The sequence below is a fragment of the Amblyomma maculatum genome, chromosome 10, assembly GCF_055883805.1.
Source record: "Amblyomma maculatum isolate TAMU_Amacu chromosome 10, ASM5588380v1, whole genome shotgun sequence".
Lineage (NCBI taxonomy): Eukaryota > Metazoa > Arthropoda > Arachnida > Ixodida > Ixodidae > Amblyomma > Amblyomma maculatum.
In genome coordinates, this window is record NC_139353.1 from 75,332,148 (window position 1) to 75,404,236 (window position 72,089).

General features: G+C 45.5%; 1 protein-coding gene, 1 long non-coding RNA gene and 1 other non-coding gene across 7 annotated transcripts; 2 read left to right on the forward strand and 1 right to left on the reverse strand.

Annotated features, from left to right (window-relative positions):
• The first annotated feature begins 471 nt into the window (after positions 1-471).
• TRNAA-CGC (transfer RNA alanine (anticodon CGC)) lies at positions 472-544 on the forward strand. The gene has a single exon. It is a non-coding gene; the product is annotated as a tRNA-Ala (tRNA).
• A 9,709-nt stretch (positions 545-10,253) lies between these two features.
• Positions 10,254-33,090, reverse strand: LOC146176825 (uncharacterized). 5 transcript variants are annotated; one of them, XR_014701213.1, is made up of 4 exons: positions 32,930-33,090; positions 23,348-23,476; positions 18,656-18,710; positions 10,254-10,503 (listed from the first exon to the last, which is right to left on the reverse strand). It is a non-coding gene; the product is annotated as an uncharacterized LOC146176825 (long non-coding RNA). The 5 variants fall into 5 exon arrangements; XR_014701211.1 differs by having other exon boundaries at positions 23,421-23,476; positions 32,930-33,080; XR_014701214.1 differs by lacking the exon at positions 32,930-33,090 and adding an exon at positions 30,438-30,536.
• Positions 33,091-49,410: 16,320 nt separating this feature from the next.
• Positions 49,411-51,152, forward strand: glob2 (globin 2). Its single transcript, XM_084581402.1, has 2 exons — positions 49,411-49,869; positions 50,901-51,152. Exons 1-2 carry the CDS (start codon positions 49,411-49,413, stop codon positions 51,150-51,152), a joined length of 711 nt encoding a protein of 236 aa, XP_084437528.1.
• The last annotated feature ends 20,937 nt before the right edge of the window (positions 51,153-72,089 follow it).

The window sequence follows — 72,089 nt, forward strand, 5'->3', positions numbered from 1 at the left end:
TTGTACCCTGGTCAATTCCCTGCTGTGGGCACATGCCATTTCAACTGAGGACATGATGTCACCTTGAATTCTTTAATCAATATGTATTTTCGTGCGGGGTTTGGTTCTGACCGAAGTGACGCATATGCGTTTTACCTTGTGTAATTGTTCATGTTTGCATGTCCTACTCTCTCTGTCTATATATATATATATATATATATATATATATATATATATATATATATATATATATATATATATATATATATAGAGAGAGAGAGAGAGAGAGAGAGAGATGCTTCAAGATAAGGAAAAGCCATTGTATGTTTATCGACAGCTATATATATATATATATATATATATATATATATATATATATATATATATATATATATATATATATATATATAGCTGGTGAACACTCTGGTGAACACTCTCAAAGTTCTTATACAGACAACATTAATACCCAAGAAAGTAGCAGGGGGGATAGCGGCCGATGTAGCTCAGTTGGAAGAGCACCGGACGCGCTATTCGGAGGTCGTGGGTTCGGTCCCCGCCATCGGCACGTGGTTTTTTTCCTACTTTGTGTTTCATTATCTTTCCCCTAAGCAGATTACATTACCAATTTCTGCGACTATCCAAGTAAAAATAAAAAAAAAGACATAAAATACAATCCCCGATGCTTTCCTTGGCCTCGCCGACAGTTGGCTTCTTTCCTTCATGTATTATAACGAGCACCCTCATTTCCCCTTCATTTATCTGCTTATAGCTTACGGGGGTCTCGGTTCTGGCAGTCTTGAAGCCATAGGTAGCGTAAGAGAGTTCTAGCACAGCTTTCGCCCTCGCTCTTGATCACGTTCTACGTGACGCTGGCGGTAACACAGGACGTTCTACGTCCGCCGCTATGGTTGAGGGTGGCGCTGGTGAACACTTTCAAAGTTCTTATACAGACAACATTAATACCCATGAAAGTAGCAGGGGGGGGGGGGGGGGGACAGCGGCCGATGTAGCTCAGTTGAAAGAGCACCGGACGCGATATTCGGAGGTCGTGGGTTCGGTCCCCACCATCGGCACGTTGTTTTTCTTCTACTTTGTGTTTAATTATCTTTCCCCTAAGCAGATTACATTACCAATTTCTGCGATTATCCAAGTAAAAATTAAAGAAAAATACATAAAATACAATCCCCGATGCTTTCCTTGGCCTCGCCGACTGTTGGCTTCTTTCCTTCACATATATATATATATATATATATATATATATATATATATATATATATATATATATATATATATATATATATAAATGTATGTATACATATACCTTTGGGAATGGTACCGGTGCTTAGCGACTGCTAAGCGTATATAAGGTTAGCTGGTGTAATGAAGTCCAGGAGTGAACAATGATGTAGTCGCTGTGTTTTAGCGGCACTTGCAACTTATTTTAAGCGGGCGGTTCTGAAAGGAGGGTATTCCTCCCTCCAGACAAAATCCTGAGTAAGGAACGCTAGACAACCTGGAAGCAACTCCAGACGTGGTCCTTCATGCCTACTTACTTTTCAAAATTATAACCAGGTAAATACAAGTAATGTACACTATGTGCTGAAACAGCCACTTATGTTCACATATTGTGGAATTGTAAAGAGTTGTTGTTGTAGCTATAGGAAGAAGGAAAAGAAAATGCACGGGCCTGCTACTGGCTCTGTAGCTGATCCACCTCACTGTCTCGGGCAACAGAAGAAAAAAAAACTTGCACAAAACAATCTTAAGACTGTCTTAGCTAAGTCCAGACTTAACAGGAGTCTGAAGAATAGGCCACTAGCATGGCAGCTTAAGACTGGAGTCAAGACTGGGCTTCAGTCCTGACTTGAATAAGTCGCTTGTATGATTACGACTCTAGTGCTGTCTTGTTTAAGACACAAGGACGCCAGGTGTCTAAGTAGAGAAATTAGGGAAATACAGGGATGCGCTGGCACTGTTCCTGCTGTAAGATGTACACATTCCGTCAATTTTTCGTTGTGTAAAATCCGTGCCATTGCTTATTGCGGCTTAAGATTGTGTTACAAGGAAAAATGCCCCAAGTGATTGCTGAGGCCGTTCTGGGAAGCCGCTCTGGTGAACATGAACCCGAAGCGTTCGACGATCGGAACACGAGCCGTCTTAAATAAGCTTGGTCCTTCTAAAGACACCATTTAAGTCTGGACTTAGCTCGGACTTTATCCTGCATAGACTGTCTCACTTGTTTTCTGTGGTACTGCAACCGCGCCGTAAGGGAAGGGAGGAAGGTGGAGTGAAAGTGGAAAGAGAGAAAGAGGAGCCGTAGTGGAGGGCTGCGGAGTAATTTCGACCACCTGGGGATATTTAACGTGCGCTGACATCGCACAGCACACGGACGCCTCTTCGTTTCGCCTCCATCGAAACGCAGCCGCCGAGGTCGGGTTCGAACCTGTGTACTCCGGCACAGTAGTCGGGCGTCTTATCACTGCACCACCCGGGCGGGGCCAACAGAAGGGAAAATAGAGAAGAAAAAAAAAGAAGAGGGAGAGAAGGACGCGCGCCGCAACAACAGCCGTCGTCCACCACCGAAGAGGTGGCGGGTGCAATGACGGCCTACAACAGATAAAATTCAGTGGCTGGCTCCGCAAGCGGCGTTGACCTACCGTCCCAACCCCGTAGGGCCAGGAACAGCCACCCCGGCCCCCTTCCCGTTTTTGAGCCGTTCGTCTAGCCTTGCGCTTTTCATATCTTCCCAAGCTACCACTTTTGCATCGGTGTTTCTGGGCTGTTCGACAGTTGCTTCTTCTTCTGCTTCTATGGCGTGTGTCTGCGCCTGTTCTATGAGCAAGAGTGCGTTATCAAGGAGGAGAAGCGGCGGCTCACATGCTGTGTAGCACGCGACGGCGAAAGTTCAGGCGACGGCGGTCACCTGCGCCATGCTTGACGTCACTCGGTTTTGCGCATGCGCATAAGTGGCAAATCTGAGGCTCCGGCTAACGCGAAACGTCGTGTTGACGAGCCTAGTGAAGCTTTCGCTTCAAAAATTGACTGTGGTTTGATCGATGGCCATCCCTAGTAGAATTGCAGAAACGCATTTCTCATAGTTACGGTGTCTTCGCTGCACTCTAGGCTTTTCTCTTTTCAGTTTTCTCCGATCTACTGTCCTTTTCCAGGCTGCAACTTCTGGATCAGATGAATTACGAACATCTGCTTGCCTAAGGCGCTCAGTCTATGACCAGCTCAGCTTCTTCACGGCTTACTGCTACGATATATACATTTACTCGCTCCAGCGCATCGAAAGAGCAATGATGTCACAGCGCATATGCGGCGCGGCAATCGCAGCGGCGGAGGCTCCTCTGAGTCACCCGCGTAGCGGAGGAGTCGGTGGCGACTCCCATCGTTTGCCTCTTATCGACATTCGTTGCAGTACTACATGTAATTATAATTGGTTTAAAGTAAAAGAAAGTCACAGTATCTGTCACACCTATTCCGGCAAGTGTTAGGACGCTACACCCAGTTGAAAAAAACTACACAAACTTGTCAAAAATACGACAAAAATTCTGTAGTTCTGTCGTAAACGTCAGATTTTTCTGTAGTTCTGTAGTACTTTTCTGCAGTTCTGTAGTTTTTCTGTAGTATGTTTCAGTTGTCTGTAGTTTTGTAGTATTTTTCTGTTGTAACTACAGAAATTTCTGTTGTTACTACAGAACATTCTGCTGTCACAACAAGTTTGCCATCGAAAACCGCACAAAAATTTTGTCGTAACAACAGAACATTTTCTGTAGTTTTTCTGACGGCACCACCACTCTGTCGTGTGGCGTCCCTTGAACACGTTCAAGTCTCCTCTGGAATGCTGACGTTGTTGTTGTTGTGGCTGTAGGAAGAAGGAATGCACGGGCCTGCTACTGGCTCTATAACTGAGCCTCCTCCGCTGCCTGATTTATTTATAGAAAGGAAAATGCGCGGTAACTGTCTCACTTGTTTTCTGTGGACACAGCAACCGCGCGCCGTAAAGGAAGGGAGGAAGATGGGAGTGAAAGTGGAAAGATCGAGAGGGGAGCCGTAGTGGAGGGCTACGGAGTAATTTCGACGACCTGGGGATCTTTAACGTGCGCTGACATCGCACAGCACACGGACTCCGAGCGAGAGAAAGACGTGCGCCGCGACAACAGCCGTCGTCCACCACCGAAGCGGTGGCGGGTGCAATGACGGCCTACAACAGATCAAAATTCGGTGGCAGACTAGTCCTCGCCGCAAGCGGCGGTGACCTACCTGTCCCAGCCCCATCGGAGACTTAGGGCATTCCCAAAGCAAATGGTCGAGGGTCTTTATCGCTTCGCAGGCTTTACATTTATTATCTTTCCTCTCATCTATCTGGGTGTGAAACAACCAGACAGGGTTTGGGAAATTTCCGGCATGTAATAGCCGCCAGGCTATGGCCTCTTTAATATTTAAGCTAGGATCCAGTGGCGGCATCAGACGTCTTCCTAATCTACAATTTTCGATGATTTCTTTATAGGTTTGCAACGTTCGTCCATTTCCTGGCAGTCGGGCGGTTCCGCGTTTGCCCGGAAGTAGAGATCTCGGGCTAAATTATGGGCCGCCTCGTTGCCAGGGGCAGACATGCGCCATGTAACGTCACTCGCTCATCGCGCATGCGCAGTTGGAGCTCTCCGGTCCACCGCGAAATCGCTTACTTCGCGTAGTGTTGCTTCCGCAACAAATGTGCTCATACATACCTCGTGTGGCACGTGGCGAGCACCGAAAGTGCACCATCGGGCATGTAGCACGTGGGACACATTATCGATGCTGGGAACAAATCAGTGTGTTTGGCTGATCGTTCTTCTCAGCGCGAATATAATGCGCCAATTTGATTTCTTTTTTTTTCTGGAGAGGGAGGAGAAACGTTTCTGGCCGCTTCTGAAGGTGCCACTCTGCAACCTACTAAACACCCTGTTGGAGGTAGGAAAACGCAGCGCTAGCATGAACGAGGGCCTGCTGACACTCGTATATGAAGACCAAAACAGGGCCATGGATCTCAAGGCATGGAGACCCATAACCCTTTTAAATATTGACTACAAAATCGTGACGCCTTGTACAGCGCTTGACACCAGAGCTCTCTAATATCTTTAGACCACATCAGGCTTGCTGCGTGCCCGGCCGATCAGTCGAACTTCATGACCTCGCATTAAGCAACGCCATCACCTGGCTAAAGTCCCGCAGATTAGGAGGCATCGTGCTTTCCCTCGATCAAGAAAAAGCATTCGACAGGCTCCACCATGAATACCTGTTCAGCCAATCACAGCACGCAGGAATCGATAAGGGGTTTGTGCGCATGTTGCAAATATTGTATGCAGACCTGCGCTCTGCAGTGATAATCCAGGGGAGGATTTCCACTCTCTGCGTGGTCACGCGGGGCGTCAGACAAGGTTGCCCGCTCTCCTCACTGCTGTACGCAATAGCGATTGAGCCGTTGCGGCAGCGCTTTGCCGCCGACCCCTCCATTAGCCAAATTCATTTACCAGTTGGCTCACCGAGCACACCAATGTTTGGCTATGCCGACGACATTAATATCATAGTTCCGGATGCGCGCTCGGCTGAACGGATTCTGCAAATTACAGGCGATTACTGCAACGCAAGTGGGGCGCGCCTAAATAAATGGAAGAGCTTTGTTATGCACCTCGACAACAACACCCCCGTGGTGGCAGACATCCCAGCAGTCCATGAAACCAGGATGCTGGGCTTCTACTTTGAACCGAGTGGCGCCTCCATGCTCAACTGGGAAAAAACGGAAGAGAAGGTGATCAGGAGGATACAAGGTCTGAGAGTATTAAAATGCCCCCTCACAGCGCAAGCAACATCATTCGTACTCTCCTCACCACCTTGATAAGCTTCACGGCAAGCATCATGGGTACTAACACCAGGAATACTCTGGACAAGCACATATTCCGCTTCCTATGGCAGGGTGCTCCAGATAAAGTCCGAAGATGCGTCATAAAACAGCCAAGATACAGAGGGGGCCTCGGCATTCCTGACCTCTCTGCTCTGACTAGGGCACTGCATGTTAGGTGGACAGCGCGCGCAGTGGAATGTGATATGCCTTTAAGAATGCTCCCCAACTTCTTCCTTTCAACCAGGCTCACTGCCTTTACACAAAGGCCTCTATCACACAGCTGCCCTCGCGCAGGGACGCTGCTAGATTTCTATCGCATGGCGGCAGAAGACCTGATGCTCCTAAGGGAAAAGTCTGCCGAAGACCCTCTCAGTATTGAACTTAAAAGTGCACTTTACATACTGACACCGGCACTTCCAAAACACGTATCGAAAGAATGCCTGCCGAGCGCCCCATGTGGAGTTTCATCACTGCTCATTTCTTCGATGCGCGTCGCGCGTCGTTCATGTGGCGATTCGCGCGAGGCACACTTCTAATTCGCCGACAAGCATTGGTGTCAAGAGTATCGGGCCAAATCGACACCTGCCCATTCTGTGGAGTACGTGAGACTGCAGAGCACATATTTTATGATTGCATCCTGCCAACTGCGCTCCTCGATTGAGTGAGAGATTTGTTCAAGCTTCCAGGCATCCCGTACTGTATGGTGAGGTAATTCAATCCACTGCGCAGTAAAGCACGGAAACAATTCGTCTTGACACATGCCACGCTGCCTTTAGCCCTAAGACGCCACGTCTCCTCGAAGTGAAGAGTAGGATCAGAAAGGAGCTATTGTTCCACTTTCAGCGAGAAGTACGGCACCTTGGCTTAAAAAAATTGTATGAAGAACAGGGACACCCAATGATCATATTCAAGGAAGAAAATCGAAGAATAAAAGTCTGCTATTAGGAGTCTTGCTCGCGTCAGGCTTCGATCCGCCTAGGCGTTGCGTGGGCGGCGCATTGGCACTGCGAACCCGCCCCGGCGGAGCGAATCCAGATTGCATGAGCCCATTGGCTGGGATAACGCCCGCTCCCCCCAAAAAAACCTTCCGATCGCTGTGGTGGGGGGGGCCTTGCCCAGGGTTGCCGTAGGATGATGATGGTTGTTGGCTAAGGTCTGTACTTTCACAGGAGGGCTGCACCCAGTGCATCCTCCCCTCCATCTGACAAGGCAAGAAGACTACAAATAACGTCGCTCCATTGAAACGGAGGTTTTTCGCCTTTATATAACTGATAATTGGGTTAAAATAACAAACTACAAGATATTTTCATTTTAGCAATCTCCACAATTAGCTTGGACGAACTGCTGTCATGACACCGTTTTGATTATCACAGATAAGTAAGCTGGTCTTCTGATGGAAGGAAGGAGTTTCAGCAGCTCTATTTTTAGACAATAAGAATATGGTATGTGTTACATGCACTGCCGGAGAAGACGAAGAATAATGATAGTGGAAAAAGAAGAGACAAGATGCGCGTGCCGCGAGCGCTCGGGCTCCCGGTGGGAGGGGAATAAAAAAAAAAGACCGGTTCCGTCAACATTTGATGGGCTGGATGCGTCTCCCACCGGTGCTCTACGGTTGGAACGTTCGGTTGGGCCTTTACCTGTCGGCCCCTCTACCCAGGCTCTTGCGTCGGCTGCCCAAGGGATTCGCGTCGGACCCAGCACGCATCAACGAGACCGAGACGTAGAATTACTGCGAAGCCTGGGACTGCACATCAGACACTACAGCGACCACGGCTACCATTAGTTGGGAGGCTCCCCTGAGACGCACTCAGGTAGGCAAATGTCCATGCTTTGCCAATCAGATATTGAGACCTGGCTGTCCTGAGCATCCTTCCGGTGGCTTGAAGCCAGTATCATTGAAAATAACACACGCTCTTCGAGCAGGACCTGAATTTATTGCGGCTAACGACGCGCGAAAAAGGTCAAGCGAAGACCCGATGCGCAATCAGAGCTAAGCTGCAAGCGGCACCAGTGAGTCCAAGCGAAGACGAGACCGCAAAATGGCCAAGTGGGCTTCGGTCGATCTCGACTCAACGGCTTATGCAACAAGATCATCCTGCGGCAGACCTAAACTCCGTCAACCAATGAAAGCCGGGAAGGACGTCAAGGATGAGCCTAAACGCGAGACGCCATTCAAGAATGCATCTGCCGTTGCCAAGAGTCGCTTGGTAAAATTGGTTGCAGACTCTCCAGGCAGCAGCATCCAGGCAGAACCGTCGCCCACTGATGGGAAGACCAGCGTTGTAAGCCGGAAGGCGCGTTCTCCAATGCCATCTGCAGGTCCCTCTTCGGCTATTACCGTTGGGAGTGGACGGCGAATTGTGAGCAGCGATCGCGTTAGCATCGCTGATCGAGATCCAGCTCCTCTAGTTGAAGAGCTGCAGGAAAGCAGGAAGAGGAGTCCCAAGTTTCGCTCGGGATCCTCAAGGCGCACCTTGGGGCGCTAGCGCGGAGGAAGACGCCGTGCCCATTCCACCAGCGTGTCCTCGGAAAGCAACGCTCCTAAGAAGGGAAGTAAGAAGGTGCGACGTTCAAAGTCTTGCGCAAGCAACCGGGGAAAACGCAAGGCCGCCAAGAAATAACAAGTAGCGCAATAAATCACTCCGAGCGAAACAAGAACTACTATCGCCTTTATGGAGCCGCAACGTCATTTCAGACGTTACGAACCTTGACACCAATAAACATATTTAACGCGCGAGGCTGCTTGTGGTCATATGCTTTATCCGCCCTACCCAAAGGTAGATGGCTATAATGGGTGCTAGCGGCACGAGGAGAGAGAACCTCGCACAGCCCGTGTTGTACGTTTTGTCAAGGCGCCTGTGCTTTGTCGTGCCAGATCAGCGCCGCAAAATTTCACTGCTAGGGCAGGAGAATGCGCTGCCGTCACGTGGTGAAACTGATTCCCTAAACATTTGTTGGACGGGTTAACGAAATAGTTAAGAACTTTAGTAGTGGTGCGTAAGGCTGCGTTTTGATGGAGGTGAAACGAAGTGGCGTCCATGTGCTGTGCGATGTCAGCGCACATTAAAATCCTTAGGTGGTCGAAATTACTCCGTAGCCCTCCACTACGGTTCCTCTTTCTCTCTCTCACTTTCACTCCCACCTTCCTCCCTTCCCTTACGGCGCGGTTCGGGTGTCCACAGAGCAAGTGTGACAGATACTGCGCCTTTCTCTTCCTGTGAACCAATTATTTATTATTATGGCTGAGGTGGTGAAGGGTGGCTGTTCCTGGCCCTACGGGGCTGGGACTGGTAGGTCAACGCCGCTTGCGGCGGGGGCTAGCTTGCCACCGAATGTTTATCTTTTGTAGGCCGTCATTGCACCCTCCACCGCTCAGGGGGTGGACGACAGCTGTTGCGGCGAGCGTCTGTCTCTCCCTACTCTTTTACTTTCTTCTCTACTTACTCTCTCTTCTGTCCGCACGAGGCAGCGGAGGTGGCTCAGCTAGATAAATTAGTAGCAGGCCCGTGCTTTTTAGTTTCCTTCTTCCTACAGCCACAACTGCATGGGGCACCTGGCTCCTGAGCATGGTTTCTTAATTCATTACTGCACGCGGAGCTCGGCGGGGCAGGGCGAGGCTGAAGCCCGCACTGTTGGCGTGGCCTTAATAAGACAGATGGCACATAGCTGTTGCATTCCCAACAACACGGTGGAGGAGATAATTGAAGCCCAGCTCTCTATAATCAGAGATCTGGCTTAGTCACCCGGAACACGACGAGCCATCCTATGCAAGATAGAATGGCAGATTGAGCTAGTACCCATCAAGGAAGCGCTCGCGGAAGACTGGAAGACGACGATTCGGACCAAACTGATTTCCCCGAACATGATACCGGGCAAGGACGGGGAAAGGCGTACCGCGCGGGCCATAGCCGTAGCCCGGAAGCTGGAAGAGAATCCCAGGATCTCCTACGCGGACGTCTCGCTCCGAAAACACAATGACTGTGCAGCGGTGGTGGTTATGTCAAAAGACGCGCTGTCGTCAGCGCGTTCATAAAGAAGACCCCGTAGTTGCCGAAGAAGCAGCCGTTGCCCTCGCACTCACACAGCCAAGTGTGGACATCATGGCCACCGACTCAAAGACAGCCTACAGAAGCTTCCTCAGGGGGGGCAATCTCCTCCGCGGCCCGAGCTGTAGTTTTTAAACTTGCAAAACTACGACCGGTACTTGTAGTGAACAGAGTAGGAGTCGTGCACTATATGCCTTATTGCTTAATAGTGATCTCCTCTTTTCATATTTTCAGGTCACGCATGTATGCCTTGATGTTGATTTTTAAATAATATTCGAGTTGCATTTTAGTAGAGAAATTGCTGGCACATTTCGGAAGGCTTGCAACGAAAGCAAAGCTTGAAACGAAACTTAGAAAGTATTTATTTGGCAAAAATATTTTTTCAATCCACTGATTTCAAATATTTAATGTGAATCTTGCAAAACAGCTCTGAAAGGCTCTAAGCCCTCCAGCATAGTCACCATAAGCGTTTATTCATTGGATATTTATTCGACGGCGGCAGTCGCCTCCACCGATGCCAGAACCGCCAACGGCACGAGGGCGGCACTCACATTTTGGTCCGCAATTCGGCAATGGGCCAGGCGTGCACTAAATCAGTTCAAGGGAATAAAAGGGCAGAAAAAATAGTTGCGTAAAATAAATTTTGAAGTTAGAGTATTGATGAAAGAAAACGTGCAGAAGGAAGACCACCAAAATGGGAAAAAGTTTTCAGCTTGGCGTAAATGCTGCTGGTGGAAAGTTCAGAGAATAAAGTCTAACCTAACCAGAAAAAATTCCTTGTAGTACACACTAGCATGAGGCCTACCGCGATGGTTCTGTTGTTGCGCTCGTCTAATTAATCCAAAAAAAAAACGGGATCAGATCCTGGTGGTGGCGGCCGCTTTTTGATGGAGGCGAAAAGCAACGTGCCCATGTACTCTGCGACGGCAGTATACTTTAAAGGTGCCTAGTACTCGAGATTATTCGGCGTGCTCCATTACTGTGCCTCTTATAGCCTGAATGTCTTTGGAACGTTAAACTTGATAAGCCAAACCAAAACATCGCATAGCATGGGTGTAAGAAAATGTTATGCGCGCCTAGACTCACACATGCTGGATTGATAGTGTAGGATGTAAAACTAGGTGTGAAATATTTCCTTCGTATTTTCTTCCCTAAATATTGTAGCATGCGCGAACGACGAAGAAGCGCAGAGGTGTGAGAGAACGAAGAAGTGTGCTAGCTGCAAGACTGAGCTCTAACGCTGGTTCTGAACTCTGAGCCTGCCCAGGCTCAACTGTGAGGGGCCTCGTTTACGCGACATTTGGTGGAGGTGCTGGGTACAACGGAAGCGGGCACGCCCAGCGCTTGTTGTACTTCTTCCCGAATAATGTCAGAAACGGTTGCGACCTGTCGCTGTGGTGGAATCGGCAGGTATTTAGCCACCTCTTCCCGAACTATCGTCCGGATCGTATCACGCAACGATTCCGTCGAAAACTGCATGACTTCACTTGCATTGGGGTGATCATAGACACAGCAGTACGTTGATACTGGCGGGCATGCATGTAAAGTGCCTTTTCGATGGTGGTCGCTTCCCTGATGAATTCGTCTACTGTTGTTGGTGGACTTCGCACTAGGCCGGCAAATAACTGCTCTTTAACACCCTTCATCAAAAGGCGCCCTTTCTTATCTTCCGACATGGTCGGGTCTACACGTCAAAGAGTCGCTTCATCTCTCGGTGTATACGGTCACATTTTCATTTGGATGTTGTATTCGGCTAAATAAAAAGTTCCGCTTTTTCCTTGCGAAATGTGCTGGTGAACGCGCGCAAGAATTTCACCTTGAATATGTGCCATGTGCGGAGTCCGGGTTCGTAATTTCCAAATCATGTTCTCACAGAATCTTCCAGCGCGAAGTAGACATGGCGCAGCTTGGAGTTAGCGTTCCAAGCGTTGAAGACAGCCACTCGGTCAAAACGCTCCAGCAAGTCTTCAGCGTCCTCATGGGGCAGGCCGTGGAAACGTGGTGGATCTCGCTGCTGGTGGAGCAAGACCGGAGTTGTCGATACCGGCGGATTCATCGCGCTTACACCAATGTTCTTTGTTAGTCTGTGGTCAGAGAGAGGACCGCACTCGAGAAGAAGACCTTGCAGTCGGGGACTGCTCTGATGTACTGGGGTCTCTACCTGAGGCGTGCGTCCTGGGCTTGGGTCCCGGCTTGTAATATAAAATATAAATGTTTGACAGATTGACGATGTCTTTACACTAATGAAAATGTCGTACGGGGCAGTCAGGTCGCACTTGTTATTCATGCTGTTTCTTTCGCTCGTGGTGTTGCCACATCGTATAGCAGATTGTAGTTTGCATTATTTTTGAACACAGCTGTGACATCGCTGTTCTACGTAAAGTTTTCTTTTAGAATAACTTTTAGGATAGTTATGTATACCACGCTATATCAGGCAGAATGAAGAGACTCATTTGTGTAGAAGTTATGCTTAAAAACCTGGAGGATGGATAGTTTGGTCTAATGAATAGAATAAAGTTATGCCATCCGCAACCGTTCATGCTGTGTTCTATCTTCAAGATTAGACGGTGGCATGAAGCGCATTCAGGGAGGGCTCTCAGAGCTGATGCAAATATTTCGTTCAATGATCAACCTTATGTTCTGGGCGAGGGGACGGACCGCTAACGTCACCCTATTCTATTCTTGGAAGCTATGCATCATGTTAAATCTCTGTTGGAGCAATTTGTGATTAAAAAGCGCCGTCATCAGCTCCTTATTACAGTTAGATGTTATAAGGAGCGGCCGCATTTTTGCGGCTTCAAATGGTACTATGTCCTTCCTTTTATTCATGCTGGGTAGGTTACTCAGCATTTTGCAGGCCTGGTTTCATTATGCGCCGGCCGTAGCATTCGAACGCTCCTTTTTGATATTAGCACCCCATGTCACCTCTGTGCCCATTTCATAATGTTCACGTCTGAATGAAGCAGCCGCTGAAAATTTAGGCAAGGATTACAACTCATTCACACATATTTAACCAGTACCAGCCCTAGAGTGGTAGTACTACTGCCCCTTTGGCTGCGCAGACGATAATGGCAAAACGTGCTTGCAACTGGAAGTGTGACTTTCATGATTGACAATTCGATTTATGTGAATATAGTGAGATGAGCAACCGAGGCTTTCTCAAAGCGCCCAAACTTACGAATGCTGTGAAATGCCTACCCTTTGAGGGAGTGTTATGAGAAGAAAAAGGCGAGACCTTGTGGGATAGCCGAGTGGCCTGTGAGGCGTCAGATGTTACAATAATCCAGTTTGGTGAAATGCTTGTTCGAATTCTGTTCGAGGCTTCTAATGAGAGTTTGCTTCATGCACATGGCGACTCGGAATGTTACAGGAAGTAAGCGCTTCAGAATCAGCATTATACTCGCTAGTGTGTCAGGGGAACATTTTCTAGAGGTTGTCATAATTTAAGCAAACCGTTTTTCACGCTTAAAATGATCTTCGTACTTATATCCTGGTGGAAATGTTAACAGCGACGTGACAGAAGTGAAAACAAGGAGAATTAATGACGAAAGAAAAAATGAAAACCTCGATTTGCGCCAATGAGGCTAGCGGAAAAGGTCACACCGGCCTACCACCCAGAGTGGACCATGTAAGCGGCTTCGTCCGCTCTTTTACTTTCACTACAATCATTCAATCGCTAAAGCCCTGTCCAAGTGTCCTATTCTACATAACTGCTGAGTTTGCAATCATCTTAAGTCTTAATTATCTGTTATGGCCACCGCATTCGAAATAAAGTCGATTTATTCTGGAAAGGGACGCGACTGCAAACAGTCGGCGAGGCCAAGGAAAGCATTGGGGATGGTACTTTATGCCTTTTTTTATTGTTTACTTGGATAATCACAGAAATTAGTAATGTACTCTGTTCTAGCACAGCTTTCGCCCTCGCTCTTGATCACGTTCTACGTGACGCTGGCGGTAACAAAGGACGTTCCACGTCCGCCGCTATGGTTGAGGGTGGCGCTGGTGAACACTCTCAAGGTTCGTATACAGATAACTTAAATACCCAAGCAAGTAGCAGGGGGGCCAGCGGCCAATGCAGCTCAATTTTTACGCCCGGTGCAACAGTCATGTTTTTAACTCGTTTGAGCACACCTTTCCCTGGGCCTTCACAGTATAAACTTCTGTACAATGGAGCTGGGAACAATTGTGAAATAAGATCCTTGTACAGTCGCTTAGGTGGTACCGTCGCTAAATACTCTACAGAGTACCTCACGCGCAAAAACTTGAACGACCACACCACTTCTCGCAGGAAGCGTGACACAGTGTATCCCCGAGGAGAGCATGATGAGACTATAAACTCTGGAATTGCACTGGATAGCATGATTTGCATAAAGTTTCTCAGGAATGCATCTTTTTGGTCACGTAGGAAACAAAACCTTAAAGCCATCTGCCGCACATATAGATGCATTAGAGACAACCCTCCGTCTTTAACTCGCCGAAAGAGATTATCTCTGCTAATTCGTTCCCAGTTGGACGACCAAATGAAGACCGCAAATACACGATGGAACCGTTGTATATTGCTTCGAGCACAATACAATACTTGAAGTAAATACATTATTCTTGCCACCAAAAAGGTATTGCATACAGTCGCACGGGCGAAAATAGAGAGGTTACGTCGCATCCATCCTTTCGTCCTTTCCCGTATTTCTTCCGCTTGTTCATTCCAGTAATTCGTATTTTCCCCGTATTTGTCCAATGGGACTCCCAAATAAACTCCGGGCTTTGTAGCCCATCTTACTCCACAGAAAATTTCCGGTTCCTCTTCCCATTCCCCGTGCCAGACTCCGAGACTTTTCTTTAAATTAAAAGCACTACCAGTCTGCTTGCAATACCTTTGTGTTACTTTCAAAGCTTCCGAAACGCTTTCGCGATCTTCACAAAAACGCGCCACATCATCAGCGTATGCCAATATTTTCACTTCACATACTCCCAGCTTAAAACCATGGATGTATTCGTTAGCAATTACCATTCTACAGAATGGTTCCAAATATATAGCAAAGAGGAGAGGAGACAGCGGACATCCCTGCCGCACAGATGCTTTTACATCAATTCTTTCAGATAACACTTTGTTAATCATAAGGCGTGTAGAACAACATGCATAAGCCATTTTAACTTCTTTCAATACAACGGCACCAACACTAATATGTTCCAACAAACAGTACAATATTTCATGAGACACACGATCAAATGCTTTTTCGAAATCCACTTGAATCATGGCCACTATCCTGTTTAGAGCATCGCAGCACTCGAACACACTACGCGCTACATGAATATTATTAAATATGCTTCTGGTCTTTATTCCACATGTTTGATGAGGTCCAACAATATCTTTTATAATGTATTCCAGTCTCTTAGCTAACACCTTCATCAGAATTTTATAATCAATATTTGTTAACGCGATCGGTCTATAGCTTGTAACTTTTAAAAGCAAGGCTGGCTCATCAGTCTTGGGAACCAAGACCTTATGCGCGTTGCTAAACGATGGTGGCAGATAACCCACATCAAAGCACTCTTTGAAAAGCCTATAGAGCATGATAGATAACTCACTTTTAAGGCTCTTGTAAAAGGCCGCACTCAAACCATCTGGACCCGGAGACTTTCCGACATTCAATTCATCAATGGCCTTTTCTATTTCCTCCACACTTATTTCGTTCTCTAACTCTTCAGTAACTTCTTTGCCTAATATTGGCATCAGAGGCAAAAAGTTATCTCTAAACCCTTCTTCACTTGGTGCTTCGCTCGAAAACAGCTCACGGTAATGTTCCACAAAGGCGCTCGTAATTCCGTCTTGCTCATCATGCCTCTGCCCCTTGTATTCAATAACCGTTATCTCGTTCGCGCGCGCATATCGCTTTTCATCAGCGAGGGCGCGTTTTGTTGGCGTCTCGCCACCGAGCCATTTTTCCGTGCGCGCTCTTAACGCAGCGCCTCTGTACTACTGGGCATCCAAAGCTTCTAGCCTAACTTTGATGCCTTTTATATCATGCATGAACATACCCGGCGTTCGTTCTTCTTCACGCCCTAAATATTTTAAGAGCTCTTGCAATTGCTTTTCTTCTTTCTTTTCCTGATACTTAATAATGGAAGAGCGCTCAATTGCATTCATTTTAACCTGCTGTTTAAATCGTTCCCAGGATTCAATACAGCCTGTTTCGCTCTCATAAAAAATATCCATGCTTTCCTTAACTTTTCTTAAAAATAGTTCATCTTCTGTAAGCCTCGAGCTTATTTTCCATAAATCCCAGTTCATTTTTGATTTACACTGCTTCGTTCCGCCCAGCGTGACCGTAACTAAGCAATGGTCGCTAAATGACACTTGCTTCACTTCATACTGTTCACAGGTAGGCGAAAACTCTGGCGACACATATATTCTGCCAAGTCGCGCGTGACTACTACCTTGAAAATGTGTGAAATGCACACGTTTTTCACCATTCACCAGGACAGATACGTCCTCTAAGCTGCACTCATTGAGGACACACTTCAGGAATTCGGCACTTTGGTCTTTTCCAACATTTCTATTCGAACGATCCTTAGAGTCTACAACACAGTTGAAATCTCCTAAAAATATAAGCGCACGACTGCATTCAAGTAAAGGCACCAACTGCTCAAAAAAGTCGCGCCGTTCTTTTTGTGTCGTTGGTGCATACAGGACCACCACCCTCACCGCACAGGTTTCGTACTTGATGTCGCACACGACGAAACGCCCCCTTGCACAAGTTATTACTTGCTCTACTGCTATGCTTCCACTTTTCCTCAGGAAAAGACAGCAACCTGCCGAAAAATCGACTGCATGGCTTACGCAAACATTGAAGCGTGACCGAAAACCAAACACCGTATTATGTTTGCTGCTCATCCTCAACCTTTATTTCTTGTATGGCTATGATGTCTAAATCTAGTTCGCTCAACAAACAGTTCAACTGCACTTGCTTCCGTCTCGAGGCGAGCCCTCGGACGTTTAGAGTGCACACTTTTAGCGGTTTTGTCCAATAAGCCATACTCTAAACCCAGCTAACAAACAATGACTAAAGGCTCACTTCTTCAGTCTCTCGTCGCGAGTGAGTGACGAGGAACGCAACGCGGTTTGCGATAAGGCTAACTTGCCTTTCTTAGCGCCTTCCACCCTCCACTGCTTTTCTAGTCGACGCAGTTCCCGTTCTGTAGCTAGTACCTTTTCGTAGTCTCGTGGTCTCTTCATGGAGGCGGTTGTCATATCCATCGGGGACTCAGCAACGCTTCCTTCCGAAGTGCCTTTCGCTGTTGGCTGATCTGACGACATAGCAGCCTCCTCCCCCTTTCCAGTCGTTTCTGCAGCGGGTTAGCTAACTTGCGTCTTCCCTCTGCCGGTGGTGTGTTCCGGCTGTTGGACATCAGGTCCTTCTCCGGATCCTGTAGGGGGCAGGGCTCCAGCGTTCTCCAGTTCCTCCTGGTCCATGATCAACTCGCTTCCGTCGTCTTGAGGGGGCACAATACCCCTGGCCACACGGGCATACGTGCGGACGCATCCCTCCTGGTCGTGCCCGAAGGTATGACACGAACTACATCTCGGAGTGCGGCAATCACGTCGAATAGGGCCTGTCTTCTTACACCTTAAGCATATTGGTGGCCGTCCAGGCACCACCACTAACGCATGCCCTCCGTAAAACTTGTACATGTGGGGCAAATCATCGATCGAAAGCCCCTCTTTGAGCACTATTTTTACTAGCCGAGTTGTCGATTCGGCCTCCCTCCCAGTCAAAACATGGATGGAAGAAAATGGCCTTTTTGTACCTTGGGGCTCAAACTGTCTAGTATGTAGGAAACCTGAAACAGTTGAGCACGTGTTCCTGGATTGTTGGGATGCGGTGTTTTACTGGGATGTGTTACAAAGGACACTTAAAAAAGACCTGCCATTGACGCCACGTGGAATTCGGTACTTGACAACTATTAATGATGATTTTCAGTATGACCTCACCATGCTACTGGGCCTTCACAGTATTTGGAAGAGTAGGATGGCTTATAGACACTGTGATGTCGATGCACAATCTGTATGTGATTATTTTGTTGAACAAGTGTATAAACTAAAATAAATTTTGAAGCAGTAAGACGCTGCGGAGGACATCTTGAGTCTGATGGGCGAACTTGTGGTAATGAAAGTCAATTAGACACGGTTGTCAGCCGAGGGGCATCGCAATCACGATCTTTTACTGATGTATTTGTACCAATTCATGCAATTAAGAAAAAAAAAAGCCGATGTAGCTCAGTTGGAAGAGAACCGGACGCGATATTCGGAGGTCGTGGGTTCGGTTTCCACCATCGCCACGTTGTTTTTTCTTCTACTTTGTGTTTATCTTTCCCCTAAAACAGATTACATTACTAATATCTGTGATTATCCAAGTAAACATAAAAAAAAGGCATAAAGTACCATCCCCAATGCTTTCCTTGGCCTCGCCGACTGTTGGCTTCTTTCCTTCATGTATTAGAACGAGCACCCTCATTTCCTCTTAATTGATCTGCTTATATATATATATATATATATATATATATATATATATGGGAAAAGCCTTTGCATCTCAGTGGGCCTTAATGCGTTCTTTATATGAAAAGACAGTCTTTAAATTTGTAGGCTTTATGGTCAAATTTCACAAACTCATAAATACCAGCACCGTTTATTCATGCTTCGTCGCGTAAACGATCATGATGGTTAAATAGAAGCATTTCTCACCCGTCCAGAGCAAGAATCAAGCGAGCTTCCCCCAAAATTGCTCGAGGGTACGCTCCTGAAAAGCAATCAGATTGACAAAATGAATGATGAGGAAGACATAAAGATAACGCAGCACTGTCGTAGCTTTGAGGGTCATGGGAGTAAAGATGATGCTGAGCATAAGGCGATGTATTCGTGGGATTGCTACGTAGTTGACGTTTTCCAAAGTTTCACCTGTATTTCTAGCAGAGACAGGTATACTCTCAGAAAATATATGAGAGCGCTAGAAATAGCGATCATCTGAAAGACAGCCGTGACATCTGGATGAATAAATCCTACAAAAACTTGAAGTTTTTCTGGTAGTAGAGTTTTTGAGATTTCCGCTTAAATGAGTTCTTTAACTCAGATGTGGCAGGCCTCGAAACGGTTAGTGGTAGGTATAACTGGAGTTCCATTATATACGAAAATGAATACCAAAAGAGGTACAGTCTAAAACACTTCGTTTACTCCTGGCAAGAAGCCTATAGTCGTGAGGATCAGAAGTGTGTTGGATGCATTACGTCATTCATACATGATTGCATTATGGCACTGCAGGAAAGAGACATTTTCAAGAAAGCTGCTTGTAAAGTTTCGATTAGTTCATTTGTTGTTTTGTTAGGTATTAGTTAGCTGTATTGGATTAGTTTTATTTGCTGCTTCGTGCTTCGAATTGATACATATAAGAGTAGTATGAAGTTTGAACAATAAAGGCTCGTGGGTAATATTAGGAGGCTTGCGGGGATCTTTAGGATGGAGCTCGAATAGTACTGGGTCAATTGAAAGAGCGTGTAGGATTTTTTTCACCGTGTCACATGTAAGAAATAAAACATGAATGAAGTTTGAGGGAGAAAAGAAGAAGACGGCGATAAAAATGACCTGCACGAAATGAAAGGTAAAGAATATGAAGAACTATTCGCCGATTTGTAAAGAAGTGATTGCTGGAGAAGAGAACATTATGACGACGACCACAAGGATGAGGTGTATCAACGCCGAGGTTATAAAACTGAGCAGGATGACGCGGAACACAGGCGGATATAAATTGTGAGTGCCCAAGATCACCGGGTGCTAGAGAAACATTAAAAATCTAATGGGCACTTTGGATAAGTAAACGCGATGAGGCGAAAACCTCTATCGTTCTGAGGTCCGAAGCACTCCACTACGCTACCCTTTTATCGCTTTTTTTCACTCCCACCTTAGCGATGATGCGATAGCGTAAGCTAACAGCCAACATATAAATTCCCGCTTTAACCAAGCTGTATGAACGTAATAGCGTGGCTTAGGGATAATGTGAATGCAAAGCTCACGGCAAATGGATCCTTATATCGCCCTCCCGTATGAAAGTAGAGGTCCGAGTTGGCAGCTCCTGCCAAACGTAATTTCAGGATGCCCTACGTCGAGTTAGGGCTTGGCCATGTCGCTGCCAGCTAGCGTACAAAAGCGTCACGGATGGATAGATGGACGGACACGATCGTGGCCGCGAATTCAGCCATTAAAGGTTATCGCCTTAAAGGTATAGAAGCGTTGGAGAGTGCTGCGAATCGAGGTCCCTGCTGACCAGCAACGAGCCATTCGCCTGGAATCTGAGGCCGTGAAGAATGTATCTTCGCCAGTCTTTAGTCGCGAATGTTCCGGCCCCCGTCCTCATGCCTGCGGGCCAGTAGTAAGTTGTAGGAGGCCTTCTACATCAGCTGAAAATAAGGCTTTAAGTGATCAATCAATCAATCAATCAATCAATCAATCAATCAATCAATCAATCAATCAATCAATCAATCAATCAATCAATCAATCAATCAATCAATCAATCAACCAATCAATCAATCAATCAATCAATCAATCAATCAATCAATCAACCAACCAACCAATTAATTAAAACACAGACACTAAGGCCGCGGAATGTTAGAGACGCCTCGGTCAGGAGAGAGCAGCGCCGGTTGCAGCACTGGTGGTCTCGGGTTCTCGGCACTACTCTGTAGACTCCATACTGTTCCTGAGCCTGTCACGGTGATTATACAACTGACGCAACCACCTACTACGCCCAGAGGTCCCTAAAACACTTTTACCACCTGCATCACCCAGGTGGTCCTCCATGGGTGATGGTGGTCCTCCATCGCCACCATGACGTCGACACCACTGCCTGGGCCCACGCAATGCGTCGTCTACATGGAACAAGCTCGAACGCTGAATGCTGGTATTATCTTACTGCGGCAGGATCGCGTGTAGCACTAGACCTTGTGTTTTGTAGCAAAAGATACACTACGCTCCCTTGAGCGTTTCGCCGGTACCTGAAAGAGCGCCAACTCAGGCCTCTCCTTTCATGAGGGAAGGTGAATGGACAGTCAGCCTGCCATCATCACATTTGAATTCACCTTACCCCTATACCACGCTGGCATGTTCATAAGTCTTAGTTAAAGCGGAGCTTTAGATGTGGGCTGGTAGCCTACGCTATGGCGTCGTACCGTTTAAAGACGGAGCTAAAGTGTGAAGAGTGAACTCGCGCGGAGGGGAGAAGGATAGTTCCCGTACTGCGCACGTGCGCGCCACAGCGGTGTGCTAATGAGTGGCACAGGAAAGCGTCTGCCGGCATCTCATGCTCCAGGCATCAAAGCTAGGGGGCTTCGGGATGGAAAAAGTAGTAAATATAAAGAAACATTCTCATTCAAAAGTTAAGTTTTTGGTTCAGTCTCTGTGATGAGCACTCAGGAACCATTCTTTGAAGTTTCAAATAAAAGCATTTTAGTGCACGTTAAAGAACCCCAGATGGTCGAAATATCCGGAGTCCTCCTCTACGGCGTCTCTCATAGACTGAGTCGCTTTGGGACATTAAACCCCACAAACCAAACCAAACCTATTCAATGCGGAGAAAATGCTCCTTATACACGTCAAAAGAGCTTTTCTAGAAATCTTGCTTTAAAGATTTCACAGCTCGCCCATCCTCCTAATATGCACATAGGGCGTAGTTGGCAGGAGCATCTGTATCAGACTTCTTTCCAAAAACGTTTCTGGCACTTATACTGGCCTATCGTGGTTTGCTTTCAGCAGAGTTGAGGACGAACAACGTTTATAGTATACATGCATGTGCTGATTCCCGCAAAACTTGCGCTTCTTTTTAATTGGTTCACAGGAAGGGAGAGGCGCAGTATCTTTCTTACTTGATCTGTGGACACCTGAACCACGCCGTAAGGGAAGGGAGGAAAGTGGGATTGAAAGTGGAATGAGGGAAAGGGGAGCCGTAGTGGAGGGCTACGGAGTAATTTCGGCCACCTGGGGATCTTCAACGTGCGCTGACATCGCAAACCACACGGACGCCACTTCACTTCGCCTCCATCGAAACGCAGCCGCCGCGGTTTGGGTTCGAACCCGGGAACTCCGGCACGGTAGTCGGGCGTCTTACAACTGCACCACCCCGGCGGGGCTTTCTTAGATTGACTGAGAAGCGCGGCATCCTTTCCTTTCCCCGTTGTTGGAGAACACAGAATGGCTGTATACGTTTTGCCGTCACAAAAATTTATAAGCACGATCACATCAATCGGCGGCGCAGCGTCTTACAGCGACCGCGTCCGCATAAAAACAAGCGCTTCGCACTCCCGCGCTCTTCATGTGCATCGCAGTGCCACTAGCGGCAAATATTTAATCAATTCAAATATAAAAAAGTTCTCTCGCGTTCAATATTTCTGAGAATATGTAGAAAATAAGTCGCTTTATTAGAATAGTTATTTTAGAGTGAAAATTATGATATAAAGAAACTTTTTAGAAGCCGCGCCGACTTTCTTGAGCGGGTTTGCACCAGCGGCGCGATTTTTAAATCGCTTAGATAGGAGCTACGAGCGCGCCGCATGCTGGATATGTTCTCCGTATCCTCGGACTTTTTATTCAAGAGGATGGGTATAACGACAGAACGATAAAAAAAAAAGAATCACTACCTACGCGACGCAAGTAACAGGGATATTTAGGAGGATTGCAGTCTCTTGAGACTGATGCAGGCGTACATAATGTCGAATATGCTATGCCACACCGTTCCTCAACATCAGGACCAATGAAAAAATAAGACAGACACACTCATCAGGCGTTGCGTCAAGAGGGCGCTGGGGCTACCCATCTCCACTTCTACGGAACGCCTGATAGAAATGGGAGTGCATAATAGCTGGACGGAACTTGCTGAAGCGGTGAGAATCGCCCAACGTGAAAGATTAAGTAGGTCGAGCACGGGTCGAGCCATCGTAGAATGGGTGGGTCGAAAAAAAGATAGAGGCACCGCCGACAAGGTTCCCTACCGCCACAATGTCGCGAGAACATCATTGTACGTCCTCTCCCCCACAGCATTCATCCTGAATACCACAAGGAGAGACGGGAGAAAAGAGCAGAAGCACTGGTTAAAAGAGCAAAAGAATTCAGAGTAAAAGAAGTTGCCTACGTAGACGCTGCAAGCGGCCGATCAGGGGCGGCAGTCGCCGCGGTAGTCGATGGTAGCGGCGCATCAGTCGTCTCCGCCACCATCCGAAGCAGAAACATAGACACGGCTGAAGAGGTCGCAATAGCGCTCGCTTGCGTCGGAACGAAGGCTAGATCGATCTTTAGCGACAGTACAACTGCTCTCTGGAATATCGGAAAAGGCAGGGTCTTGCAAGCAGCCGCCCGAATTCTAACTTCTGCATCTAAAATCGATCGCAAAATCACCCTAATTTGGGTCCCAGCACACACGGCCGTCCCCGGCAACGAGGCGGCCCATGATTTAGCCCGATATCTTTACTTCCGGGCAAACGCGGAGCCGCCCGACTGCCAGGCGATGGACGAACGTTTGCAAACCTATAAAGAAATAATTGAAAATTATAGATTAGGAAGACGTCTGATGCCGCCACCGGACCCTAGCTTAAATAATAAAGAGGCCACAGCCTGGCGGCGATTAATAATAATAATAATAATAATAATAATAATAATAATAATAATAATAATAATAATAATAATAATAATAATAATAATAATAATAATAATAATAATAATAATAATAATAATCGTCATCAGCCTGATTATACCCACTGCAGGGCGAAGGCCTCTCCCATATTTCTCCACTTAACTCGGTTCAGTGCTAGCTGCATCCACTTGACCCCTGCGAAATTAACCCCTTCAGGCGCGAATTAAATTTTCTGAAAGGAAAAATTTTTCCTTGTGTTATCCATGATCAGTGCACCAGACAGAAGTCAAGTGCAAGAAATTACGCCAAAATTTTTATATTTGAGCCCATTTTATTTGCGTCCACGTTTGTGGACATGGCGCCTCAAAGCTCCTACATGAGTGCGAACACTACAACATTTTCTTGTATTCTCTACTAAGTATGAGGAATGAATAATTGTTTTACTCTGAAAATACCTAAGGTACACAAGAGTAGCCACTTGTTCAAGGCTTATGAAATAGATAAAAACAGTCATTCTGTGACGACAGGCAAAGAAAAATTCCGCATTTGCGGCAGCGAACGCGGCTCTTCAAAGTGCAGCCCTGGCGTCTGCATCGTTGTGTGTTTGGTATGCTCATAACCTGGGGCCAGTGGTTGGTGCCATCATAGCGCGTTGTGCTTGTTGGCAATGGCTATGCATTGTGAGGCTTCTTTTTGATCTCCTGTGGACCTTCGTTGCTCGTTCGGCCTCGCTTCTTTGGGGGTGCTTTGTTGCATGCGACTAAGCTATTAGCCACATCACTCTGAAATGCGGGCAAATCTAATGTGCTTTTTTTCGGCAGTTGCATATTGTTTGCATCTCTGATGTACTCCAACCAACTGTTGCAAAGAGCAAATGAAACAAAATGCGATATTACTCGCACCGGCCACTTTCTTGTTCTTGTGCGCAGTGGGTAGAGAGACATAAAAAAATCCATCTTGTCGATGCCTCCCATGTACTTGTTGTACTCGAGGATGACTTGAGGGCATTCAATGTCAATGGTTTCTTACTCGAGCGAGCGCGCGTGCCTCGTTTTCTTGTTCCTTGTCCTCGTTTTTCTCGTGCGCACAGAACGGTGTCTCGTAACAATATTTTCGGCACTAAGGCGCCGTGTCCACGTTTGTGGACGCGCAATTCTGAGAGCCCACCGAAGCATTCCTTCTTTGCCTACGGTAATGAAATCCAGCAGGCCCCTTATACATTACCTTACTGGCATATTTCACATGACAAGTTCCGTTTTTCACGACCATTTGGAAAGAGAGCACGCGAAAATAAGATCAACTTACTCGCCCCGCCGTAAAACGTGGAGATGTCCATCTTGACTTCTTGTTTACAAACACATTTCGATGTACCTGCAACAGATGGCGCCACATACTTGACAGGGATGGGCCAGTTGTTTAGTGCGCCAAATTCAAAGGTGGGAACACGCCTTGCGAGCAGCTACGACGACATTTGGGTCGCGTCCACATATGTGGACGCAGCGCCTGAAGGGGTTCTCATTCGCCCACCTAACTTTCTGCCTCCCCCTGCTACGCTTTCCTTCCCTTGGAATCCAGTTTGTTGCCCTCAGCGACCATCGGTTAGCCTCTCTTCGCACTGCATGTCTTGCCCATGTCCATGTATTCTTAATTTCCACTAGAATGTCGGTAACTTGAGTTATTTCTCTGAGCCACTCTGCACGCTTCCTATCTCTTAATGTTACCCCTACCATTTTTCGTTCCATAGCCTTCTGCGTTGTCCTCAACTTAAGTAGACCTTTCTTGGTTCGCTTCCACGTTTCAGCCCCATAGGTGAATACAGGCAAGATGCAATTGTTGTATACTTTCCCCTTGAGCAATACCGGTAAGCTGCTAGTCATAATCTGCGAGTGCTTGCCAATTGCGCTCCATCCCAATCTTATTCTTCTTGTTATTTCCTTTTTATGGTCCGGATCTGCGGTTACTACCTGTCCTAAGTAGACATATTCGCCCACTACTTCCAATATTTCGCTACCTAATGTAAACTGCTGTTCCTTCCCGTGGCTGTTGAACATTACCTTAGTCTTCTCCATATTGATTTTCAAGCTTACCTTTCTACTTTTCCTGTCTAGGTCATCAATCATTATTTGCAGTTCATCCCCCGAGTTACTTAGCAAGGCAATGTCATCAGCAAATCGAAGATTACTGAGGTATTCTCCATCTACCCTTATCCCTAACTGCTCCCATTCCAAGTCTCTAAATACTTCCTCTAAACAAGCTGTGAATAGTACTGAGGAGATTGTGTCTCCTTGCCTAACACCTTTCTTTATGGGAATTTTGTTACTTTCTTTATGCAGAACTATGGTTGCTGTGCAGCCACTATATATATCTTCCAGCACTTCACGTACGGCTCGTCTACCCCCTGAGTTCGCAATGCCTGCATCACCGCCGAGGTTTCAACTGAATCAAATGCTTTTTCGTAATCAATGGATGCTATGTGTAAGGGCTGGTTATATTCTGAGCATTTTTCAATCACCTGATTGATGGTCTGGATATGATCGATAGTAGAGTACCGTTTCCGAAACCCTGCTTGATCCTTTGCTTGATTGCAGTCTAAGGTTGTCCTGATTCTATTAGCGATTACCTTAGTAAATACCTTGTACGTAATAGATAGTAAGCTGATTGGTCTGTAATTATTAAGGTCCTTAGAGTCCCCTTTCTTATGAATGAGGATAATGTTTGCATTCTTCCATGGTTCCGGTACCGTCGATGACACCAGGCACTGCGTATACAGGGTGGCCAGTTTTTCTAGAACGATATCCCCCCCGTCCTTCAGCAAATCTGTAGTTATCTGATCCTCTCCAGCCGATTTCCCCTTTTCATAGTTTCTAGCGCTTTCTTGACCTCGTCCTTCGTCACTGGTGGAACGTCTGTCTGTTTTTCCCTACCACCAATCTCATTACGGTGCTGACTACTTTGGCTACTGTAGAGATCTGTATAGAACTCCTCGGCTACTTTGACTATCTTGTTCATATTAGTGATGACGTTGCCCGCCTTGTCCCCTATTGCATACATCTGGTTTTTGCCTATGCCCAATTTCTTCTTTACCGATTTAAGGCTTCCCCCGTTCTTTACTGCCTGCTAAAGGTTCTCCATGTTATACTTCCTTATATAGGCCACCTTGCGCTTATTGATTAGCTTCGATATATCGGCCAATTCGATCTGGTCTGTTGGATTGGATGCTTTCATACTCTGGCTTTTGTTAATCAAATCTTTCGTCTCCTTAGACAGCTTACCGGTATCCTCTCTAACTATCCTACCGCCTACGTCTACCGCGCACTCAGTAATCATATCTCTGAAATCATTGTTCCTTTCCTCTAGGGTAATGTCGCCATCCTCAGTTAGAGCTGAATACCTACTCTGTAGCGAGATCCTGAACTCTTCTGCCCTCCCCCTCACCGCTAATTCGTTGATGGGTTTATTTCTTACTAGTCTGTTGCGTTCCTTCTTCAGATTTAGGCTAATTGGGTACCTCACCATCCTGTGGTCACTGCATCGCACTTTCCCGATTACCTCTACATCCTGCACAATGGCGGGGGTTGAACACATTATGAAGGCGATTTCATTTTTAGTCTCTCCATTAGGACTTTTCAATGTCCATTTCCGGTTCTTCCGTTTGCTGAAGAAGGTATTCATGATTCGTAGGTTGTTGCGCTCTGCAAACTCAACTAGTAACTCCCCCCTGCTATTCCTAGACCCAATGCCATAGTCCCCTACTGCCTTGTCTCCTGCCTGCTTTTCCCTACCTTGGCATTGAAGTCGCCCTTTAGTACAGTATATTGCGTCTTTCACAGCTACTATTCACAGCTTGTTTAGAGGAAGTATTCAGAGACTTGGAATGGGAGCAGTTAGGGATAAGGGTAGATGGAGAATACCTCAGTAATCTGCGATTTGCTGATGACATTGCCTTGCTAAGCAACTCGGGGGATGAACTGCAAATAATGATTGATGACCTAGACAGGAAAAGTAGAAAGGTAGGCTTGAAAATCAATATGCAGAAGACTAAGGTAATGTTCAACAGCCTCGGGAAGGAACAGCAGTTTACATTAGGTAGCGAAATACTGGAAGTAGTAGGCGAATATGTCTACTTAGGACAGGTAGTAACCGCAGACCCGGACCACGAAAAGGAAATAACAAGAAGAATACGATTGGGATGGAGCGCATTTGGCAAGCACTCGCAGATTATGACTAGCAGCTTACCGGTATCGCTCAAGAGGAAAGTATACAACAGTTGCATCTTGCCTGTACTCACCTATGGGGCTGAAACGTGGAGGCTAACCAAGAGAGTTCTACTTAAGTTGAGGACAACCCAGAGGGCTATGGAACGAAAAATGGTAGGGGTAACATTAAGAGATAGAAAGCGTGCAGAGTGGGTCAGAGAAATAACTCAAGTTACCGACATTCTAGTAGAAATTAAGAAGAAGAAATGGACATGGGCAGGACATGTAGTGCGAAGAGAGGATAACCGATGGTCGCTGAGGGTAACAAACTGGATTCCAAGGGAAGGAAAGCGTAGCAGGGGGCGGCAGAAAGTTAGGTGGGCGGATGAGATTAAGAAGTTCGCAGGGGTCAAGTGGATGCAGCTAGCACAGAACCGGGTTAAGTGGAGAAATATGGGAGAGGCCTTCGCCCTGCAGTGGGTATAATCAGGCTGATGATGATGATGATTGCGTCTTTACTTTTCGCATTGCCGATTCTACGTCTTCGTAGAAGCTTTCAACTGCCTGGTCATCATAACTACATGTAGGTGCATTGGTTTGTACAACCTTCAGTTTATACCGCTTATTAAGTCTAATTACGGTGCCTGCAACCCTCTCATTAATATTATAGAATTCATCTATATTACCCGCTATATACTTATTGACAAGGAAACCTACTCCTAGTTGTCGCCTGTCTCGTAAACCTCGATAACACAGTAAATGCCCATCCTTCAGAGCAGTATATACGCCTCATTCGGCCTCCTAATCTCACTAAGCTCTATGACATCCCATTTCATGCCCTCTAGTTCCTCTAACAGCACTGCTAAACTAGCTTCACTAGCTAGGGTTCTAGCATTAAACGTTGCCAGGGTCAATTTCCAATGGCGGCCTGTCCAGCGGAGCTAGGTATTCTTAGCTCCCCCTGCAGCGTCACATGTCTGACCGCCGCCGTCTTCAGTTGTTCCGCAGCCGCTGGTGACTGAGGGCCGGGGTTTTGTGGAGCTTATCATGAGAGGTAGCGGCCAATTACTGCACCAGGATGGCCAACTCCTGTTCTAGGGAGGGAGTGCGTTGCCGGAGGTGTTCACCGGCATCAGGTCGCACCCCAATCCGGTTTATGCAATTCCATCGACACGCGTGTTTTTTTTCTTCCTGTGGTGAATTGCGCGGCACCTGGATTTGAACCTCGGTCCTCTTACATGCGAGGCGGATGTTCTACCACTACGCCACCACTGCAACACAGTAACATTCAAGTAAAATAAATTTTCTGAAATCATCTGCACTGCATATGGCTATGTTTATTTTTTCCTTTGAAATAAAGCTTTCCTGGAATTGTCCAGGAAACCTTAGAAAAGTGATTCATACTAGTGCGTATTTTTGTGAGTTCAGAGTGTGTTCCTTCCCAAATTCTGGTAGTAAAGCACTTCACTTTGCAAGCCTTTCTGTTGCTCTAATACCTTTGAAGCACTCTTACAGAGGAAGACACTTTTCCTCTGAAATGACCTCGTATTCATCCTCTATGGCACATGTGCCATTATCTTGTGCGATAATTGCACCGTCTGTAAGCTCTTCGGAAGCACACAAGATCTGCATCTGCACGTACGAATTCCTCAACAGATTCTGGTACCTGAGCCGTCTCTTGGATGCTCTCCCAAGCTTCATCTGCAAGAAAGCTTTCCACAGTATCCATATATAGGCCCTCTTACATCATGTCATCACATTTAAAGCCTGATTGTATGAAACAATTTTTCACAGCTTCACTTCTCAGGCCACTCCAGACACCTGAAATCACCTGAACAACAAACTTCGCATCAATTACTACTGTACAGAAGCAACAGGCGTTCTACCAACCTTGTTTTTTTACAGCAACTTGACAGAGCGCATAATGCTTTTGTCTATTGGTTGAAAGTAGGGTGTGGAGTTTGGAGGGACAAAATAACTTCGGTGGCTTTGAGCATGAGACCTTAGGTGCTGCAAGAAGCATTGTCCACAAAGAGGAAGGCATCGGGATTCTGAGCTTTCATCTTGAGATCAAATTTTAACAGCGAGGAGTTAAATATGCTGGATGTCATTCATGCATTTTGATTTGCTTCGAAGGTGACAGTAATGCTATGCCAGTGGTTGAAACAACGGGGTCGTTTTGACTTCCCAATAATGGGGAAGCACTCATACTCAGTTCCTGACAGATACAACAAAAAGGATGCTGATATGGAACAGAATTTAGCTAAGGGAATCCGAAGTGCATCATTTATGAGTTGGTGTGCTTCAGCTGTATTGTATGAGCACACCTGGGTGATGTCTCTTCTAAATAGTGAAGAATTTATTCCAGAGACCTGAAAAAGTTGTCCTTAGTAACCGAATGTCTCTTCTAACCATGTCTTTTGTATGCAATGTTGTTAACATGGCAGACATAGGAAGACCAACCAAACCATTTTCAAGTGTCTCTACAAGCCGAAAATGTTCCGAACCCTGTCTGGTTGTTTTACACCGAGATAGATGAGAGAAAAAATGATAAATGTAAAGCCTGCGAAGCGAGGGGGACCCTCGACCATATACTTTAGGAATGCCCTAAGTCTCCGGGCGCTAGGGACAACATTAAAAGTAGAGAAGCCTGGGTAACCCTGCTGCGAAGCGACGTCCCCGCTGACCAGCAAAAAGCCGTCCACCTGGCGGCCGAGGCCGCGAATAACCAATGTATATTCGCCAGTCTTTAGTCGCGGAGGTTCCAGCCCCCGTTCCTCATTTCTGCGTGCCAGGAGAGGGGAGTAGGGGGCCTCCTAAATCGGTGGAAATTGAAGTTTTATTCAATCAATCAATCAATCAATCAATCATTCAATCAATCAATCAATCAATCAATCAATCAATCAATCAATCAATCAATCAATCAATCAATCAATCAATCAATCAATCAATCAATCAATCAATCAATGTTCTCCGTATGGGCAAGTATTTTTTGGCCCTAGTTTTGAAAAAAAAGTGCCTTTGTACAGATTTTGGGTAGCATCCCCCTTTAAACAAACTGGTTTTATTTTAGTTCTGCAAAAGTAATTTAACTTCAGTGGCAGCGCTCTACACCTAACCATTTCCGCCTTAAGGTTCACATCAATAAGCAACGGAATGCTAAGGCGAATATATCCGGCAACCACGACGAGACTGCATGAAGATGTATACTCGAAGCAGAAGTTCTTTGCAACGATCCAGAACCTTTATTCCGTCTGTGGATGTAGCGCTAAAGAATCAAGAAGGCGGCCTAGAACTTAGCGTAGAGAACTGCGTATTTACAAACATGTGCCCTCTACTATGACAGTAAGACTCAACGCACAAAATTTCCCACGACAATCTCTCCTATAATTCTCTAGGACGCACCTTCTAGTAATAAACATGAGTTTTCGGAAGCAGTCCCTAACTTCCAATGTTATACTCCTCGTGATTATGACATCTTGCGAGTCTCCCAGCTGTATCGAGCCGACATGTATGCCGTATTTAAGTCGCCCTGCGAGTTGAAATCAGGTTTCTAAGTCCGGGTTGTTTAGGAGTCAAAGTATGCATACAGAAACATAACGTATGATTTGCTTTCTTTGATTCAAGCGTGAACGCATCATTCAAATATCTTTCTCATGGTTGCTAGTATAACCAAGGAGCATCTCTGATGAGACTAGAGGGCCAAAAGGAAGAAGTCATCCAGAGGACGTGTTCAGGATTTGGTAACGGAGCTTTGACACTGTCCTTTTATACGAAGGCAAACGTAGGCTGGTACAACTGCATATTAAGCATAAAAGAGTTTTTACCAATAATCTGGGTACTTCACAAGTTTCTTCCCAACGTGTGCTGGAAACCATTCGGTGCAATCACGGACCAACGCACGTTGAGCTGAACATCTTCCTTCAAGAGTCCTGCTGCTCCCCTGGCAAGCTAAGGTCTCCGCTTCAAGAATTTCAAATGCATGTTATCTGCCGGTCTGGTCGTAAGCATACCGATGAAGAGGCTAATTCTCAAATTCGTTTAGTGTCTACACCCCTGCTCGAACCCTTCATCGGAAAGCATATTTGAGAGCGCTAGGGCCAGATGCAGCAGCCGTAACCCGACGCGTCCCATATGCTTATTTTCTGGTCTCTAGCGCTGCGTCATGAATGTCTTATTCGCCCTAATTATTTGGCATCTGCGCGAAATGGAAGAAGACATCTCTATGCTATTACACTCTTAAAGTAGTCTCATTACCCACATTACCCACAAAGTAGACAGACTGAATCAGCCAAGTGCTCTTTTGTGTTTCAAGCTGGAGATCATGAACCTGCCCGGCTCTGCTATAAGCGACGAGCAATCGCTGAGTATGCGAATGCGCCGTATCGCGTCAGTTCGTTGTATCCTAAACTTACCACCAAATAAAGCAGGGGTGGAAAACAATTTCAACTTTCAAAAGCATTTTATATGGGTGAGCGAAGTAGCGAACGTAGCTCTGGACCTAGAGGCGATATAAATCAGTTCAGAGTGATCTAAAGGCCATACAAATACACTCAATTGTTACTAGCTTAGTTTTAGAAGTATTTTTTGATTCAATAGAGCTACTGGCTTGCAGCCTCAAACAGGATGTTAAGACGGATACCTTTTATACCTCATTAGCATCGATACGCGGTTAGCATCGATAACATTGCAAAAAATTTGTTAATCGTATCAACTGTGATACTAGTAATTCATATTCTACTAATGTATTGATGTTAGTTTCTAGTTGACTGTTTTCTGAAAAGTGCGATTCGTTGGGTTAGGATAAATTGAAGTTAATAGCGGTGGCTAAAGTTGGAATATGGTAGATAACGACGTGGCAAGATGAACTTGCTTGAGATAATTATGATGAATTTAGGTGCCTACAACTAGGCAATGAATTTCACTATATGCGACACGAAAAAAGCCTAATTGCCATCCATATTACTTAAACCCACAGCTTTAAGAGCCCGTTGTCCAGAAAAGCGACCGTCGGCGGTTTAAGCGAAAACCAACTAGCACACATTTGTATCATTTCTCTTTGGCCGAGTGAACTATAATATTCACTAATTTATACGTCGTTCTAAAATGACCAGTTCATGGATTTGAACATAAAAAAGAAGGCATACTTACTCTCCTAGGACAATCAGGAGAGCGAAAGGTAGGTACAATACGACAGGCTTCATCTCTGCTCAAGGCTCAAAATTTGCGAAGCGATGGTGCAGAGCTCAGCATAGATGTAGCACTTGGCTAAAACGAAGCATTTATACTACCCTCAGCAAGTCAGTGCAGGGTGCCGGTGTGAACTGTATTGCATTCCACTTCGCCTTTTTTGACTGATTTGATTTCACTTTATTCAAGGGCTCGTTAATATTATATTTGCATTGACGGAACATCCACACAAGCATATTTTTACTTATTCCACTCTCATATGATTTATATTGCTACGTACAATAACCTTTGGTTAGACAGAGCAAGAAATAATTAAAATAATCACATTGATGTTGAAGCTCGCTGGAGAAATACGTGTTCCTGTGCAAAACAACGAAAGGTCTCTTCCGTCAAAAAGCTCACCGCCGCTATTGCCCTTTGCTGGAAACATAAAACGTGTCACTAAGTGGTATGACCGAAGAAAAAAAAATGGAAACATGCGTGAGTGAAAGCTCATGCCCTAATATGCTGTGCAGCTCTTTAATATAATGAAGAGAGAATATAAAACTTTTGTAGCGAGAAAGATGGTCTACTGCCACGGTAATCCACCGGTTTAAAGCGGGAGCAGTAGGAAGAGGACCATCGAGATCTATTTTAACGCGGTCAAACGGACGAGCAGGACAGGGTAACGGCTGCAACCAAACAGGTCATAAGCACAGACGTTGTCAGATGAGGTATCACTAGGCAATAGCTAGCGGGAAAGAGCATATGCTTCAGACCTGATCGATAAATGACATGAAAGTCAAACTCTTGGAGACGGAGAGCCCAGCGAGCAAGGCGACCGGATGGGTCTTTCAGAGAGGTCAGCCAGCACAAAGCGTGGTGATCGGTCACAACATAAAACGGTCGGCCATACACATAGGGACGAAATTTTCTGATGGCCCAAGTAATGACCAAACATTCCCTTTCTGTGACTGAATAATTGGACTCTACTTTCGTCAATGTTCGGCTGGCGTATGCCACAATATACTCGCTGTAACCAGGATTACGTTGGGAAAGGACGGCACCAAGCCCAATACCGCTGGCATCAGTGTGGATCTCCGTAGGCGCGGTCGGATCAGAGTGGCGTAGAATGGGAGGCGAAACCATAAGGCGCGTGAAGTGTCGAAGGCTTTATCTCCGGCTGGAGTCCAGGTGGACTGAAACATCACCGTTACCCTCTGCCTGTGCAATAGACGTTGCTTTGTTCCTTCTAAACAACTTGATTCTTCGCCACGGGACTCAGAAGGAACTGCTCAGTGACCGCGGACGCGTTTTCTTGTCTGACGCTCTTGAGGCCCTACTGAAAGAATGCCGCATCATTCATCGCACCGCTACTTTTTACCACCCTCAGACGAACGGCCTGACAGAACTTTTCAACCGTACTCTGAGTGACATGCTGGCCATGTACGTCAACGACGCTCATTCCAACTGGGACCAGGTTCTTCCCTTAGTAACATACGCGTACAACACTGCAATACAGACAACCACTGGGTTCTCTCCCTTCTTCCTTCTTTACGGGTGCGAGCCAACCTGCACAATGGACGCGCTTTTTCTCTACCGCCCTGATGTTTCTCAATCGACGCCACTCTCGGACGCTGCCCAGAACGCAGAAGAATGCCGTCAGCTCGCTCGTTCGCTTACAAAGGAAAACCAGTGGCAACAAAAACACCATCGTGACACTGGCGAGGTGACTTCATATGCACCCAACTCCCTAGTGTGGCTCTGGGTTCCTGCCACAACCGCCGGCCTTTCAAAGAAGCTTCTTGCTCGGTGTCACGGTCCATACCGAGTACTTTAAAAGCCATTCTTGTCAACTACGTAGTTGAGCCTGTTGCGCCCTCTGAGGACTTGCGTCGCCGTGGACGCGAAACAGTTCATGTGAACCGAATCAAGCCCTACTACGATCCGTCTGTTCCTTCGGCTCCATAAGTCGTCAGGATGGCTGCTTCTCTACCCGGGGGGAAAATGTAATGTGGTAATCTTCGTTTTCATAGCCACTGCCATGCATCGCGTGCTGGCGCACTCGAGGACGAAGATGTTGGTCGCTGCCTTGCTGATTCGCCACGCCTGACTACAGTGGCTGGAATCCTGACGCTCCGCTACGAGTTCCTCCTGAGCGGCTGGATCGATCTGGGTTTACCGAATAAACACACCCCTACACATTGATTATAAATTCACCGTTATTTGACCGTCTCGTTTGTTCGGATTATAATGCCTTCAGAGTTTAGCAAACGCTTAATGGTGGCTCGCTATGACGTAGAGTAGTATTGCGCTAGCCTACCTACCTTGCTACGTGTTATGTAGCGAACAGCGGTGATTTTGGAATTTTTTAAAGTTAGAGAACAATAAGTTTAGATGTGGGGAAAAAATGTATTGTTTCAAGATTTTGATTTGCATTCTGAACTACATATGAGTGTTTAGTAGCAAGCAGGTTAAAATGCAGCTTGATAGGGGTGTAGGAGTGACACCTGGCTGCAGCAGCTGCATTGTGTTACCGGGCCCCAGGTACTTAATAACGCCAAGTAGTCTCGGGAACTCAGGGGGCCTGAATTTACTGGATATTTGGCATTACAGCGTACTCACTGCTATATGCCGCTTCAGAAAGCTTTACATATCGTACCGGGACATCAATTTAAATAAGGCCAACACTGATTGCCCTAGCTTACCTGATAACTTGTGATTCCCCTTAGCATGCTGTTTATTTCACAATAGGCTTTCCTGGCGTTCTGTATTGAGCTCTTTCTCTCTCTCAAAACACACACACACACACACACACACACACACACACACACACACACACACACACACACACACACACACACACACACACACACACACACACACACACACACACACACACACACACACACACACACACACACACACACACACACACACACACACACACACACACACACACACACACACACACACACACACACACACACACACACACACACACACACACACACACACACACACACACACACACACACACACACACACACACACACACACACACACACACACACACACACACACACACACACACACACACACACACACACACACACACACACACACACACACACACACACACACACACACACACACACAAAGAAAAAACAAAACTCGCGCGCGCCACAAACAAACCCGAACAAATAGAATGCTGCTCAGATGCCCTCACACACTGCATCTATTCCTGGTTTTCTCTGTCTAGTCCTTCTCCAGCTCTCTGTTGAAAACGGCCACTGGCTATAAGATTGAGACAAATATTGCGCACACTTAAGAAACATAATCTGTATTTTTTTTGTCCAGAGATAAATTACATACAGAGTATACGTCTGAGCGATGCCCACGTTGCCTGCGGCTGCTTTCACCTTATTCTTCTTCCCTCACACTTTCTTCAATATTTACGATCACGATGGCTGAGTGGTAGAAATGGCGTTTCGCTACAGACTGGAGAATGGGCCGGAGGTTTTGTTTGCTAGAGGCATCATGACATCTCAGAGAATGATCAGGATGTTCCGTGCTAGTGTGCTTCTTATCCTGTATTTATTTTTATTTGTAACCAACCCTTGTCATCGCATGCAGTATTTCGTTAACAGAAAAGCAAAAACTCAAGATAAAAATACTCAACAAGAAATACAAATAATCAAGAACGAAGCGAACTTTATGTCGCATAGATATCCAGGCTATGGCCAACATTGTTTAGAGACTGTTTTCACATAGGGCATGCTAAGTAGTTGTGCTAAACTAGCAATTTTACATGAGAGCCCTCGTTTTAGACTTTACCTGCCAGTGGGCGAGAGCTCGATATGTTATAAGGAAAGCAATCGATAATCCAGCTGGCATTGTAAACTATCGGCGCTTTTCGAATAGTTCAGTTAACGTTATGCAAGAGTAGGGCTTAACCCCGGGACGCTTTAACCCGTAGTTTGCTGGCTCCCTAATAAAGTTATACATACATACATACATACATACATACATACATACATACATACATACATACATACATACATACATACATACATACATACATACATACATACATACATACATACATACATACATACATACATACATACATACATACATACATACATACATACATACATACATACATACATACATACATACATACATACATACATTCATACATACATACATACATACATACATACATACATACATACATACATACATACATACATACATACATACATACATACGCAAGACGTTTACATCAAACTGTTTACTATTATTGAAGGGTGAAACATTGTAGGCATTGTGATGGTTATATAAGGTGGAATATAATTGCGGCCTGTGAAAAGAAACACGCCCGATTTGGCAAGCGTTCTGAGTACTCATTAATGTTCGCAGGCAGTAAATAGCGTTATTAAAACAAACATCATGCAGCTTTTGCCAATCAAATTTAGCAACGGTAGTATCGAAGCGGTATTATTATCCCGGTAAGTGCTGCAAACAACAGTAAATAAGGAACGTTTAAAGAAGTATTGGGCAGGTTTTTGATGTAAATAACAAAAGGAGAAAATCAAGAAATGCTCCTTGTGGTACACCGGATAGTAGGTTTAGAGGGGAAATATGCTGATCATTAGGACGAAAGCCTTACGGGTATGTTCGCGAAAACGTTGAGGACAACGCAGAGGGCTATGGAACGAAAAGTGGTAGGGGTAACAATATGAGATAGAAAGCGTGCAGAGTGGCTCAGAGAAATAACTCAAGTTACCGACATTCTAGTGGAAATTAAGAAGAAATGGACATGGGCAGGACATGTAGTGCGAAGAGAGGATAACCGATGGTCGCTGAGGGAAACAAACTGGATTCCAAGGGAAGGAAAGCGTAGCAGGGGGCGGCAGAAAGTTAGGTGGGCGGAGGAGGTTAAGAAGTTCGCAGGGGTCAAGTGGATGCAGCTAGCACAGAACCGGGTTAAGTGGAGAAATATGGGAGAGGCCTTCGCCCTGCAGTGGGTATAGTCAGGCTGATGATGATGATGATGATGTCTCCACAAAACGTCGAAGCAATAAGTGGAAGCAAAATTTAACGTGTGATATGACGTCTCATTAAGATAACTCTGCTAGTCATGAATGTGTATGTAATCAAAAGGGGTATGTAAATGTAATTGCATTCCTATTTATGTCTTGTGAGTAATTATAGTTTAGTAATGAGGCATGGACAGTTTTTAGGAGTCAGTCAAATCGGAGATCCAATGCACATGACAATGGCGTGTATGACGTGTGTAGGCCAATCAAAGTCACGGCCATGAGTAGAGTCTAGTTCTTTTCCTCAAATGCTCTTGGTCATGCCACTCAAGAATGCTGATCCATGACTGTCAGAGGCTACTATAAGAGCAGCCAGCGCACATGCTCTCGCATTTATCGAATAGAGATCTCTGCAGCTCTCCCAATTTTTTACCTTCTGTAAAATGCAGGCTATTAGAGAGAGAATGCTGCACTGAATTCTGCATACACTATTGAAAAATTGCGAGCCAAGGTGCATTGTAGTTGGGAAAGTTTCTAGACCAGAACTGATGGGGAACTTTTCCAAAAGCCTTTTCAAAACCTATGAAGTGGCTGTCAACTCGTATGTAAAGTCTACTGTTTCACTGTTTTATGCTGTGTAGTTTTACAAAATAAAGGGTTTCACTGTTTTAGTAAATAGAAAAAAGGCACGATGAGTATAAGTTGAACATTGTGAAATACGGGATAAATAAATTTAGTGACAAGTGAAAGACATGCTTAATATTTTTATATCCAAGCCGGTTAGTGATACCGTTCAGAGGAAGCTGTATGTTGTTTACGAACTGCGCGATCTTAATCCCGTTTCAATAATGAGAAACGGTGCGAGATAAAAACGAGGGCTCGAAAATGCGAGAAAAAATGAGCTGATGATTTATTTGCGGATTTTGAGCACTTCAGGATCAACCTATATGATGTCATGACAACCTGATTACGATATTCTAAATGCTTGGCCAGCAAACAAAATCAAGGCAGATGAAGGGCTTCATTACGAGGTACATAACAAGGTAGCCTACAGCCACATATACAAATGATAGCTTGGGGAATTTTGTTTGTTTTGACATGATGATTATGAAAGAGTAATATTTTTAGTTGATTTGAAAGTGGGAGAAAAACAACCATATGCCACCTGTGTGCTCTTAACAGCCAGTCTCAAAAACAAGTTACGCTCAATATTAAAACCTCAGAAACTACGGGATTAACAGCTGTCGCTTTATGGGACCGGTATAGCACCAGACGCTAAATTTGGTCATTGTGTCTTCAATAACCACTGTCCTTGCGACAAATGACACGCCCTTTAAGCTGCTGAATTCGTAAACAAGAACTGTCAGTACAAAATAAAACAGAATTTATAGTATTTCCTCAAAATCACTCTATATTAAAGGCGGTCTACCGATGGGAATTTCACGGCTACTACAGGCTGCATTGCTTGAAGATCTGAAAATTAAACTATACATAAAAGTAGGAGATCCGCAGTCGAGTGCGGTCCTTAACCTCGTGTAGCTACACACCTGAAACTAGTATCTATAACAGAAAATTATGTTAAGCAATCTGAGCTGGCCTAGCCTGCTAATTAAATCTACGAACAGTAAGAAAGGTAGAGCTGAAGATCAATGAACGGCACTTTCTGGTCGTTTGACGTTACCGTTGTGGAGAATCATCGCCGCCAAAGATTCCTGCAGAAAAGAAAGCTGAGGCTCTGCGACTGCTTGCTGCCATATCTCCCCTTACCAAAGAGAGATGATTAATTATTGCGGTAGCATGGGCTGTGCTTCGAAGGGCACCAGACATGGATTCTTGCATGCTGTTTTGTCCCGCTTTCTCTGTGATGCAACGTAAACTCGACAACTTGTATGCAAAAAACAAGAGAAAAATGTGCGGCTAAAATAGTAGTTACTTTTTTCTTGCGATGACTTTTATTAGGTGTTGCCGCAAACTTTTGAAATATTTATTAGTTGTTTTCAACATCCACCAGCATGAGACCTTACCGCGGTGACTGTGTTGCATGGACGATCTTTTGCTCTTTGATCATGCTTGGTATCGAAAGCGTGCCTTTAACACTTTCGTTGTAGCTCGAGATGTGCTGAGATTTGCTTGAAATATCGCAGGCGGGCGCAACTGTTTCCTTATGGTTCGAATATTCCTTGGCTTGTTTTATCTCCATGTTTCTCGGTCGACTTTAAAAAAAGCACAGCCGAATGCAACTGGAATCATAATTCGACGACCAGCGAGCACGATTGCTGCTACCGACGCCACCGTGTGGGTTAATACTTTTACAGCCCACTAAAATGGTTCTGTTAGTGCAACGCTTGTCTTTTCGGTTGTCATCTATGACATATTCCCCACCACGTGACACAATGGTATATCTGTATGCTCATTTACTGGTCCGGCTGTCGAATAAAGAGGGTGCAGACTTGTATAAATGTTTGATACTCTGAGAGAATTACATAGGAGTATTAGCTCATAATAAGGATAAAAGCAACTGTCTGCTTAAAGGAATTTTTCGGAACAGTGCTTGCGAGAGTTGCGCCTAAAATTTACGACTGAACATCGGAAAGTGCCTGATTCGATACAGCCTGCTCCGAGGCTACATATCTGGCTATAAAAATACTATACGCAAGGGAAACAGGCGGATCTAAGAATGCCATACCCTTCAGACAAAACTAATCTATAAAAGAGCCCCTGGGCGTCGAGCTTTTGTTTATATCCTCTCTCTCTTTCGTTCCGTTTCTCGCTCTCTCGTCATTTAGGTTAAGAAGCCAGCCATTGCCTAGTTAACATCTATGCCATGCTAATATTTTCTTGCGTTTTGTTTTCAATTTCTGATGGATGTTCGAGTGGCTGTGGAGTCGCTTTCAGGTTGCCTCCTCCTAGCAAGGCGCGTTCCATAAAACACTGGATTGGCTCAGATTATCTGTGGCTGCCAGATATGATAGGAATGACTCGTCATTAGGACAGTGTAAGTTATACTCACTGGACGAGCAGGAGAAGCGGCATCGCCTTTGAGCATAGGGAGGGGGGGGGGGGGTTGATAAGATGGGTGATGTTTGCATTGCCTAGTAAATTGAAGTGGCTTTGTTTTTTGTTTTTTTTAATAGAGAAACGTCACACGGCCCGAGCGACGGCGTACCGCCCAATCCTGCACTTGCAGGAGTCCTGCAACGAACGTGGGTCAAGAAACTAAATTTTTTACTGTACGGCCAGAGTCTTGGTTATGCTAGAAAAAGCTGTATAAACGACGTGTGATACAATATGCTCCGCGGCAACACTGAGACTTCCGCATTTCTGCCGTGTAAATTCTACAGTGCTCTCGGAATGTTTTTTTTTTTTAGAACGCTTCGAGGATCCATTATTGAACTTCCGGATCGATCTCCCATTATATAAGAAGATCAGCGCTAAAGACGCAGCAGTTAGACTAATGCTAACACCTATCCAAATCTTTACGCAAATGAGCGCGCTCATATTGCATCAATTGTCTTAGTTGCGAAAGCCGTAGACTCTTTCGCATCTTGTGAGGTTGTGGGACCAAGCGAGAAGGCAGCCAAGGACAGTGTGGAGCCCTTTCGATAGAATAAGTAATAAATGTTTTTCTCTTGTTTCCTTCCTAGCATATGAAATTAGAGCAGTTACCGGCGCATTTCATTCAAGAAGGAAGGGTGCTCGAGAGTGAACGGCTCGTATGCCTTTTTTACACGAATTGTGTGGAACTCAACAACCATAGTGTGACTACATTTTACTGCCACGCCAGTGAAGCAGTCGCCGCTAGCGGTACTAATATTTTGGCGGCCTTGGAGCTTAAACCATTTTTATTGATAAAAGGAGTAACTGGCATTTAAAATGTTACCCTCTAAAAAAAAAAGAAAAACCATGTTGAACAGCTGTGTTCCACAAATGCTACTAACCTTAGGCTTGACGCGCGCTTGGCGGTGCGTTGACATTTCTCTCGAAATGCATTCTTTGCGAATATTTTAGTCGCATGCACGAAGGCAGCTGTATTAACAGACGCTTAAACCAGTACACGGATCTTTTTCTCGCCTGCAACAAAAAACGAGAAAGGAAAACAGTTATATTTTCAAGTTATAGGAGGCGCATCAAAATGACTGCGCGCCCATCGTTAATAGTTATGCCATGCTTCATCTCTCTGCTGATTGACGTGTGAGGCATCGTCAGGTGGCGCTATGCCTTTATGAACGGAAAAGTGGCGATGTGTTCGCTCCTCATGGTAATCGATTTTGTAGCCGGCTGTCGAAGTTGCAGGACTGATTGATTTCACAGGGGCCATGGTAATTCAAATTACGTCACAAATACTATGGGGATGTATGAGCTTTGCTTTAGGATACAGATATGGCGCGAATTTATAGGCTACCATCTCACACATAAAGCCCCGTCCTAAATTAGCCGTATGAATGTTTTTGCGTGGATTAGGGGTAGCGTGTCTGGCTAGGCATGCAAGAGCACTGGATGTTTGGCTCTTATGGAACCTTCCCACTGCAAATGAGCAGCACCACTTGGCAGCTCCTTCTTTCTGATATCACGTGGTCTCGTTATTTACTCAAGCCAACGAATAACCAGAGCTCGCCCATGTGAGCTGAAAGTTACCACCTGCGCGCGCTATGCCCGCGACAGTTATGTTATTCTATACGAAGAAGCATCCGTTCCAAGAAGATATAGCAAATACCCTAGTCTAGGAGTAGACGCAGTTTTGCTGCTGAATAGGGTGACGTTGTAACATGCGAGTATAACAGTATGTTACGCCTTCATTCATGATAATTTTCATAATTGCCAGGCGATTCATGCATCAATATCAGAAATATCGGTTAATATTCGGGCACAAGAATACACCTCCATTGACACCCTTTGGTAAACTTTACCCGCTGATGTTAGAGCGGCCGCCTTGTCACGCTGGAATTCAGAAAACCACAGCAGGATAGCCACTACGCTGTAGATGTCGTTAATCGAGGGGCGGATCCATGCACAGCTTTCGGAATAGGCTATCATTATTGTTGCATTTGTACACATCTTCAGAAAACAAATATTCATTGTCGACTTCTTCTCCAAAAGAAATCTCAAGTTCATTCTCACTACCTTCATCTGTCATTGCTTTTAGTGCCTATGCTTGAGTTCAACTAGAGGTCGTCAGCAATTTGCGATCACCGCGCGCATTTTAAGGCGCGTAAGTAATTCCTGCTAGATTTAAAAATATGCATGAGACTTGGGAGCTCCGCATCACGATGGCACTCTTCGCGACCATGTTTCCCTGAGTGGGACTAATGTGCACAAGTCCGCAGAAATTTATCAGGGTCAGCGGTCCCATCGCTCATATTACTAAAGCGCAGACGTCGTTTTAGTAGGACCATGATACTCTAGCGAAGGCAGCCTAAACACAGTTGATAGCAAAAATATTTGTTCCTAACCCAGAAAACGATGACGACGTGGCCTCACGTAAGCTGAAGTTAGGGCGAACAGTTCAAGCGTTTGTGGGAAGCAGCTCAAAATTTCCTCCAGAGCTCTCCCGGTACTCTGGCGTTGTGTAGCTAAAGCGTGATCAGTGTAGCCAGGATAAATTCACAATTATGTGTTTCACATATATGGAATTCAAACTTATGTTCGGAACACCCTCAGTCGAGAAAGAAGAAATTAATGCTTAAGTCTCCCACAAACCTTGGCCAAGCCAATGCTGCTTTTATATGCCATATCATCTGAGGGAAAAGAAGATAACGTACTGTTTCCAACGGCCATGCTAGGCGATGCGAGGCCTAGTAATGCCGATCCAGAGCGCATGGATACCTTAGACCAAGGCGAAGCGGGATCTAGTGGTCTGTGTTCAACAACCGCTAACCCAGCTCACTCTGCTAAACACCAGGGAATGGAATTAGACGTCCAAATCCAAACTTCTAATGACATGGAAGAGGGTCATGCCTGGACGCCGGATGACCTTTACTCCAACTGGCACGTAAACATATGCAAGAAGAATCGTCAAAGGTTAGCAAGAGGCGAACAAGTCGTGATCGCAGGAAAGATCTATGCTCCCCCGACACACTTGCTGCAGACCGTCGTGAAACCGAAGAAAACGATAGCATCGCCAGTACAGCCGGCTATGGATCAAACAACGTCTCAGAAGAGGAGGAAATTACCAGCCCTTCCTAAAACTGACTATAAGGTGATAATAAGACCCAAGAAGGGCATGGAAGTCAGAAAATTCGTTCCTACCCAGTTCTCAAGAGCCATCGTGGCTGCCTGCAACAACCCAGAATTGTGCGACTTCTCCAAATTTATTGTGAGACCCCGCACAGGATCGAACATCATCATAGTCAGCACTCCTTACGACGAGACTGCGGACGCCATACGGCACATCAAGAGTTTGACCTTGGAAAACAAGGCTTACGAAGTCAACGTCTACCTGGCGGCGCCTGAGGACGTCATCAGAGGAGTTATTCATGGAGTGGATCCAAACACACCATCAGAGGAGCTTCTAACAAACATCCGACTACGCACACAAGGGGTCGAGCTCGTTCAAGCACGAATGTTGGGAAAGTCTCGCACGGCAGTGCTAACATTCATAGGCCCCATTCTCCCCCGCTACGTCATCTATTACGGGGGAGAGACGGCATGTTACCCATATCGACCAACCCAACAGATCTGCCAAGACTGTCTCAAGGCAGGCCACAGAGCGGATGTCTGCCCAACACCCAACGCCAACGTATGTCGGAACTGCGGCCTTCATGAACCAGAGGAAAACCACACCTGTGAAGCCAAGTGCGTGGCCTGCCAGGGAAACCACCCAACGGGAGACAAGGCCTGCAAGCAGCGCCTCAGGGCACTTCTCGGACGTTACAACAACAAAGCTAAACAAAGCAATAACAATCAGCAACAGAAGCCCCCCAAGCAGCACGTCAGCCGGAGAGATCAGCAGATCAAGCCGATGGAGCGCCGCTGGTTTTCATCGGAGGAGGAGGAACAGCAGCTGGCAGAGAAACAGAGACCCCAATCCCGATCGAGATCCAAGGGACGGGACTTGACAGCCTACTATTCACAACAGAAGACACAACAGATCAGGCCCAACCAGCAGGGACCACCAGAAGCGATAGGGGCGACGCCAGACAAGCTAGAGCACGACAGCAAAAGGGTAAGCTGGGCTCAGGTTGCCTCTCCCACTGCTCTAAATGGGTATGGTCCATGCCAGGATTGCACTAGGCTCGAGGAGCAAAATAGACAACTGAAAATAAAACTATCAGAACAACAGAAACGCCTTAATAAGGTAGAACAACAACTACAACAACTGCTACAAATGGGTCAGAAGCAAACTGCCCCCCAACCCTCATCAATAGTATCGATACAGCCACAATCGGTACAAAATGCTGTAAACACCTCCGCATCTCAACCTCAACAGGCGAGTGTACTTCAAACGCAACGGCAGAAAACGCTTACGCAAACTCTCGGACTTCACACTCAAGAAAACGCACCAAGCATTCTTACTCAAATGCAACAAATGATTATTCAAATGCAGCAGACCATGACACAACTAACCAAACAACTCCAAGACCAACAAATTGCCACGCAAACTCAATTTGCGGCAGTTCAAGAAGAATTCAATTCGAAAATCCAAATAATAACTCAGGGGGTGCGAAAACGCACGGGAATCCCCGATGACCCTCGACTAAAAACCCACCGAAGGTCCGCTGGCATGACAGATCTCAGCGACTGCGAGTCAGTGGCGAGTAACGCTGATGGCTGCCTCCCCTAACCGGCAACCAAACCACCTAGAGCTCTGGCAGTGGAACTGTCGCTCCTTCAAGAGGAAACGCAGCTCCCTGCAGATGTTTATTCAAAATCAACCGATACCTCCGGACGTCATCTGTCTCCAAGAAACAGGATGCACAACATACCTCAAAGGATACCTCACACACACCCATGACACGGCACCTAAAATAGCTACACTAGTGGCCCCCACACTAACAGTCATACCGCACGACCTTCCCTTCAGTGAAATTAATCAAGTTCTCATCGAGATAATCTCTCAAAAAAGAAGAAAGCAGAGTGTGTTTGTTCTAAACCTTTACAGTCCTCCAAGCAACACGCTGGAAGATTTCAAGCCACTTTTACTGGAATGCACACGCATAGCGGGAACGAACCCCCTTATTATTATGGGGGACCTAAACGCTGTACATACGGCATGGGGCTACCACAAGGACACCCCGAAGGGAACCAAGTTATTGGAAGCGGCTGAGCAGCTGGACCTCTGTCTTATGACGGACACCACGTCCCCCACTAGAATAGGAAACAGTGTAAGCAGAGACACCTGCCCAGACCTAGCTTTCACCAAAAACATAGGACATTGCACCTGGACCAATCTAGAAGAAACACTTGGCAGCGATCACAAAATCCTTAGCTTATCCCTAATGACAACCCGTATGAAAAGGAACATTGGCTCTACTAAAATAACAGACTGGGATAAGTTCAGACAAATTAGACGGCCACACGACGGCATCACAACAATTGAAGATTGGGTTCAAAGCCTGAAGGATGCTCATGCAAAAACGACCAAGACTATCAACACAACGACAAAAACCCCGGAAGTAGACAGACATCTCCTACATTTATGGGACGCCCGAAAAAGTCTATTAAAACGGTGGAAAATGCAAAAATTAAATAGAAAACTTAAAATTAAGATAGCACAGGTTACGGCTGAAGCACAAGAGTATGCTATAAAGCTCGCCAAGCAAAACTGGGCAGATTTCTGCAATTCACTGAAAGGTACCCTAAGCACGGCTAAAGCATGGTCAATATTAAGAAGCATGATAGACACATCAAAAACCAAAACGGCCACAAGAAGAACCCTCCACACCATAGCCCATAAATACCCGGGCACAGATGCAGAGTTGATCACCGCCATGCACAAGAAATACATAGGAGACCCTACTCCGGCTTGCCAAACTTCATATGCGGGTCAACCAAACACCTCCCTTGACTCCCCCATAACACTGGCGGAGGTCTACTCAGCCGCCCGTACATTTACAAGAAACACTGCCCCTGGAGGAGACAAAGTCACCTACGCTATGATTAGGAACTTAAGCACCGAACATCTGCAAGACCTAACGAAGTACATCAACGAAGAACTGTGGGAGAAGGGACAGGTCCCATCAGCTTGGAGACACGCGGATATCATCACCATACCAAAGGCTGGAAAGCCACCGGCTGTGGAGAGTCTCCGTCCTATCTCCCTCACTTCTTGCCTGGGAAAACTCTATGAAAAAGTAGTCCACCTAAGGCTCCAAAATTACATCGACGAAAACAACATCTTTCCTTCCTGCATGCTGGGCTTCCGCAAGGGACTCTGCACGCAAGATGCTTTCCTCCGGATTAGGGAAGAAGTCATCAACGCCATACCCCGAAAAGGCGAAAATTTCATTCTGGCACTAGATCTCAAAGGAGCATTCGACAACATTGGCCACCAAACCATATTGCAAGAATTAAACAATATCAACTGCGGAGAGAAAATTTTCAAATACGTGAAGGCTTTCCTCTCAGATCGCACAGCCACCATAGGAATTGGAGAGATCCGATCATCAAAAGTACCCATGCCGAACAAAGGTACACCGCAGGGTTCAATAATCTCTCCAATGCTATTTAACATAGCAATGATAAATTTAGCAAAAAAACTGTTGACCCGCACTGATATTGGCTTCACTTTATACGCGGACGACATCACCATCTGGGCTACTCAGGGATCCTTGGCGCAAAAAGAAGAAGCTCTGCAAGCCGCTATAGACCTAGTCGAAGAATTTGCCGGGGAGAGTGGTCTTCAATGCTCCCCAGAAAAATCCGAACTTATCAGGCTACACAGAAGAAATTACAAGTCCCCAGGAGAAATTCAGCTCTATCTAGGAGACCAGATAATTCAAGAGAAGGACAAGATCAGAGTTTTGGGGCTGTGGTTGCAAAGCAATTTGAGAGTGGATTATACAATCAAAACACTCAAAACTACAGTCAACCAAATTTCCAGAATGATTAGAAGGGTGACCTGGCACCGGAAAGGGATGAGGGAGGAGGACACCCTACGCCTTGTACAGGCCCTAGTCGTTAGCAGGATTACCTACGGGCTCCCATATCACGAAATTAGATTCACTGATAAAAGGGCCATTGACACTATCATAAGAGGAGCCTATAAAACGGCCCTAAACCTCCCGCCAACAACATCAACGGAACGTCTTTGGGCACTCGGAGTGCACAACAACTTCGAGGAGCTCAAGGAGGCGGTTCTAGAGAGTCAGAAACAACGCCTAACAACAACGCAGGCGGGTAGGGAAATCCTGTCAAAACTAGGGCTATGGCAGGCACTAAGAACTTCTGAGATCAAATCACAAATTCCGACATCCACAAGAAACAACATCTATGTGAACCCTATACCCAAGCACATGCACCATGAGTTACAAAAGGGTCGAAGGAAAGCCAGAGTCAAATCATTGGAAAAACAATTGTCTAAAGACGCGGAAGTTGTCTACGTGGACATAGGGGCTTACGGCGAACCTGGCAAGTTCACAATAGCTGCAGTTGACCACAAGAAGAGGCCAATTATTCAGGCTTCGATCTATGCAAAGGATCCTGCGGAAGCGGAATCACTGGCAATAGCCATCACCATAAAAACACAAGACAACCAAAATAAGTCATCACACGTAGTGACGGACTCCCAACCAGCCTGCAGGGACTACCTGGCCGGAAAACCTCACAAAAGAGCGTGTGCAATATTACGTTCCATCTCCCAGACGCACACAATTACATGGACACCTGGACACGAAGGCCTAGAAGGAAATGAGGTAGCGAATGATCTAGCCCGAGCTCTCACAAACCGGGCGGATCCCCATCCCTACCTCACCCCTCTCCTAGGACCCTACGGCGACAGGCTGGAACACCTACGGTTAGAAAGAAGACTTTTCTCACCACCACACAAACACCTTCCTTCCTCGGACGCTATAGACTGGAGAAAAATACAAACAAACACATTCCCTAATCTTCAAATTTTAAATAAGATAAGCCCAACAAAATACACGAGCTACTGTCCTTGGTGCGGCGCAAGCCCCACACTCTTTCACATCTCTTGGGAATGCCAGGACAAACCTGACCCAACGTTAATAGTGCCATGCCCGACACACGAGCAGTGGGAGGCGGCCCTGACCAGCGACAACCTGGACCAGCAAGCCTGGATTATCCAGCTAGTCCGCAAGTCAGCTGCTGCCAGCGGAGCCCTGGACTAGGGGCACCGACCACCCAGCTCCTGCGAATATTTACTGATTACATGCTCATTAAAAGTTTTCTCTCTCTCTCTCTCTCTCTTCCAACGAGAAGAAGGAGAAGAAGAAGGACTCTAGTGATGAGAGGAAGGTCATGGGCAACTGTCTTCCAAACAGGGACCATGTAGACGAGAAGACTGGAATGACTGATCGCGAGAAGCGGCTGGTGCGGCAAAGCTGGCGGCGCTTCTGCGACAAGAACCCAGACTACGGCGTGCTGCTCTTCCTCGGCATGTTCACCAAGCACCCTGAGTACACTCTATTATTTCAAAACTTCAAGGGCAAGAACGTTCGCCAGCTGCAGGAAGACCCCAAGTTCAGGGCCCACGCGTATGCCGTGGGCCACCAGATGTCGGCCATGGTTGAGTCCCTAGACGACACCTTGGTATTCGTAGAGCTGGCCCGCAAGAACGCATCCAAGCACCTCACGAAACAAGGAGTGCGCCCTGAGCACTTCGAGGGCCTCTTCTCCGCGGCGCTGGGGGAGATGGTCGCCAGCGACCCATCGGCCATGACGGCAGCCACCGTCAAGGCGTGGGAGAGGCTGTTTGAGGTGAGCTCGGCGCAGGTCTACTTCTAATTCATGGACTCTGGGCAATTATTTAATGGCCTCGTTTGGCACAAATGCTGCTGCATTCTGAACATACCGATACGTTAACCTGCATTGTGAGCTAGAACTGGTTCGGCGCGCGTAGTTCCCGAGTGCTCTGGCTTAAAATGAAATAGTAAATTCAGTTTTCTTTTTTAGCGATGTACAGGCTTCACTGCTGTTCCTCTTGACTTAGACTTTTGCGTTCTATGAATAAATAGGCCAGCTGTAGCTATTTACTTATCTGGCTAGTTCCTGCTAAAGAGTCCTTGGTAGTTTAGCAGTCGCACTCTGTTTAGCTGCCTCATCGACGCCGAATGCGCCTAGCTGCCCCATCGGCATAAATATGCCTCGGGGCTACATATGGCTGATGTGCTATAACAAATGACGAAGATACGACCAGGCAAAACGTACAAGGGAAGGCGTGGTAGCGATATTAACGCACACCTTGTTACACTCATGGGCAATTGCTGCGATTTCCAAACAGGGAAGCCATCTTCATTTCCGGGAAAACACCGGAGACATTCTTAGAGACGCCTTGTAAGGAGCCAAAGTGAACAATTGTTGTGGAACCCGCTGCCAACGATGCCTTGTACAGTGATGCAGAGCTAGGAAGTAGGTAGATATCCAAACAAATCAATTACGAAGATTGAGTTGGAAACTGCTTCTAGGGCCTCTCTTGGCTGGATGAATCCAAAACATCGCTTTGGCTCTTTAACACATACCCGCGTATCTGTATACACACCTTCATGATATGTTGCAAGAGCATTCATTGTCAAGAACATTTATTCTGCGACACACATGACACGTCCGAACACTGCTAAGTTGAAATCTTTGGTGTGCAACTTAATAGAATATCCATGAAAATGTCAGTGATGGCGAGTTTCATTAGGAGCAGTGCAATGTTTGCGGCGGAGCGAACTTGTTAAGAACTTAGCTTATTTCCGGAGCAAATTGAAAGGCTGTCTGTGATGTCACTTGTATGTTTTTTCCAGGCGGTGAACCTGATAACAAAATCTGTTTTCGATGAGGCTGCTGAAATCTTGCCTGGTAGCAAAAAGTTGGAGACACCCGCAGACCGACCAAGTAGTCCAGCAATTATGGCCAGTCGAGAAGCCGCATCCCCGGCATCCCTGGCCGCCAAAAGCAACATAGAGAGCGCATCTCAGAAAATCGCCAAGAAGCCTCCACGGAAGAAGTCAGCCTCTGAAAAGCCACCTAACTTCACTCGCACCAGTACTAAATGATTACAAGTCTGGGAGCGCTGAACTCAAAAGGTGGCGCGCCGAATTTGGCATAGCTTTGGCGCTCGAAATACCCTGCATATAGAGAAAAACGGCATATAATCGTCTATGATTGATTCTTCTAAAACTAAATATGATGAAATCCTGTTCCTATACGAATGTTACTTTAAGAATGAATACATATACTGCATTGCTGTGAAACCCCATGATTTTTATTGGTGCTGCCATCCGGTGGTATGCGGCCTTATTACTTTGCTTGCACTGCACAGAAATGTGTTCTGTTCATTCGCCAGGTCTCTTTTGCTGATTTGTCAAGGTGCTTCTTCGCCGCCTTTATACTGACGGAACTGGGGCAATTCATTATGAAGTGTCAATAATTCATTATACCCAATTATACTTGACTAAATTTGGTATTGTTTCTAAGGTAGATTCTGGGTTGATGTTTGGCTAGATCTTGGATATGGGCTTTGACTAATTGGCTAGTCATTACGCAATCTCATTAAGGCTTTATAGCCCATTAAATTGACCAGGTTTGGTATTTTGTCTTCTTGGCTTGTTATATAGGTTGTGTTGGATTGGCTTTAGATCTCTTTTGGACCACGTATTCCGCTGATAGCCACATTCCGCGCGCGCCACTTAGATCCAAGAAAGTATTTAATAATTAGCCCGCACGGTTGCTGCTACCGCCGCTCCCGATTTGGTTAGGTATTAAGCGGGCACAAGGCACATCGATAAAGAGTTTATTCTAGTGCGATCCCAGTCTCTCTTTGGTTGCCCTTGCAATCTCACCACCATATAACAATATGTGCACACTGAAAATTACAGGAACTCTGCGTGATCTATACGGTTGCTTTGATTCGACAATGTGACATTGCAGGTAGATTCGGCATGACTGAACTGTACTGTTATTAACGGCGGAATAGGTGGCTGTTAGGTTTCTATTTAGACATATTTGATAGATATGTTAATAATCGGGGTTGGCAAGTAGTTTCACTGAGCTCTACGTTTCACTAAATGCAGCTTTTTGAATTTTCTACACAAATGTTCGATGGTATTCTACATTTTGATTTATGCTCGATGCAGTGTGGTCAACATACGCCGCATGTTAGCTAAGTTTCCTTTCGCGCTTCCACATGACTGCTCTTAATTTTATAGTGTGTTCAAAAAAAATTAGAGAGGTTGAACGCTTCTGTAGCGCTGCTTAACATAGCGCTTAATGCATGTCAGGCTGGGCGATCCCCAGTCGTAAAAATGAAGCCCTTTACAAGGTTTTTAATGCGCATCTCTGCAGTGGTCACACCGAAATGCTTCTGGAGCCACGCTAACACTATACGAGTAATTGAGCCCGATTTCGCGAAATTATTACAGCTCGTAAGATGAGCCAACCTAGCCCAAAAGCGGATGGACCAAGCCGCTGCAACGCAGCTGTTCGGCTGCTCTGGAGGAAGAAAGGAAGCACGCTTGGCGGTGTCATGGGGCAAGAGGTAAAGCTGCAGCTAGGAATACCACATCAGGAAATGCTCACAATATACATTCAGACAGAGTGGGAAGATAAACGCTTTCAGGGGAGATTCTGGACGAGACAGTCGAATCACGGCCACTCAGATGATAGATAGATGTATTTATTGAAAGGAAAAGGCAAAGAGGTTGGCCGGAATAATTCAAATCTGGCCTGCTACTCTGCACTGGGGAAGGGCAAGGAGAGAACAAAGAAGGCCATGATGGGTGACGATGTAGGAGAATGCATATGAAATACACTTTAATTTAATTGCAATAAATGTTCTTTTCCCCACTCAGATGAAGTGCACTTGCGCCTCTATTGAACGGTTATGATAGAATCCAGGGTCCTGGGGTAACGTTTACTGTGGGCAGCCGTAGGATATTTGACAATAGGTTGTACCTACATACGATGGGAATAATTGAATCTTGTAGTGAGTAGCGAAAATTTGATTATCGTGTTTTATTTTTGCGGTCGCAACGTGCAGCTTTAAGCGGTCTAGAAAACCACCGAGCTGTCCATTTTATGATAATAATTATGAAGCTACAGTGGAATAGTGTAAAATACGTTAATGAACTTACTGATCGAAAAGCCTGAGCGCCGATGCGAATAAAAATTTTATTTCTGAAGTTTGTCCTCCGCTCATCAGCTGTAAATGTGACAGGTGGGAAAGCGATAGGGTTTTAATTTAATAGCAATAAATGTCCTTTTCCCACAAAAATCGTGTATTGTTGTTAGCGTTACCACTGGAAAATTGCGACCATATATTTGACAGGTATTTGGCAGATGGCGTAATCGCGTACTGACAGCTCGGGTTGCATTTCGCTAATACACACGACATAACAGAGGTTGGAGGAGCTCCCCATTCGGAAGGCTCTTTCGGATGAGGTGAGGTCTCATTAGAATCCCCCAGGACATTGGCATCCTGAACCGGATAAGCTTTTTCTAGGTCACTCAAGGGCGCTTGTATGGCTTGGTCTAAATCTATCTCCAGTGGTCTTTCCGTAAATATAGAACCTTATGACTGCTTGTTAATGAATATGCGCTTAATAATAAAGGCACGAATTAAGGATATAATAAACAAGGGAATAGCGAAACGCATGAGTACGAAGCAGGACCCACAAGTGAAAGCGGATATTGGGAGTCAATATCGCTGTCGTGGCACACCATTAATGAAGGAGATGAAGTTTCTCGCATATACCTAAAATAGCTGTGAGGTGACGGTAGAACATATTTACAAATTTAGGGCATATTAACACAAGTGGTTCTTTGATTTGGTAATTAGGCAAGCCTTGTTTTTAAAGTTTGTACTGCGCTGTGATAACTTGAGTAATTAGGACTGGCATAAAAAGCAGTGGGTTGTGTTTATATAGTTAGAGCAAGATCTGCTTTTTAGCCTGCGGGAGGGAGGGGGGGGGGGTTGCATACATTGTGACTGGTGTGGCTCATTTACACAATGCGAGAAAAATACCTTCAATAACACTTCTTCAGAATGTGTCCAACAATTTTGGTAAGGGGGAAGAACTGCTTCTTAGTAACAACACCTTACCCTGCTTACAGAAACCCTGTTTGAAACTCAGTCGAATCCACTATCGAAAGTGGCTGGAAATGTATCCACGGGAACGTATAAATGACAAAATTGGTCTGTGATAAAAGCTATACGGAGTTACCTGTGAAACACGAAAACGGGCCTGTACAACGCATATCTCGGCCGTTAATCAAAATCAGCTTTCTTTCGCTGATTACTGAATGAAACCTGCTAGTTTAGATACACTAAATTTTAGGGCTCGTCTTTGCGGGCAGACATAACTCCTCGTAATACAAATTATGTTTAGTTGGGGATCAATTGGTTAAGAATGTATTTGTGTTGTGTAGGTGGATTTCTGATATTATAGACACTAAAAACTGTGTCGTCCTTAGTTCTATAACTTGGACCATAGAACTGTAGACAGTTTAGATTATATTTTTTCCGTAATATCATTGCTATTGTGCATTTGGCTTTTATTATTTTATAGTATTGATGAATAAAAGTGATAATCGGGATGTTTTGCTTGATTTTCCTGGCGGTGTTATATCTGCATTGTCTTTCGTTGCACTCTCTACAAAGCAGTGTTGCCGCCACGCGTCCAAGACATGAAAATTGAAATTTGGGATTGTCACATTCACAGTTTGAATTAAGAGCCACTGGTGTACCAGCATAAAGTTTTTTCGACAAAATGAGCGGTGTGGGCTGTCACTTCACCCACTGGTGATGAAAGCTGAGAGGTGACAGGGACAGAAAATGTTTAAAATATATAATAAGTGTGAACGGTGCCGAGCATAAATTCTGATAACTTGGTTTAAGATATCTACAGTGCGATACTGCACTTTCTTAGTGCTCATAACAGAGGGATAATTAAGAGTGATTTATCGATTGTTTATTGCATTTAAAGTGCAAAATCAGCGCATATATTTGGTAGGAATATGACTGCAGGCAGTAAATTAAATTATTTATTGAACAGGCTTCACGGCCGCTCCGAAAGCCACTCGGCCCCTGTAACACACTTTATAAGCTTCTTTTGCGGGGTCAGTCAAGAGTAGTGGCGCAATAACCTCCTCCAATGGTACTAGTGCTGCCTGGGCGACGGCGGCACTCACATCCGGGTCCGCAACTGTTCAGTTCGCTGATCGTGCACTGAAAGAGATGAAGCGAGTGCAAAAGACGAAGAAAACTCAGCTGCGCCAAGGAACGTGTATCAATAACAATTAAAATAAGGCTGTTCAAGTAAACATCTACAATTGGAGTGGTGTTTACTCAGAATCTAGTGAAACACACACAAAAAAAAAATGTTATTCAGGATTGTATAACTTTGAATTAACGTTGTTAACAGGTTTGGAGATGTGTTTCTCGTTTAGCTTAAAAATACCGTTTAAAACTTAAGTGTTTATAATTACTGCATAACTATTGTCATTTTCCGTATTACAATCTAATTGTGTAGTGGAAAAACTACGAGATGTAAAAACGCAGTTCAGAATAGTAGTTTCCTCAAATAAGTAGATATACAAGCCATAGGCATAGTTCATTTGGCAGTCACATTAAAGTGTGTGTGACGTCCTGCAAGCAAGCAAGTGGCGCTTATTTTACGTGTAGCTTTCTTCGCCTGCATTGTTTTCATAATACTTTCATCCAGGGTGCAAGTATTTTAAGGGTTTTTGAGGGTCAGATTTCACACGTACATTTCAGACATAATTTTTGCTTTTCAAGAGCAAACAATGCATGGCGCACTAAAATTATGAATCACACATAAAATCTAAATATTCTACGTACGTAGCGTGAGCACGTAATCATGCGAGAATTCCGGAATACGCAATGCGGGCGATTTGCAAAAGACTATAAAATTATTCATAACGGAGAGCTGGCGCAATCTTGAAGAGTATTATACGAAAAGTACGATACAATCAAGAAAGGCTGGCAAAAGTTGCTAGCTAAATCAAAGCACTGCATGGATCAGGCCGAAATATAAATTCTTAGCTAGGTCCAAAGCCGAGAATGAACGCTAGAGCTCGGTCAATGCCAAAACCTTCAGTGTTGGGTTTTGGCAGCCCGCAACACTGTTATTCCACACTGACAAGACCCGGGCTACCAAGCATGTAGTGACGTCTGGCACGGATCCGTTCGCGCAGCATCTCATGCGGTAAATTTCTCACTTGATGCTAGTTTAGTGCAAGGTAAATTACCTCCATCGACACCCAAGTGGCAACAGTACTTAAAAAACTATTTGGAAACGCTTGATCTCCTTATCTACGTATGGGATGCGGCAGTATCAGTGGCTGCCTTTTGGGGCTTCGTTTGCGGATTGTCGTCCGTGCTATCGCACTTTTGTACTTGCTGGAAATGTTGCCTGTTGGACATAAATTTCTGCAGAATAAGGAGACTAAGCAGCAAGCCCCTTCGCCCAGGTACAGTGAGTAACAGCACCAGTTGCAGTAAGGTTGGCTTGCTACTCCCGAATGTGGACATTGTTACAACGAAATGCTGGGGTATATGAAGTGCCAGGCTAAGTGCAGGAGATACAGCAAGAGAGGGGCCCAATGTGCAGCCTCTTAACAAGGAATTGGCTCCAGAAAGCCATCTTTTGTGCATGCTGTATATATTTAAGGCAATCTAGTGAGGAGGGCATAATAAAGAAATCTCTAAAGGAAACAGGTATTATCTCGGCATTAATTTTTCGTGCTGTCCAGTGTACAACACAGAAAGGTGTGAGGCGTGTTCACTTGCTTGATGAAGTCAGGAGCCCCTTAAAGGTCACTCGAGGATACTGTCTAGAGGCGCGAATTCCGGGCATTTAAAAATGCGGCTTCACGCTACTTTAAAGATCCCTTAGGACTCGGTCACGGACTGCAGACAGTGATGATAGGAGTTGACAACGTACTTATATGGGTGACATTTAGTATATTAGACAGGTCCCAGGTATGTACCAGATCTCTCCAACCTAACAAACATTTAGGTATCGCTATGGTTGAGCGGTCTGCCGACAGATTCCGCAATGCTAGCCTAAACTGTATGTAGGAGCAACTTCAACCTCCCTCTATAGAACACTCATGCGGTGGTGGAGCCCACGCTTTAGTGTACTACAAAACTAAATGATGCTAACATTTTACCATTAATAACGCGACAGCTTTAGCGGACCCGGCCATCTGTTAAGAACCGACGTTGGAGTTGTGGTTGCAAGGCGAAAATTAGCAGCAAGCAATTAACTGAAGCGTCTTGTCCACTTATGAAACTGAACTCGTTTCCTTAATTTCGTGAGATGAGCACGCTACCACGTAGTTAAAAAATGGCGTTCCCTCTCTGCAAATAAAGGGGGCCCTAGTATATGCATTACCTTACGAGTGTCTACTAATGCACAGGCGCATTATCTGAAGGGTAATAGGGGCGGAAGGGACAGACAAGCTGTAGCTAGGTACATTTCCGCTTATCTTTATTCCGCTCTTTTACTTGCATTGTAGCGCTAGCTTGTGGCGTTGGCTGCAAATCCCATAATAATACAGCGCTATTGCAGCGGTTGGCACATGAGCAGTGCAACGTACGCATTCTAGTTTTGATCAGGCCAGGGCGTTTCCTGTGTCCCCCGCTGTGAAAGCGATGGTTACTACATCATCGGTATTATCACTGTTTGTAAAAAGCGGAATATACGCGCATCTCGAACGCGTGTTCAACGAAGTCGCCTGCTGCGAGTACAGGTGGTGCATATGGCTTCAGTGCTCAGCGATGGGTTCGCCCATGAAACCTAGATGTACAGACGAAGGTTGGCCGAGCAGTAGCGATGTGTGTTAATGGAGCGGAAGCGTTGTGATGCTGGCAAGGGGCGCGGCCGCAATTCTACAACAGTAGGCCGAGTACCCGGGTTATTGTTCGAGGCAGGCGGGGGCATGTGGCATAAGCAGGCCGAAGACGCCAAGGAGCAAGCGACGCCTGCGGGGGTAAAGTTGGCGCTTGTGTCATGAGAACTGCGACGTTGTGGAGCTAAAGAATATGAGAATCGAATGAGAAAGCGATGAGACAAGACCTGGCAATGCTATAGTGTTAAGCGTTTAAAATCGACGTCTAAACGTGCTCCAAATGTTTCAATATTGGTTTTATGTAAGGAAACCTTGTCTGTTAATTGGTATTGTTTAATGGTTATTAATTGACAAGGATTTTGATGTTTCTGAAATTTTATTTTGAGTGTGTTGAGTCGGAATTTTGGTTGCGCCGAGGTATGAGGGCATTGCCAGGGATCCCAGCAGCAGCAACGCATCGAGAGCGGGGTCTTGGCTAAAAAAACAATACGCTGATATTTTCAGCGTTGTTTCAACAAACGAATGCAGTAATGGTGCGTATCACTGGCGACGACAGGGAGCGAAGGCCCACTTAAAAAGCGCGTAGTTGCATTGGTGAATGCGTCGGCACAAGCCTTCAGTGTGCTTTTCGGGGGAAGTACATGTAGTCATAGATGGTGTGCTGTGACCTCAACCATGTGTTGAATACCATAAGGGTCTGCAAAGAGTTTTGAACCTTGCCAACCACTATCTGTTGTCCACAGGCACTGGAAAGAGGCCACGCACTGGTCTCGTTTTAAAGCCCAAGGAAAGCGGAGTACGAAGAGGCGGTTCAAGCCTAAATACATCAAAGCTCTACTGTCGTTCGGAATTTCTAACCAGTCAAGCCTAGTACATCTTACGTTGCTGCTCTATGTAAACTGGTAAATGATTGTAAGTTGGTCATCTGGGGAACACCTGCGACGGAGGTGAAGGTGACAGCTATAAACATCGCGTTTTCCCGGATAGCATGTTGCACGACTGTTTTTTTTTCTACAGCATCCGCAGCAAGCCTTCCCTCCAGCCTCTGTTGGCCTGCAGACAGTCCGTGCTTCAGATGATACTCAAATTAAACGACAGGGTGGTAGCAGCTACGCCGTAGCAACAAAGCACAAAGTTGTAAAGAAAACCTAGCAGGGCGTATGGTAAGAGAGAAAAAAAGAAGGAATAGGCCACGTCACGCAAAGTGCGCTGCAGCAGATGCGGCGGCTACCATAACCTCGAACTATTGTATAGGCCTCAGCTCACATGGCCCTCGAAGGCAATGAAACGGCAGACGCCGCCTCCCACGCGCTCACACTCAGGGCAACGCCTTCAGACCCTTTCGATACGGATCCCGAACCCAATCTGGCCATCAGTTTTCGAGAAATTACTGAGTTATACCAATTCGGCCATGCAATTTTTTAAGCCTTGTTAGGTCCTTGCAAAGGTGGAGAAACGCGCACTCCTCCATCTTTACACCGAAACGCTGAGTGTGCCCGGCAGTTTTAAAACACTTTGATCCTCCCTGTATAGAAAAATGCCCGCACAGTGCGGGGAAGTCTTCGGAAATCTTCCACAGGATGTGGGCAAGACAATAAAACCAAACCTCGCCACAACCCCAACCCCACCCGGGAGGACTGCGAGGCAGCCCTGCTCGGCTGCTCCAACCTGGCGAGCCAGAAGGCCCTGGTCCACCAAGCCCGAGCTGGGCGGTGGCCAATGGGCTCTTGTAATGAGTAGCCCACCTAGGGATTGTGAGAGGTGGCCCCGGCCACCTCATGTTTCCACCCTGCAATAATGTTTTTCAATCAATCAGTCAGTACTACGCTCTAGGGTTTGTGCAATTTCAGGAATTCTGTGATTAGTTTTGCCAGGAAATTTGATGGCTCGAACAGCTCGCGCCACAAAGAAAACAACGACATGAGACTACAATTCTTCACGGCGAAAGTAAAGTTGTAATCTATTAGGCGATCATGACAAAGTCCCCCAAAAAGAATAAGACGGTCGTAGAAGACGGCCAGGAGACTGGAAGCATGCCCAAATTTGATCGTACTGCTTCAGGTCCCCGGAAAAACGTTGAAGTTGTTTCCGGTGGATGATAAATGCTAAAAGCAAGATACTCGAAGTCTCTAAGGGTAGTACAGTCGGACTTAATTTTTTAACCGTCGTCCGAGGAGCACGTGATGGTCGTTGGAACAACTGAAGTACAAAGTCGGTATAAGTCAAAGGACAACCATAAGGATAGGTGCTGCTAACGTTCTCCACTAAATGTCATAGAAGGTGGTGCTCGCAGCATAACGAGCCGTAGCTGGTTCTAGAACTGAGCTTCGCTCTGCAAGGCGAAAATTCAAAACAAGATGCAGTGCGCACTGAACACACAGTGTGAGGCTCTCTGCTTGGAAAGCGCGCGAGAGTTTGATGACCACGTCTTGAAGTGCGCGGAACTATCAGCTTGCAATTTTGTTTATCGAAATGTCCTGCCATGCCTTCGCGACGCTCTATGGCTACCCGTGCACTTCGACTAGCTACCAAGCAAGAGTTTCAGTGGTCAGAGCAAGAGGCATCCTGCTAGAAGTTAAGCATTGCGACTTGGCGACACGGTCCGTGTTTCCTAGTCGTGTTGCCTAGAAAGTTTAGATTGTTGATGCTCTGTGGCGATTACACGATTACAGAAGCAACCGCAGTAAAAGCAGAATATGAGCAACTGGCATATGTACAGTCGACGTCCCCCTTGTGTAAAGCGCTTGGGAGACATAAGTCCCGGCAAATAAAGCCAGATATCGCCGCAGCTGGTAGGTTCTTGTGGCAGCACTCGAGTGAAAGTGTTGCCACAGATAGCCGCAACGAAGGTAGACCCTTGCATCTAGTCCAGAAGTCTGGAGCTAGAGTCTATTTTAGACTTCTGTAGCCCGGCATAAGTCTTGCTCGCGCGCTCTACACAAGGGTGATGTCGACTGTACTTCTAACCACCGAATACGTACTAACTGCTCTTAGAGGGAACAAATTTCAACACATCTGATCTCTTACAAACCTCTCAGCAAATTGTGCTCAAAGAAACACAACACAAGAGTATTTATTGTGAACGAGATAAATGCACAGTATACAGTCAGAAGTTTCGCACTGAAACTCGCAGCGGCTCTGGAGATACTCCAGTGATTAATAATAATGATAATAAATGGTTCATAGATAAAGAAAGGCGCAGTATCGGTCACACTTGCCTGTGGACACATGACTGCGCTCTATGGGAAGAGAGGAAGGTGGGAGTGAAAGTTCAACGAGAGATGGGGGGGCGTAGTGGAGGACTTTGGAGTAATTCCAACCACCTGTGGTTTTTTAACATGCAGTAATATTGCTCAGCACACGGACGTCTCTTCGTTTCGCCTCCATCGAAACGCCGCGGCCGGCTGTCGGGATCGTACCCGGATGCTCCGGCACGGTAGTCGGGCATCTTAACCACTGCACCACCACAGCAGGGCAGATACTCCAATGAAGGAATGCGATGCCCTCCGGCAGTCTTCATAGCAGTGCATATCTGGGTGATATAGTTTACTATGGAGAAATGCAGTTGCAAAATAGATTGCAGGATTGTTAAAAATTGACAGTATAGGTCACCTTAAAACAGTTCAGAAAGACAAATTTCGGTTTGATGTCCGCCCTGTGGAGTTCCTCGCACATCGAGTTGATGATTACGGTATGCATACATATGGAGCGGATGTTAAGGTCATCATTGATGCACTAGTAGGATAAACTAAAGATGAAAACTCTATGGCTGCTTACAATGTACGAATGATCCCTTAATCTTTGAGCAAAACTCTTTGAAGGCAGGCTCCTGAAAAACAATAAAAATACAACTGAAATTCTGAACTTGAAGCTACTGATCTGTTGAAAAGTTTGTCGAGAAATACTGTTTTTCACTAGATGTCTGCACTACGCAAGGGAGACGTAGGAAAATTGGGATGAGGAACACTACTTGAATTTCCTGCTAATCTTCTACGGACCACAATATAAGTATATGGCAACACAAAATCTTGCTACGCGCGTCTCCGTGGTTTAGTCCAGATGATCCTTATACATTTACTATTTTTGTAACAAACTTGAAAAACAGAATTTAGGGAACGTATCGAGACCATGTTTGCAGTCATAATGGTCACATGCGCGTTATTTAAAGAAGGCGACGGGCATCCAGGATATACTGATGAGCAGGTTGAATTTTAGTTTATCACTAAATGAAGAAATGTGTTTTATATTTAAGTGTACGGAAAACCGCAAACCGTTTTTTTGTTTTGAGAGCATAGTACGTGAACGGGAGCCAACATCCTCTCGAAGAAACCGGCGCATGCATTTTCATGTTAGCAGTTCAAATACTATCGGCTATGACTGGAAGAAACACACTATAGTTTGGTATGTAACTGTGTGCTTGGCTCACTAATTTATTTAACTTAACTATTTGAACGACGTCCGAAAATAGCTCATCTTTGCAGCGGTACGGAACGTAGAGAGTATACTCACTCGACAGGAATAGTCAGGACTACTACTGTTATGCACAAAACTGCAAACATCATTTTTGCTCGAAAAGTGAAGCTGGAAAACCGACTGATGATATACCGCTGCTGAAACCTTTGTAGCTTTAGGGTAAATGACAGTACATATAGTTCTCTGAAGTGGTCTCCTGCAGAGTATATGCGCATTTCCAGTACAGTTAGCTTTAAATTTTAGAACTGCGTCATAACGTGCTCTCATCGTTTATTCGTTTTATTTTATGTCATAAAATGTTTTTTTTTCGAAGCTGAATTGTACCACCGCTTAGAATCTACATAATCCGCGATTGAGTACAAGATGATAAAGTAAGAACCACAAAATAAATTAAGGAGTTGACATGTCAGAGTAAGAAGCAATTGGAGTAAAAGTTTGAGTATAAATTTGATGGAAGCACTTAAGGGTGGTTGCATGTGACAATGCAAGAACCTCTCTTTGGTTTACGCAATATTGATGCAGTCGTTTCTTAGCGCTTTAACGTTTTTTCTGAGCACGTTTTTGCGTTTTTGTTGGGCACCAGTTTGGAGATATTTACATCTTGTCACTACAAAGCTAGAAGAGTATTCGAGTTATCACGGCCTGTTAGCAAGACATCAATACCCGTCGCAATCAATCACTACGAATGAGCAGTCATCAAGCTTTCTGGGTGAATTCATCGGTTATAGTATTACTTAAACATCAGGTTGCATTCCAAACATACGTCAGTTTTTTTATACTTATTGTTTAACCATAAACTTGGAATAGATTCTTCACCGTACCTGCTAGTATCGAACACCAGACAAACCCGACACTCTCACCCCCTTTCTCTTACCCCGTACTTTGCTAAGACTAGGTTATTTCAACACTCTTTCTTTCCGCAGACCATCAGTGATTGGAATAACTTGCCAGCTACCTGCCTACAGTCTCTTGACCTGATTTATGACCATGTTTAGCTTTGGTTATGCTGTGCCATTATCTTTTTCATTTACCGCTGTTTGTGCTTTGTTCTGTTCGCATCTTGGTATTATTGCTCACTCGTAATAACTTGTTTGTAATCCACTCCTGCTTGGGCCTCACGGCCTGCAGTATGTACTAAATACTAAATAAATAAATAAATAAATAACATATATGCACCAGGGTGCGTTCAATAGGAGTCCTTCTAAAATGCTCGAAATGAGTCACTTTCATAGCCTATATACACGTTCCTACCTGGCGCGCAAAGCCCCTAGATAAAAAAATGCAGACCAGTTTAGTTTATTCAGTTACTTTTACTTTTATGCCGTCGTAGTCACCGCCACCTTTATTCTACCAGAGTGTTGAAAACACCGCTAGACGTCTTTTCGCGTAATGAGGCTAATTATTCCTTGCATTAAACGGTACATTGGTGTGTAATGTCTAACTGTGTAAAACGGATTATTCTATGAGCGACGCCGCATTGATAGGCTTCGGGAATATTAACGGTCTGCGGCTCCTTAATGTGCACTGAAACCAGACCTTACACGAACGCCTTATTTTTCAGCACCATTGAAGCACGGCTGCCGCAGCCGGGATTGAACCAGCATCCTTTCGATCAACAGAAAAGGGAATAATCTCAAGACCACTTGCTCGGTGTATAAATGAAATAAAATTAACTACTTTGAGGTGTTAATTTCCGTATTTATTCCTCTGAAGGGGTACCTGAAGAAATACCGAAATCTTTGCGTACTTGCCCCAGAGCTTAAAAGCGAAACTGCTCTCACACTCCCATAAGTGAAGCAAACTGTGGAATACAACAAGCAGAAAAATCACCGTGTACATAAGCGATATTCCTTCAAGAACAATGTTTACTTTTTCTAGCAAATACTCTATAATATGTGTTTTGGAGGTATCATTCCGTCTAGCCTGTGGCGCCACTGAATGGTTTCGCGGTTTCACATTGTGTGCACAGTTATTGCACACACCAACGACCGAGGTATAACAGAGGTGGTTGAAAACACATAATTCTCCACTACACGAAGAGCATAGCCAAAGAGAAAGAACGAGCTAAGGTCTTATGAAATAGGTAGACATTCAAATCGATATATACAATCAATATCCCTGCTCTTTTTTGTCACTTTGCATCGAGAGATCTCCTGTGCGTTTTCACCTATTAAAAGCCATTTCTGCTGCCATCCACAATAATCACGTAAGAGGTAATTCAGTCTGCATTTCCTATATGCGGCTTCCACTTGACGGCGAGCAAATGGAAAGGACAAATTATGCACGTTTACACATGTAGTAATGCTAGATTTAGTGCATTGTCTTCTAACGGTCGCAGTATTCAGTGTCTCTTTTTTGCATGACTAAAACTTCCTAGATCAGGAAGCACGACTCAGAATTAGGCTCGGTAGGGTACCTTGGAGGTCGCCATCAATATTAGGACTTCTAGTAAGATTAACGCTGATTATTTCATTGTCACAGGCTTGTATGTTTCCCTGATGTGGGTTATTGGGCATTTGTAAAATGTGTAAGAGACAGCAAAACTTATATGCTATATAGCTCATCCAGTTCACACTCTTTCCGATCCATAACGCTGAACGGAAGGTTTTACTTCCCTATCAAAATTTATGGTGTGTCTGCGCACTTTCCCGATAGACTTTTGGCGATTTCGCCAGCTTTCAAGCTCACGTCATATAGATGTGTACTAGCAAGGTGCGACTGCTGTGCCTTGTTTTTAGGAATGATAGCAATCTGTGATTCATGCCCAAATTGTGCCTCTAAGCCATATTTAAGTGTGCTATTCAAGTTTTTATGATAATTTCACTTCAAATGTCTTTATCTCCGATATTCAAGTGTGCTATTCAAGTTCCTATGATAATTTCACCTCCAACTGTCGTGTTGGACGGCGCACGACCGCGGGAATCAATACCTCAGCTCATGCAACACGAGACTTCATTATTCAAGCGTGCAGCAGTTTATATACAAAATCTTAACGGCACTTGTTGATGGTTATTGACAACACTTATTAACTAAGGGCACCTAGTGTTGCCCATGAACACTACACCAACGCCTATATCTTCCTGTCTGTCTGCCAAAAGTGAGCCTATTCCTTTTCTGATTGCAACGCTTAGCTTGTTAGTTACAGCATCGTTGCCTTCGAAAAGAAAATATACCACTTGCAATATTCGTTAAGCATGCTTTTCAACATTGTATCTTGCCCGAATCATGGCGTCACTGGCCGTCAGAAAAAGACGGGTAAAGTGCTAAAATTGTACTACCTCTCCATAAGTACCCCTTGCTCAGTACATGCTTTCGTACGTAGGAAGCAATGCAGGTAGAAACAGATGATAGAAATATAGCGATACATGATAATTACTTATTTTTTTAGACTGTGCACGCCAATGGACCTAAATTAATACATGGTTCAAATATAATGTAATTTGGTGAGGTTTATAATGAGAACCGACTCGTTCTCCTCTTTCTTCATTTGTTGCCTTTCTTTCTTGAAAACGACTGTCGGTATCTGAGCAAACGCAAAAGTATGAGCCTGTGTGCTTCGACGCACTTTTTACATCGATCTTATGTAATACTGCTTTGTAATACCTCAGCCATGGGGTCTTTAAGGAAATAAAGTGAAGAGAAGTGAAGATTATAAAAAGAAGGAAATGCTGCTAACTTTAACATTGGGACGAATTTGATGACCATGGTATGATTAAGGAGGAGATTTTATTTCTTATGTTAATAGTAGCACTTTATTCACTACAAAGTTTTAATGCAAATGTTCCCGCACATAAACAGGCACTGCTAGAGGGCACGTGACTATAGCCGTTGAGGACGAAGTATGTACAATTTGCGTGCTGTACCCGCTTCTGACCAGCGCACGTGTATACTGTACGATTTCAAGCTCATTCTACATCTCTGTCGCTTGCCCTGACAATTGATCGCGCTGAGTGAGTAATCGCAACATCCAAACGCAGAGGTGGCGGATCGATTCTGCTGGAGGCGAAATGTGAAATCGCGCGAGATTTCTCATCGGTAGTATACAGACACGTAATGCCAAAACTGGGCACAAAGCCTCCACAGTATGTTTTGGAAATCATTCGATCAGTTTGCCACGTTCTTGCGAAAAACCCCTTACTGCACACTGTAGTTTAGTCAGCACACAAGACGCCACACATTAAGCTCAAACGTGCGTGCCCGAAGTAAACGGCCCCTTGTGGATAGATTGAATAAGCGCTAATACAGGCCGATGCTTTTCTTCTGATAAACGAGAAGCCTTAAATCGAAGCCCGTGTCTTCAACTCGGCCTGCCAGCCGAAGGTGGCTAACGTTGAGATGATGCTAACAAAATGAATATTACGGCGTGAGAACGAGAAGCGCTTTTTATGTAAAAGCTGCCCACTGTGTGGTGCTCCCGAGGAGCAATGATAAAAGGCTTTCGATTTACTCTATTCTGAAAATCGAACGTAAATGCAGCATCACGTTCATACATTATTTACATTTGCCCTTCTATTTTTAGCTGTGTTTATAGACACTCAGTGTGTTCACCATTTTTATGTTAGTTTACCTTTAATTGTCTACGTTGCGCTTGCTTGACTTACTTAGCTTTGTCTTCATTTGATCGACCTCATAAAATTCCCATGTGCACCGTGTATGTTTTATTCTTGGCTGTTACAATTTCTGCTTTCCACCTACTGAAACTCAGCCAAAAACAAAATAGAATTTAGCAATGCTTAACTCATACCCTATTTCTTACGTCTAAACTGCACACACCAAACGGGAATTGCCGTTACCATCGGGCCTTTGGTAGTGTTACGTGGCTTGAGCAGGAATGGCAGAAATGAAATCGCTATTAAGGAGTGAGGATGAAGAGCGCCATGTGCGAACAATTTGCGCAACACTTGATGCTGCTGAAAAGCGATGACAAAATTTGGATGGGCTCGACAAGGCAGAAACTAGTTTAAACAGAAGAAGTCGATTAGGCATGATCAGATAGGATTTGCTGTGGTTTAAAGCCTCCATGAATGTCTGCGAACATGAAAGAAATGCAGCCGAAACACTGGTTTGAGCAAGCGATTTCTGTGGCGGTGGTGCCCTTGCTGTCTGTGAACAGCAAGAACACCAAATCCCCATGAGACGACATGGATGCGTCGAGCGAAGTTTGAAGGTGGAGGGGGTTCTGTCCCAGGAGGCACGCCAGATCGGCAGCAGTGGGAAAGTGTAGGCTGGTGACTGAAATGCAGTGTGGGATTGTGTCAGGCAATGCTCTATTGCTGTGGAAATATGTTCCGGTACGAATAAGTTTGGCATGTGTATGAAGAACAGCAAGTCTGCGGAGGGGCAGAAGAAACAAGTGGTGCCGGCCTCCTGTGCCGCACCTGTGGTCATTTCTTTGGAGGGCACGATGTTCTGGTTTGGCATGGGAGAAGTAGAGCTTCTGCTGTAAATGGCTTCCGATATACTTTGTTTTTATTCATTCTGTTTATTGTTATTTCCTCTTCCACATTCAGCTTTGTTTTAGTTGCTCATCTTGTTCACCTTTTTGAACATTTGTGAATATTTAACTGCGTAGTTATTTTGACTTGCTTAACTTTGTTCGCTCCGTTTTAACTTTACCAACCTCCTTTTCAAGAGTAAATTCGGGCCGTTGCATAGTAACAATACAGAACATTCCTGCTGCACTGCTCTCATCCACTCATAAGGATATTTACGATTCTCCTAAGCTTCTTCCTTTGAGGTAGCGTCTCAGCATCTTTCCGGCGGGTGACGAAGACGTCTAAATGCCTCCTCTACGGACTGCTGCAAAACCGGTTCCGCTTCAGCTTCCAGTGCGCTATCGGGAAGTGCGCAAATCAGTCCAGCGAATAATATGACGACGCCCAGTGACCACTGAATTGAAAAGTGCATAATACCTATATACCCTGTTATGCAAAGCAAGAGCCTTATGTTTGGACGTGCTACCCTGTCTATAATAAGGGAGTAATTTCTCATTGACATCCACCCAAGCGCAGCCGTACGGCAACATAAAAAACGATACAGTATCTCAGACACTTCGTAGTTAGAGAAAAAATCGTCTTGGTGAGGGGATCGAACCCTTTCCGGAGCAGTCGGTCTACCAACTGAGATAACCAGGACATGGTAGGACGATAGCGAATTGATCAATACCTCGAATATTTAGGGGAAACCCTTAAGGTCAAGTAGATTTGCCATAAAGAAGTAATTACTCATTACGTACTGAATTGCGTAACGACTTTTTCTTTAATAAACTAGTTTCTGACAAAGCCGTATAACTTTCCTCTGTGGCCATATGACTGCGTTTGAGTGGATGTCAATGAGTAATATCTTCCTTACTACAATTCTACTCCACCTTGGGGGATTTCCCTAAATATTAGACCATTGTCCTTTATAATGGCGCTGACCGACAGTACTATGTTACGGCAAATGGAAAGAATATCTTTACTCAGAGACAGCGCCAGTTTCTGCTGAAACAAACCGCGCTGCATCCGCGAAAGAATTGAGTGCGCACAGCTGCGTCTCTGTCGCGGCGTACGCGCGAGAATCACGCTAGAACAAAATGCGCAGACAAAATGTGCACAGAAGTCAACGCAAATCAGTTTTTGTGACATTCAGCTTAGCGGCAAGAGTGGTATCTAAGCATTAGCGCCTTCTTAACAGATTTATCAACTGCGAATATGTTTTTGGCGATGTAATACGCAGCCCTTTCTGAGAAGTCGTAGTGCAGCCGTCATAAGATTTCATTTTTGTTTGCGCGTCAAAGGTGTCCCGCAAGGATTGAAAATATTTATTTCTTGTAAAGGAATTTTCAGAACTGTTCTATTTCGTGGAAAGCTACGGGATTTACGTCACCTTCATTTTTTCCAGGAGTGCCCTTTGTTGATGATGGGAGCGGCTGGAGAAGAAGTACACAAGCCGCGCGAGGATTACGCTCGAACTTCGGTTTTGCAGTGGCAGGTAAAAAATAAAAGCCTATATTTGTGTCTATATACCACTGACGCGGGTCCTGCGGTCCGACGCTCTCTACAGCTGTTGAGCGCTGGAAGGAGTCCTTGGCGCCCCTTATTTGGCTATGTAGAGACATAGAGGAACACCAGGACCCGCTCTCTCCGCAGAATGCGGAACGGAACTCGGTGCCGACTCGGCCGCCTCCGGCTCTGGCGCCCGTCTCAGCGGTTTCTCTCCGCATGCCATCTTTTTGCGAAAGCAATCTAAGGTTCAAGTTCACCATGCCGAGGACCACTTCGACCTAACCCGCGTCACAACTGAGGCGACACGGTGTTGACGCCCTTTCTCCACCCTATCTCCGCCCCCGTGAAAATGTCGGTGATCTCCTGGCCCTGAGCGCTTTGAACCCCTGTTCGGCTTCACCAGATTAAGGGTTGCCTTCGCGTAGGCTGCAGTATCGATGCTAAGCTTATTCAACAGCCATGACCTGCTCATGATCAAGGCGACCGTCCTCCTAGTCAGCTTCTCAGCCGAAAGGCGCACATCCTTGGCGCAAAAGTTGAAGCTGCGGACGGCACCCTGCCACACGAACTAGTCCTCCAACGTCATGTTGCTGACCATCCAGGTTATCCTGGCGGCACCATCGACTATATACCTCTGAATCCCGGCTAATTGAATGGCAGGATTCTCACGGTTAAAGGTTGATCATCGTGCAGCAGTCTGGATCTTTTTTCGTAGGGTGCAAATGCTGTTAGCAGACACTGTATAGCACCCTGTATAAAATACTTTGCTTTTTTAACCATATTGATCGTCTCATTCTTTTTATTTTCCGTGCTCTTGTTGCCTGCAAAAGGTTGCCGCTCAATGCACAATGCCTGTTCAAAGTGTGAATATATGTTTCTGTTGTTTTATTGAGAAGGCGCTCATTTTGACACCACTGACGAAAAACTTTATCGGATCGGATCTTGTTGCCTCACTTCTGATGGGCCCTCCGGATCGTGACCTCGCCATTCACGTGTCATGACACGCTTAAATGAAACAATTTTTGCGTTTTTTTACAGTAAAGACTAGACAGGTATTATTTAAAGTGGGTGCACCGATCCGCTTTCTAACTCCGTGCAATGGAAACGAGAACAGGTTAAAATAGAGCAAATATACTCGTGAACTCCAAAGTCAATCCTTCTGTTTCTCGACGCAGCTCTAGCGGACGTTTAGCGAAACTCTGGATCCACAATTTTAATGGTGTATAAAAGCAATGTAATGCAGTGGAGATAGGGAAAGGTTGAAGTGAAACTGTGTTTTATAAGCCTACGCCGGTGGAAAGAATGTTTCTGGGCGTATTTGTTTAATCAATTTCGTATTCGTAGCGGCATGTTTTATTTTCTGCGAGAGGTAAACACGACAGCAGGTGGCGCAAGTGTCGTGATGCGCCAAGCGATGCGGCTGCTTCAACACTCTGCAGAAGTAGACCCAATGTCTCTAATTCCGCCACCGAATGGAGTCCCCCTGGCTGCATGGTTTGCCTGCGACCTCTGTTGAGGCGGTTATCGTGAGCGGAGCCTTCACGTTTTAAAGTGAGAGTTTTTATATATCATTTTACACGAAAGAAAGGAGGAGAGGAGGAAAATACTCCCTACAGAGAATCATTCCGCCTGCCCTCTGCTGCCAGTCCCAAGTAGGCTGTGGATTCACACGATTTATGCATATCAGAGCGATCTTGCTCCTTGGTATAATGCCACTTGAAAGATTAAATTTCTTTATTAGTGCACGCTTTTGTTGTAACGTCATCGGGACAAAAATGCGTCATGGTTTACTGCGCATATAATAAAAAAAAATTGAAAGCTAGTTGCCCAGAACGTGTGCGGGAAACGTGCGTACGCGTCAGAGTGTGACTATGGCATTTTTTTTTGTTTTGCTTCACCGCTCTCCAGTAGGACTTTATTTAAATCACCTATGAACTTTCTGCACACTACGTACCAACGACGGACTCTAAAATCTGATGTCCATTTCACTTCTTCCACCGTCGTAAACACCGCGCTCCGTGCCGGCCGTCCCTTCCGCAAGCTCGGAGCCAACGACGTGGCGAATTCCTTGCGTCTGATTCGAAATTAAGAGCGTGTTAGAATTTATTTCCTACATAAGCCGACTGCCAAAAACAATCCTGGTTTGAGGACAGCTGACCAATACTGTGCTGTCGGTTGGAGTATGATAACTGGAATACAAGCAAATTTGTGCTCGCAGGCAGCTCCCAACATTACACATCGCGGCTCATCGTCTGCTTGAACGCTGCTCCACTTCTAAGAAGTCGCCGAAATTACACATCCCTTCTTTTATTATCAGTCAAGGCTGTTGGCAATAACAGAGTTGCTGCATGACCATTTACTACAGCAGTGAGAAATTCCAAGGTGCCATCTGATGCGCCTTCGATGCGAAACAATTTAGGCCTAGCGACGACTATAGGGAGTAGCACACCGCAAGAGCGGCATCGTGCGCCGCGCCAGTGGGCGGCGCTGCTTTGGAACGCTATCGTCATTCGCTGCTGCACGACTTGCCGACATGTCATCTACTTTCATGGTGCAGCTCAGGCCGGACGTGTTTCGACGTTCCGCTCCACAACACGCCGCGCAAACGATGCTGCAATGACGGCAGGGCCTGCGCTGTTGAGGCGCCGTTTTATTTACTCG

Coding starts and splice junctions, on each gene's coding strand:
- glob2 (XM_084581402.1), top strand. CDS start 49,411: ATGGGCAACTGTCTTCCAAACAGGGACCATGTAGACGAGAAGACTGGA. Junction 49,870..50,900: donor CGTGGGAGAGGCTGTTTGAG/GTGAGCTCGGCG, acceptor TGTTTTTTCCAG/GCGGTGAACCTGATAACAAA.